This window comes from Aethina tumida, chromosome 7, assembly GCF_024364675.1.
Source record: "Aethina tumida isolate Nest 87 chromosome 7, icAetTumi1.1, whole genome shotgun sequence".
Lineage (NCBI taxonomy): Eukaryota > Metazoa > Arthropoda > Insecta > Coleoptera > Nitidulidae > Aethina > Aethina tumida.
The window spans coordinates 3,495,661-3,565,837 of record NC_065441.1 but is presented as its reverse complement, the minus strand read 5'-3'; the positions used below and the strand labels follow the sequence as shown (position 1 = coordinate 3,565,837).

General features: G+C 32.7%; 10 protein-coding genes and 1 long non-coding RNA gene across 14 annotated transcripts; 6 read left to right on the top strand and 5 right to left on the bottom strand.

Moving 5' to 3' along the window:
* Positions 1–19,632: 19,632 nt before the first annotated feature.
* LOC126266266 (uncharacterized) lies at positions 19,633–20,033 on the bottom strand. The gene is made up of 2 exons (XR_007548700.1): positions 19,945–20,033; positions 19,633–19,892 (listed from the first exon to the last, which is right to left on the bottom strand). It is a non-coding gene; the product is annotated as an uncharacterized LOC126266266 (long non-coding RNA).
* A 414-nt stretch (positions 20,034–20,447) lies between these two features.
* Positions 20,448–21,721, top strand: LOC109601260 (TLC domain-containing protein 5-like). The gene has a single exon (XM_020017482.2). It carries the CDS (start codon positions 20,871–20,873, stop codon positions 21,588–21,590), a length of 720 nt encoding a protein of 239 aa, XP_019873041.2. The 5' UTR covers positions 20,448–20,870; the 3' UTR covers positions 21,591–21,721.
* Positions 21,722–31,421: 9,700 nt separating this feature from the next.
* On the bottom strand, positions 31,422–32,671 carry LOC109601258 (nucleic acid dioxygenase ALKBH1). The gene is made up of 4 exons (XM_020017479.2): positions 32,497–32,671; positions 32,340–32,433; positions 32,066–32,289; positions 31,422–32,008 (listed from the first exon to the last, which is right to left on the bottom strand). Exons 1-4 carry the CDS (start codon positions 32,620–32,622, stop codon positions 31,478–31,480), a joined length of 975 nt encoding a protein of 324 aa, XP_019873038.1. The 5' UTR covers positions 32,623–32,671; the 3' UTR covers positions 31,422–31,477.
* A 199-nt stretch (positions 32,672–32,870) lies between these two features.
* LOC109601256 (V-type proton ATPase subunit D-like) lies at positions 32,871–33,979 on the top strand. Its single transcript, XM_020017477.2, has 5 exons — positions 32,871–33,020; positions 33,076–33,193; positions 33,244–33,391; positions 33,442–33,657; positions 33,708–33,979. The coding sequence occupies exons 1-5, from the start codon at positions 32,980–32,982 to the stop codon at positions 33,935–33,937; spliced, it is 753 nt and encodes a 250-aa protein (XP_019873036.1). The 5' UTR covers positions 32,871–32,979; the 3' UTR covers positions 33,938–33,979.
* A 528-nt stretch (positions 33,980–34,507) lies between these two features.
* LOC109601255 (V-type proton ATPase subunit D) lies at positions 34,508–36,047 on the bottom strand. The gene is made up of 5 exons (XM_020017476.2): positions 35,889–36,047; positions 35,636–35,753; positions 35,434–35,581; positions 35,165–35,380; positions 34,508–34,999 (listed from the first exon to the last, which is right to left on the bottom strand). Exons 1-5 carry the CDS (start codon positions 35,927–35,929, stop codon positions 34,776–34,778), a joined length of 747 nt encoding a protein of 248 aa, XP_019873035.1. The 5' UTR covers positions 35,930–36,047; the 3' UTR covers positions 34,508–34,775.
* Positions 36,048–37,232: 1,185 nt separating this feature from the next.
* LOC109601257 (arylalkylamine N-acetyltransferase 1) lies at positions 37,233–46,032 on the top strand. Of its 2 annotated transcripts, none has more exons than XM_020017478.2 (4): positions 37,233–37,322; positions 38,313–38,537; positions 44,840–45,109; positions 45,487–46,032. In XM_020017478.2, exons 2-4 carry the CDS (start codon positions 38,340–38,342, stop codon positions 45,673–45,675), a joined length of 657 nt encoding a protein of 218 aa, XP_019873037.1. In that variant the 5' UTR covers positions 37,233–37,322; positions 38,313–38,339; the 3' UTR covers positions 45,676–46,032. The 2 variants fall into 2 exon arrangements, with proteins under 2 accessions (XP_019873037.1, XP_049826001.1); XM_049970044.1 differs by lacking the exon at positions 37,233–37,322 and adding an exon at positions 38,109–38,264.
* A 550-nt stretch (positions 46,033–46,582) lies between these two features.
* Positions 46,583–47,300, bottom strand: LOC109601261 (uncharacterized). Its single transcript, XM_049970045.1, has 3 exons — positions 47,138–47,300; positions 46,911–47,078; positions 46,583–46,852 (listed from the first exon to the last, which is right to left on the bottom strand). Exons 1-3 carry the CDS (start codon positions 47,273–47,275, stop codon positions 46,622–46,624), a joined length of 537 nt encoding a protein of 178 aa, XP_049826002.1. The 5' UTR covers positions 47,276–47,300; the 3' UTR covers positions 46,583–46,621.
* A 944-nt stretch (positions 47,301–48,244) lies between these two features.
* On the top strand, positions 48,245–60,953 carry LOC109607082 (sushi, von Willebrand factor type A, EGF and pentraxin domain-containing protein 1-like). The gene is made up of 7 exons (XM_020023608.2): positions 48,245–49,171; positions 58,040–58,246; positions 58,307–58,525; positions 58,580–58,818; positions 59,593–59,768; positions 59,818–60,011; positions 60,063–60,953. The coding sequence occupies exons 1-7, from the start codon at positions 48,508–48,510 to the stop codon at positions 60,173–60,175; spliced, it is 1,812 nt and encodes a 603-aa protein (XP_019879167.2). The 5' UTR covers positions 48,245–48,507; the 3' UTR covers positions 60,176–60,953.
* Positions 50,965–54,297, top strand: LOC109601264 (phosphatidylinositol-binding clathrin assembly protein LAP-like). The gene has a single exon (XM_020017484.2). The coding sequence runs from the start codon at positions 51,207–51,209 to the stop codon at positions 53,010–53,012; it is 1,806 nt and encodes a 601-aa protein (XP_019873043.1). The 5' UTR covers positions 50,965–51,206; the 3' UTR covers positions 53,013–54,297.
* On the bottom strand, positions 54,657–57,090 carry LOC109601265 (cytochrome P450 4V2-like). 3 transcript variants are annotated; one of them, XM_049970043.1, is made up of 10 exons: positions 56,910–57,090; positions 56,376–56,530; positions 56,132–56,323; positions 55,828–56,077; positions 55,652–55,778; positions 55,571–55,601; positions 55,401–55,513; positions 55,282–55,350; positions 54,887–55,232; positions 54,657–54,837 (listed from the first exon to the last, which is right to left on the bottom strand). In XM_049970043.1, the coding sequence occupies exons 2-10, from the start codon at positions 56,518–56,520 to the stop codon at positions 54,671–54,673; spliced, it is 1,440 nt and encodes a 479-aa protein (XP_049826000.1). In that variant the 5' UTR covers positions 56,521–56,530; positions 56,910–57,090; the 3' UTR covers positions 54,657–54,670. The 3 variants fall into 3 exon arrangements, with proteins under 3 accessions (XP_049826000.1, XP_049825999.1, XP_049825998.1); XM_049970042.1 differs by lacking the exon at positions 56,910–57,090 and having other exon boundaries at positions 55,302–55,350; positions 55,408–55,513; positions 56,376–56,765; XM_049970041.1 differs by lacking the exon at positions 56,910–57,090 and having other exon boundaries at positions 56,376–56,764.
* A 4,099-nt stretch (positions 60,954–65,052) lies between the features above and the next one.
* On the top strand, positions 65,053–65,618 carry LOC109601259 (cytochrome c oxidase subunit 6A, mitochondrial-like). Its single transcript, XM_020017480.2, has one exon. The coding sequence runs from the start codon at positions 65,193–65,195 to the stop codon at positions 65,553–65,555; it is 363 nt and encodes a 120-aa protein (XP_019873039.2). The 5' UTR covers positions 65,053–65,192; the 3' UTR covers positions 65,556–65,618.
* Positions 65,619–70,177: the final 4,559 nt, after the last annotated feature.

The following is a 70,177-nucleotide window of genomic DNA, read 5'->3' as shown; positions in this document are numbered from 1 at the left end:
ACACACAAAAATAATTACTAGAATTTATAAATTAAAAATGATATATTAATAATAATATCTTTCGTAGTTTCAAGGATTAAACATTTCCTGGTTATAACTTCTCAGGCATGTATCTGAGGGAAAATATTTAAATTTATCCTTTTATTAATTTTTTTCATAGTTATATAATTAAATTATACAAGAAAAATATATATTAGAATTGAATAGTTAAATATTTATGGTGATATACTTAATAATAAACCGTATATTTTATAGTTCCAAAGATCATTTCCTGGTTATTCATTTTATACACATACATGAATCTGAAGTAAGATTTATATATTTGTATCTACATTATTTTTAATAATATATAGTATATTATTATACTAATAATAAATAGTATCTTTCGTAGTTTCAAAGTTGAAAGATTTCCTGGTTATAACTTCTTAGGTATGTATCTGAGAAAAGATATTTAAATAACAATAATATATATGTTAGGATTGAATAATTAAATTTTTTAATGATATACTTATAATAAACTGTAGATTCAATAGTTTCATAGATTAAACATTTTTGGTTATATATGGTGAATACATGAATCTGAAGAAAGAATTCATATTTTTCTTCTTTGTTGTCTATAAATAATACACATAAAAATGATTACTAGAAATTATAAATTAAAGATTTTATAATGACATTAATAATAAATAATTTCTTTTGAAGTTTCAGGGATCAAATATTTTCTGATCGTAACTTCTTAGGCGAGTATCTGAGGAAAGATATTTAAATTTATCCTTTTATTAACTTTTTTCTTAGCTCAACAATTAAATTATACAACAAAAATTTATATTAGGATAGAATAATTAAAAGTTTATGGTGATATATTTAATAATAAACCGCAGATATCATAATTTCAAAGATTAAATATTTCCTGGTTATACATTTTGAATACATGAACCTGAGGAAATATTTTTATTACTTAACAGTAGTTTGTAGATTTCAGAGTTTCGAGGATTGAATATTTTCTGGTTATATATAGGATCTAAGTATATTTGGTATTTTATTATTTTATTAATTTTTAATCTCGATTTCTATTTACATATGATATGCATTAAACTTTTTCTGCTCATGTACGGAAGGAATTATACACTCTCCTTATTTTTATTTCTTGGTTGTCTATTATTACAGCACAACAAAAGTAATTAATGTTGTTGAATAATTAAAAATTTCGCGATGACATACTTAATAATGAAGAGAAATTTTGTTCCGGAGTCCCGAAGACCGCTCACCGTCCGGAAGTCGAGCTTCATATCATTAAAATTGGCTCGTTACAGGCCTAAAACGGTTTAAGCTCACCCATAAATATGTTATGATGGCGACTATACGAAATGCTTCCTATTCAAAGCTGTACATTCAGCGTGGTAATTTCCCTCGAGAAATCAGTATACAAACGTTATTCGTGGCACATTTGCGGAAACATTTAAACAGGACTCGAATATTAGGTTGTGGCCGCGTGGATAAACGGAATTGGCCAGTTTTTATCGCATCAATATAATCAGAACTTCCTTGCACTATGCGCTGTTGAAATGAAATAAAACTAACAGTCAAAAATTGGCTGAAAGGTAAATCATTACCTACGTACAACTAATATTAACCCCCAGCCAATTTAATAATTCAATACGAGCCCATTTAATCGTAAAATCAGCGGGGATTAATCTAATCGAAATAAAAGCACACGTCTGGCAAGGTTTATTTTTGTTGTAATTAACATCCGTCTACGGGGCGAAATCTATTACTTTTCCAATTAAACCGCGGAACCTAATTTATTTTAAATATGTCGAAAATTAAATTATAAAATACGGCAGGCGAGACCGTTTATCAAAATCGCACTCCATGAAATTGTGAAATTCTGCCACGTTCATTTAAATTATTCATTTGCTAAAACCCCACGAATCATATTTATGGTTTGTAGCGGAAATTTCAGCTTAATCAAAATGCAAGAGATCATGATTTTTGCTTTTAATTAATTAGTTTTAACGTCGAGTTCGAAGGAATATTTTCTATATCTATATTTGTTTGGGTTTAGTTTGTTGAAATTATTATCTGACGTCTCACTAGCAGGAGTGGCTAGCATCTTCAGAGGTCTGGGTGGTGATTGATAACTGATTATCCTAGTTTGCAGTTTCCAGTATTGATATATACTTTTTCGCAATCAGATGTCAAAGAGACACAAACCAAATCAGACCACTGAAGATGCTGGCCACTATAAACCTGAAGAAATATAGATATGGAAACAATGGCCATCTTTATAATATTTTCAATATTTTAAAATTGTTTTTTTTTCAAACTGTCGGCCAGAATGTAGATAAAGTCACTTAGTTGTTGGAGCGAGCTTGAATGATAATTAAGAGGGAGCATTATTTCGTGATATTGACTTTTTAGAGCGTAATGACTTTGGCTGTCCGGTTTGTTTTCTTTTCCAAGATTAATGGTGTTTAAGTATAATGCAACTCTCGACTAACACAGATGTTAAGTGGGGACCGACATTATTGAATATGAATGCCGTATCTGCCCCCGATAAAAACCCCATTAAAGAATACATTTATTTACTATATTAATTGCGTTGCGCTCCGCACGTTGACAGGTGCAGATAAAAGTTTATCTTAAGAAAAAATAACTATTTACTCACTGGGTAAAACGTTCACATTCACCATAACAAAGCAAAAAGTTGGTTAATTAGTCACTTTTTATATTTCGTTAGAATAAGGGCGTTTTAGGTCGGGGAGGCTTAATACGAAACCCTCTCCCCCAAAGACCGGCGTCCCGAAATAAGTACTCCTAACTGCCCCGTATGAATTAAACTTGTTAATTGGATTAGGGACGGAAAATTTGTAGTAAATGCTTTTCTGTAATTTTGTATAACAAGATTAGAGTAAGTACAGCTGAAGTTCTGCGAAAGTGGTCAGTGGCGGTCTGTGGTCAAAGGGGCAGTTTGCAATCCATTTCAGCGGTTCTTAACCAGTCTCAATCGATACCTCTAGTTAAGAAAAATCGTTTGAAACTATTTTTGATTCAATTTTAAATTTGCTTACAACATATTGATTATATTCAGTTTTTGGGGAAACTGATAATTAAATTAAATGCCAATAAAGCATGTAAATTTAATTTAAACCACGAATATATTAAATGAGTAAATTAGGTTCCACGGGTCAAACATAATTACATTAATTAATTATATGGGTCAACATTTTGAGGGCTGCAGACCCATATATCCACAATGCGGTCATTAGAATTTCACCTAACTAATGGGAGAATTGTCAGTTCTAACTGTAAATACCGTTTTTGCCAGTTAAATTTAATCCGTTGTGTACTTGGGGTCCTAAATTTTTTCACAGCTAATTAGAAAGAACAAATTTTTATCATCACCACAGAAGTTTCACTAGACAAACAAAAACTCTTGATGGTAGTTTCAAAAATAGTGGGCATCAACCCGCCAAAAACAAATTCAATAAATCAGTTCAACACCATCCCCTGACGAGCGGCGAAACTCACCCCGACAGTTATTTATTGGAAGCTCGTGTCGGACGAATTTCGCTTATTCATCGACACCGATCCGCGCCTTCTTTCCGAGGGGTTTTATTTTGACACTTTCGCTGTTATTAAACTTTAACCCCCATCAGGGGATTGTTTGGCGCCGCCACAAGTGGGTCTTCTATCAAATAAACGGATCGTTGAGTGACAGTGACACACTTGACGCGATTCAGGACCAAGATTACCGCCTGGGGTGGATCACTGTTGTTTTCGGTGGGATTTCGCACGGATATCACCCTGTTTTGGGACCGAGAATGTGTCGGGATATCTTCGGAATTATTTTATTAACTTCCTGGTATGAGGGACAATTTTTTATTTATTTGTTTGGTTAACTGTTAACTATAAATAACAATTAACCCAAATTTGTAGTATCTTTTAGTTCCGTTAAACCTAATAAACTATAGATAAGAAGACAATAAACAATTAAAGTGAGTGGTTCGTCGTAAAGTAATTTTAATTATCAAATACCAAAAGCCGATAAAACAACTAATAAAAATACCACCTAATACTTTTCCGTCAACACTAATTAACACCTGATTTAGGACACAAAAACTGAAATAAAATTATTGTCTTACATACGACTAATTGATATTAATTGTACACATTCACAATTAACAATTCATGCAGGATATGCACACGGATATTTTTGCAGTGCGGTCACCGAGATTTTAACACGTTTTGCCTCTGCCATATTTCCACCATTATTCACAATAACGCACGGAAATTAATTTCGCAAAAGTTTTCAAAACGCGGGTTTATCGCACATCTGTCGACGCTACCGGTGCGGAAGATGGATCCGTAAAAAATGCAGATTTTAATGCCTCTTTTTTTTGTTTCGGTTCGTTTCGAATTTTGTTTCGAAACTGCCAAAAAATGAACTATTGAAATTGTCCTGTTTTTAAAACGTTTTCGATTCGACGTTGTTTTGTTTACATATGATTAGTTTGTGGTAGGATAAAATAAATTAGGCTAAGTTAACTTAGATTGGATTAGGTTAGGTTAGATTAGGTTAAACCATTTCATAGTTTCGCAATATTTTATTCATTATATTGCTCTCTCTCATTCACTAATTAAAATTTGCAAAATATAGAGTATAAGTATACCAAAAATTACGAAATTCTGAAAATTCGAAAATAATACATATGCCTCTTTTTAATTTTGTTTAATTGTTCCAAATGTACCAAAAATAAACATTTAAATACACAAATACAGTTTCTAATAGAATATAGGATATATTGGATTAATTTGCCATTTTTATTTGTTAGATTTTAGTACCCTTTTCGAATAATTAAATTGCATGTTTTAAACTAAGACTAGTATATACCGAAATGGGCAAATTATTTATTTATTATATTATATTTTATTATTTAAACATATTTATAAATTTAACAAATAAAAAAAATTATGAAATTATGGATAATTCAGGTTATGTTTAATTTATCATTTTTATATGTTCGAATTTCTTAAAAAGTACAATATTTGATTAATTTAAATGTGTCTAATTTCCAGTAAAATAGGTAAATTATTTTATATATTATTATGTAACATATTTATAAATTTATCGAATATAAAAAACAATGGATCAGGTTGGGTCTGATTATTAATTAACATTAATTTTCCTGAAAAAGCCCAACATTCAATTAGTTAAATGGTTAAACTAAATCAAATTTGCGATAAAGTCCACAAATGATTTATTACTTTATATTAAATTATTTAATAATATTTATAAATTTAGAAAAACTGTTAAATTATATATTATAATTTATATTGTTATTTAAATAACAAATAAATAAATTAGATTAGGTTACACTATTAATTATTTATATATTATCATTTAAAAATATTTATAAACTTCTATATATGATTAAATAATATATAAAGTAATAAATAATTTACTTTATTATAAATTTCACTTAAATTGTTCTTTCAAACTAAATCAAATTTTAATAAAGTCAACAAATTATTTAGTATTTAATATTTTATTGTATAAAAATATTGATAAATTCATAGAAATAATAAATTATGTAATTTATGTAAACATATTAGATTAGGTTATGCGAAATTGGATTAGAATAGGTTATACTACGTTGGGCTGGATTAAATTTAGTTTGCTATTTTTTATAAAAATTCCTAAAAACTAAAGCATGTCAGTAAATTATGTATTATTTGTCTACATTAAAATAAGTAAAATATTTATTTATTATTTTATACTTATTATTTACAAATTTATCAAATACAATATCAATACAATGGTGAAAAAGACAGGCTAGGTTAAGTTAAATCTGAATAGAATAGTTTATATTGAGTTAGGTTAGATTAAGTTTAATATTCCTAAAAAATAAAAAAATACAGTTAGTTAAATTATTTCTTATAAACAAAATCTAACTTACTATAAAGTAGTTATACTATATATATAATTTATTATAACAATAACAATATTGTTATTGTTATAACAAATTTACAAATTTCAATAATAAAAAATAATTGTAAAAAAGTCAGATAAGTTATGTTGAGATAGATTAAATTGAAATAAAATGGGTTAGATTTGTCATTTTTTGTTAGAACTCAAAAATCACAATATTTGATTAATTAAATTGTTCCTTTTATAATATTTATAATAATAAATAATTTACTAACTTCATTGTAAATTTGAATAGTTAAATTATTCCTTTCAAACTAATCAAATATATAATAAAATCTAAATAATAAGTATTAGATTAAATTGGATGATCATTTTTTGTTAGAATTTCTGAAAAAAAAACACAATTTAACAATATAATTGGTAAATTATTTGTTATATTATACATATTTATTAAATATTTTTCAATTCAATTATGAAGAAAGATAGAGATATGACACAGAAAAATTTGATTAAATTGTGGCAGAATTATTATACAAATTAATTCGAATGAAAAATACTGAGTATGAATTGTATGGAGAAATGAAGATGTATCAAAGCATCCAATTAATTCTCCAAACAATTTGATACAAATCTAATGTATTCAAATTTGGTTGTTTAAATTCATTTACCCGCAAAGCTTGTAAAACACTGGACATTCCTTTACCAAAATTAACTTATTTAAACGCACCTGGAGGCGATGGAATTAGTTATAAAGTCGTAAACAAAAATAAAACGACAATGTGTTTGTTCCTGTTCCCATTAAGCCGTACGAATAGTTGGTGTTTGTTAAAATTGTCTTGTGTTTTACAACAGTTGTAGCAAGTTAATGTGAACGAGAGTGGAGGGTATAAAATAAAGTAAAATAAACGAAATAGTCGACAATAAATAATGGTAAAATGAGCAATATGCATAAACCGTACGAGTCGTTAAAACGTCTATTGAGAGTTGTTTACTATGAAATCATAACATTTTATGCCAAATATCGCCGCATGAGGTATTCTATTCCATTACCGAATGCGATACTCAGAAACTTATTGCTACTTATGGTCCGTATGACTACAAATTCATTGCATTTTTATTAGTGTCGTTATTTTTGTGAGCGCACAAAGGACACGTTTGTACTCGCGTCATTTACATACAAATAAGTGGACTACTTGGATGCGTGGGCCGATTTGAATAACAAAAACCGAAACGGCATCAACGAAAGTTATGATTTATTTTCACTGTTTATTAACCATCGCCATATTGATTTCGTTCCTCGACAACGCTTTTATTCACCACACAACTTTCGCAATGTCTGAGATGTCTGAAAAGTTGTGTCATTAGTTTTTGCCCCTTTCAATATCATCTGAAAGAACATAAGTTTCTCGACAATCTGTGTCAATAGGGGAGTTACAGATACAACCAGAAAAAACCTACAAAATATTGGAACGAAAAACTAATTTTCCTTTTCAAAATAAAAAAGTGGAAAGTTTCAGCAAAACGACAACGAAAAATGTATGCGGGGCTTTTGCGTTCGGTCGAATCGAAACAAATATCTCTCGAGAAAGTAATTAGATGGAAGGATTACGGACAGCCATTTGGCTAAAACCAGTCGAGTTCCGGATTGGTGTGTGTCACTAATGCCGTGATCCCGCTGTAAATTTCGTTTTATCGCGACGGGCTTTTGTTATTTTGTTGGCGTTTTAGTCCCGGTTTTAAAAAAAATATCTTTAAATTCCTAAATTTCAGCTAGATTTCCCTCCCCATCATGTCGTGGATTTATGGCCGTGTATCCAGCTTCGCAATCAAGCCCGTCCCGGATTTATGGCCGGTGATTTTAATTCGCTCTTAAAATGTTAATGCCGTTTTGCTCTAGTAATTTTACTAGTGCGTCTTAAGTTAATAATTTTTTATTGATTCGGATGTGGGGCCAAAACGTGTTCAGACTGTGACATCAATGTTTAATATAGAATATCCCAAAACAGCAGATTCTAAAAAATCAGATGAAAAAAATTCTGATATATTTTATACCGTTGCTATAAGTATTAGGTAATTTTAATTTTTTTTATAATTTGCAATTAGTATGATAAATACAAAAACAAATTATTGTTAAATATATCAAGAAAAATATTGCAAAATTAAATAAATTAAATGGGTAATTATAAAAGGTAAAAACTAAAAAGGTGTAGGTTAAAAAATATTAGATGATTCTAAATTTCTATTCTTTATAAATTGTAATCCGTCTCATAAATACAAAGAAATATTTTTGGTAAAAATATTAAGAAAAATATTATAAAATTAAATAAATTAAATATGTAGATATAAAAGGTATAATCTAAAAAATATTAGATAGAATATTTCTATTCTTTATAAATTGTCTCCTAAATACAAAGACAATTTATTGGAAAAAATATAATGGAAAATATAAAATTAAATAAATATTTAGCTATAAAAGGCATAGGTTAAAAAATAAAAAAAGGTAAATAAATAAAAAGAAAAATTATTGATAAAAATATTAAGGAAAATAAAATAAAAAAATGATTCTCAATTTCTCTTTTTTATAAATTACTAGCTGACCCGGCAAACATTGTTTTGTTATTATTATTATTGTTACAACAAACATGATTCATGGTCCATGTGGTACTCTTAATAGTTCATCGCCTTGCATGGCAAATAGAAAATGTACTAAAAATTTCCCTAAAGATTTTACCAATGTCACAAATGTCGACGGATACCCAATATATCGTCCAAGAAATCCTGATAATGGTTGATCGTAGAAGGGTGAAAATTTAGGATTGTATGTATTTTTGTATGTTGTATCATAAAAAAATAGAAACTAAAAATTTTGTCTAAAAAATAAAAAAAAAAAATTTTTGTGGACTACCCCTAACATTTAGGGGGATGAAAAATAGATGTTGGCCGATTCTCTCAATACTCAATACGCTCACAAAATTTCATGAGAATCGGTCAAGCCGTTTCGGAGGAGTATGGGAACGAAAACTGTGACACGAGAATTTTATATATAAGATATATTTACTCTCTAAACTATATATTTATTACTTATTCATATATATATATATATATATATATATATATATATATATATATATATATATATTGATATGTCAAGTGTCTTAGAAATTGTCTTGTCTATATATGTAGACTGTCTTAGAAGTCTATTATTTATTGTAAAATTATATTATTAGTACAACAAATAATAGACAAGACAACTTCTAAGACACTCGACATATCAAAATGAGATATGGTATAGGTAAATGGTATGTAGCGAGTTTATTCACTTTTCGGTTACATCCGGTTACCTTTTCGATATTTTTACGTTGTTGTATGAAAGAAAATATTATAAAGTTTAATAATTAAATAAATTAAATGCGTAGTTGTAAAAGTTTCTAAGAATAATCTGAAATTCTCAAAATTGGACATCAATTTGGATATTTCCTGAAAGGAAATACAGAAACTCTTTTATTTATGGGTTTTTTGGTTTTTTGATACAAATTGCAATAATTTGGGAATAAAAAGATCTTGATCAATCTTAATATAATTACTAATTGATTACAATCAAGGTCTAAATATCACAATAATTTTGTCAGTTATCAGGGAATCTTGGTTTTAGTAAGGCTGTACATAAAAATGACAAACAAGAAAAATATAATTACGACCTGAAGACCAACAAATTGCAAATATCAAGAACTAAACAAACTTAATATATGTCCATTATTGACTGGAGAGCAAAAACAACAAACGTAGGCGCGAGTGTTTATGCGTGTCCATAAGTATCATCTCGAAAACCCAATAAACTTTCGTATTATTAAAGGGGAACATAACATAAAAATACGGGTATGTGTTACTTACTTTCCAACCCCGACGAGTTATTCCAAATGAGGATTGATGATCGGATGGAAATTTGATCCCGAAAATCCAGCGACATTAATATATCTCTATTAGGCGTGTAATCCTTCAGAAGTTGTTGAATTTATTTGCGAGGCATTAATCACTGTTTATAAACAGAGTTCCTGTACATTCCGATTGATTTAATGTCAGGGCGCTTAAGAAATTTAATAAATCAGTTTAATTTTCCGCGTCCCCAAAAAGTTTTCAACATCCCTGTCCGCGTCGGCAGTTATTTATAAACGTCTGCCATGTAAACTCAACTCTGGGTGATTCATTTAAATGTAGGCAATTTATGTGTTTTTTCCACGTAATTTAATGCTCGGCTTCTTTGACATTTTTCACGCCTCCTTTCTTTCAAGAACTACCATACATTAACTTTATTTATATTATTAAATTTAGAAATTCTTTAAAAAAAAACGTATTCCACAAAACTGGTTATTAATTAATGAAAACAGTAGAACAGAAGCAAAAGGTTCGTGTTATTGATAGATTTTTTCAGCAGCTGAAGCTTATTGTTTGGTTTCCATTACCATAATTTGGCGGGCAAAAACAGACCCGAAATAAAGGCGTAACTCATTGAACAAAAAAATATATATAAAACCTGCGGGGGTGATAATTCTGTCGTTGCGTAGTGAAGTTAATTAGGAATTTCGTTTTATTTATACAAAATTTATGTTCATTAGCAAGAATGTAAAATCATCCATCACCTCGGGGCTTTCATATGGAGTTTATGGTTCGATGTGTAACGGTAAATTTATTAATGCCCGTGCCGTTTTGGATTTTACCCTGACCTGATAAATAGCTTGTTCTCTTGACAAATTGAATTACATGGATAAGGAAGTTTTAATTAAAATTTTGGGCGACTGCAGTGCAACCTTGTTTTTTGTTAAAGTTCCATGGGGGGACGACCATTGTTACTGACAATTCTCATTTTGAAGATTATGTGGTACTGTTATTCACTTTTCTTGGATTGCTAAAAATTTGTTAAAACACTTTTAGTATTTTTAATGGCATCACATATAATAATATTGAACAATTTTTTACCAATATTGTGTATATGAAATCCATCCAAGACTCTTCTCTTCATGATGTTTCGAGAAAAAAGTTACAGTCATCTAAAAATATGAAATTTACGAAAAATCAATGGACTTTAGATGGCTGTATTATAACGAAATCGAAACAATTAAGAAAAAATGGACAAATACACAAAAAAATATCAGCAGTTATTTAACCCTATACTTCCGAAGCTGTATATTTGAGAGCATTTTGAAAAGAGGTAAAATTTTGCCGATGCAGTTGTTTAGTTGGAAGCTTCTTGCTAGGCCAGAAATGAGTTTAACGCTAATGTCTATTTTTGTCTTGAAAGTAGAGGGTGTACAGAGAAGAATGCCGCTTGAACGGAATCTCTAAGTTATTTAGAAGCTAAGATACAAATTTTTGAAAATGTACTTTATTTAGCACTTATTACCGTATCAAAAGGGGATTCACACAGAATTTTAAAAATATTTTACTATCGATTATACCATTTTATTATTTTTGATCGTGATATAACCTATATTAAACTGCAGCGAACACTTTGAAAGCACGGTAAAACTTCCAAGAGTTTCCGATCAAAACTTGAAAGTTTCGTCTCGTTCCAATAAAAATGTCTGCAACAATTAACCCCCGATCCATTAGTCGGCTGTTTACATAACATCCATTACCGAGCAATTCTTGGCTTATTACATAAGTAGCATGAATTTTATTTTTCCTTCGGTTATTTTATACAAACTACTTAACCTAATTAGTTTTTATCCCGTATTAAGCAAATGTTTATTTTCCATATAAAACGGCCCAGGCCGCCTTGCTTTTAATCAACTTAGTTTATGATCTCCGCATCTCAGGCTACAAGTGAGTGTGTACCAGAAAATAAAGTAAACAGGGAAAAGTGGCTGATTTATTCCTTACCGGTTCGCAACCTGAAGTACGGGTTAAATTATCTGCTTAATTTATGACGGAATTTCTAATAAGAAAAATGCTTTACAACCATAATCAACTCCTTGAAGGCAAGAACTTAACTTGATTGCAATTATGTCAAAACTATGGATGGAGCCATTGGTCAGTTCAATTCCGGTTAATAACAGGAACGGGATAATCACCCGGGGATCATTCGAAAGCCTTTCAAAATTTATGTTGAATCTCAAACTTGTCCCGAATGACAAATAACGACAATTAAAATTGGCAGCGCGAAAAACAGATGCCGGCACGAAATTAAATCGTTAATTAACTCCCTTACGAATTGAACGGCACGATGTTACTAATAAAGTACAAATTCAATTTTTGTAGCGGACGCGTTGCAGGCAATAATTCCGCGAAATGCGAACCGTGTCATCTTAATTATGAGTCAGAGATACAAACAATGACCATAAATTGTGGGGCAAGAAAACGATGAAAATAATATCCATTTATCTTTCCTGACATGATATACCGCAATGTATACTGGAGTTCGGAAAAATTTGCATTTAACTGATTTGCACGTTCCACTCTCGCACCGATACACCAACATCCGAGAAAACAGTTCTCCGCTTGCATTTTGGCGGGGCGTATTTTATTGTTGTGACATTTTTAAACGCGCCTTAAGCCTCGGAATTAGCTAACATTGCGTATTAATGTTCAGGAATTTACTGAGGAAGACGGAACGACGAACATATCTTTATGCAACGAACAAATTATAAACACTGCAAGACAAATAATTACAAGATATTCACGTTGACGTGTATTTAATGTTAATAGGGTTCGTGTATAATGCTTATTTGACCGTATTTAAATACTTAAATGGGTAGCAGATAGCTCATCGCTTAAGTAAATAGAAGGATGGAGCCCGCGGCGCTAAAAACCTTATTTACTAGCACCGGATATAATAATTAAAAGTAAACATTAAAGATAATATTAATATAGGCAAAGGCACGGTGTTCACCTCTAATTGAATGCTGAACGCAGGTCAGGACTTATCGCCCACACAACGATTTTAATTGTGCCTAAAATGTTATTTGGAGGTTGTTTAATTATTTATTCTGTCTGTTTGTGTTAGGTTAAACCTTTTATGGATCAAACATATTCACATTTAGCAAGATAATGGCTTTTCAACCGAAATTTTTCCCTTTACAAATAGTCTACTTTATTAATTAACAAGTTGGTTCAGTTTCAGCATTTCAGCGACGTGACAAAGAACTCAGTAAATATTTAAAGAGGAAACTATTCTCATTTTATGAAATTCAGTAATAATAAAACCAATAAAATTAAACATTATTAAAAGCATACTTCTAAAGTTATTTCCTTTTGTATATTGCTAATTAAATATTGATAAAATTATTGTTTATAAATAGATTAAGTATTCAATGTCGAAAATAAATTAGACATTGTTCAAAACATATTTCTAAAGTTATTTATTTCAATTAAAATATTATCGATTACTAAAATTGCTATTAAAATAGTTTACTAATACTGAGAAAATTACCTCCTAAGGATGAAATATCTTTACGCAAACTGTTATAATGGATTTTTAATATATTTTTTTGCTTTTCACTTGTTTAGAGAAAATTAACTATAGAAATGAGTTTTCAAAATACATTTTTCCTTTTAAAAATAGTCTGCTTTATTAATTAATAAATTAGTTCAGATTCAAGGACATATCAAAAAATATTCAGAATATCAAATTATCATCAAAATTATTCAGTCAAATCGAAAATGACTGAAATTGCTGTTAAAATTCTTTACTAGTTTAGAGAAAATTCTCTGTAAAAATGGCTTTTCAACATACAGTTTTCCTTTTAGAAATAGTCTACTTTATTTATTAAACAATAAATTTCAGTGCTTCAAAGGACATATCAAAATATTCAGTAAATATTCTCAAAAACATTTTATGAAATTCAGTCCAAAACATCACAAATTAATTTAAGCATTCTTAAAAACAGTTTCCTATAGTTCTTCCAATTAGAATAACATCGATGACTGAAATTGCTGTTAAAATTGTTTACTAATTTAGAGAATATACTGTAAAAATGGCATTGCAGCACAGTTTTCCTTTTAAAAATAGTCTGCTTTATAAATTAAAAAATTAGTCCGGAATCAGTATTTCAAGTAGATGTCAAAATATTCAATAAGGGTTTAAAATGGAAAAGGTTCTCAAAAATATTTTATGAAATTCAGCCGAGAACACCACAGATTAATTTAAGCATTGTTAAAAACAATTTACTATAGTTATTCCAAATAGAATGACATCGATTACTGAAATTGCTGTTAAAATTGTTTACTATTTTAGACAAAATTCACTGTAAAAATGGCTTTTAAACACACAACTTTCTTTTAGAAATAGTCTGCTTTATTAATTAATACATTAGTTCAGTTTCAGTGTTTCAAAGACATATTCAGGAGATTTTTAAAATAGGAAATGTTCTTAAAGTCATCACAAAATTATTTAAACATTGTAAAAAACATATTCCTAAGCTGAAATTACTCTCAAAATTGTTTACTAGTTTTAAGAAAATTACTTTTTGTGACCCAAATACTTTCAACAGAAAAAGTTTTTTTTTCAGTTTCAGCATCTCAATAAAGTGACAAAGTATTGTGTAAACGTAGAAGGATGAAAATATTCTCAAAAACATTTTATGAAATTCAGTGTAGAACGCCATAAATAAAATTGAACGTTGTTAAAAACGTACTCCTGAAGTTATTCCATGTAGAATATGATCGATGACTAAAATTGCTATTAAAATTGTTTGCTGGTATTGAGAAAATTACATGTTCGCGATGTTTAATGCTGTTAGCATTGAAAAGGATCAATATAACATTTATATTATGTTTGACATGGACTGGAATATTATCCTGTGTTGTCAGTTAATTAATTTAATATTGCGCAATGCTGAACGTTGATCAATATGATACAGTTTATTATCGGTGCAATGTGAAAACAAAAATTTTTCTTAATCCCAACTTGTAACACTTTTTTTTCCAACATTTATGAAGCTTAATGTATAATATAAAGTAAGATTATTTAAGTGTAACCTAGTAAATTAATAATAAACTGAAAATGTCTGACACCGTTCGACTGCAAAATAAGTGTTTGAGTGTCTCAGACAGTGTTTATTGCACCTTCGAACGTATTGTCTCCTCTTTAAACGGTTTTATCACTCTAGACGATCGTTTCTTTAGCAATTGTCTCACGTTTAATGCCCCATATTATTTGAATTCACACCACTATTTTACTTTTATGGAGCTCACAAGAAATTGCCCAGTGTATTTAATAAAATATTCAACTCTGGTTAATTATTTTGTAGTTTGTTTAAGCTGAGATGGGTAATTAAATTTAGACGTTAGACAAGTTGCTGTTGGTGGAAAGTGAGTGGTAAGATTCGCGATTAGAAATATGCAGCGTTTAATTTGCCGCAATAAATTGGTTGTCAGTGGTCGGAACCCGCAAATTGAATTACTCCCGCTCCTAAAACAGGCAGAGCGCGGTGGAATACATGAAATATTAATCTAGGCATCCTTGAAACATCGCTATCCGCGACAAATAACATCGGCGACCGGCCAACCAACAAAAAAAAAACAAAATACAACGATTTTTGCAGACATTGTAAATGATGTATTTCTTATGTATAAATAATTTACGGCAGCATAAATACATTCGTTCCTTTAGGCACTTATTCTGCACGCTGCATGTTAATATTACAGCCATCACTCAAATTCTTCGGCCGGTGGTTTTCTGCACGTACGCTGCCGCCATCTCGTTTTGTTCCGATGTTTGTTTTATCGTGCAGGGACGGCATTCGTCGTTTCGTCACTTGACTGAGCTTTGAGCTTCAAGCTTCAAGGTTCCAAGATTGTATCTCCCAATTTTTCAATTGGTTCTTTGAATAGTCTCGCTTCGATATTCTGAACCAAGAAAGTTGAAACAATAAATAAATCCCCAAAGGTAATTTTTTTTAACATATGAATAATAGAGTTCCAAACAAATTAACTCTGAAGTCTTTGAAGAACAAAGAAATTGCAACTCCAAGAAAGTTAGTTAATTATGTGTCTGTCTATCGATGTATTACGTAACACTCTCCAACACGTCTTGCCATTGATTCAATGAGGTGGTCTATTTCTTCTTAGGGTATAGTACTTCTTATTAGAGTCTTAGAACCTCCAAAGTTCTTGGGGACTGGGGTAAATTTCCTAACTTTATGCTCATCACATTCTAAACATATTCTATATGTGAAAGGTCGGGGGATCAAATATTGGATCCCAGTGCCGACTAAGGTGAGGAAGAACATTCGGCTGGCTCTACTACTTCCTGAGGATAACGTTATGCTGTCATGTTGCCTCTAATAAAGACGACTAATTCAACATTTTCTCCTCATTTGCAACTTTTGTAACAGTTCTTAGACTTCCTCTATCTGTAATTTTAGTTCTTAATGTACCTGTTTCACATAACCGTGGTTCATTGCAACGAAAGGTTTTGTAGTTAAGTAAAGTAGTAGTAGTCTGGTAACATATTCATTATTTCCAATAATTTCTAAACATCCTTTTTTCATTGATTTCAGTAACTTTTCAGAATAATCGTTAGATATTTCTTTCTACTGATTTTGAACTCCGAAAAGTTCATTCAAATTTGACAGTCTGCATGGATGGGAGATGGCATCCTCGAGGTATTTTAGGGTTTTTGCAGAATACGCTCAATAAACCACCAATACATGACTAATCCTTCATTATTTTGAAAACAATGAGGTTTGAAACTGTTGCTTAAGCATCAAATCTCTAATGTTACAAGCGAATGACGGTGTGAAGTTTTGAGAGCTTAATTTTTATGCTCACAAACTTTAAACAACTCTATGTAATAATGAAGTTTATGATGAAAATTTGTACGAGTATCCTTTAATTGTTAATTAAAGTTACTCCGTTAATACACAATTTAGTTTACCTACATTGAGCTTTTGCAGCAGGCAATTTATAATTAACTGTTGCCATTTGCATAAAAGCTTTCTGCAGTAGCTGCGATGTGGAAAAATCATAACCACGAGCGCATTAAGTGTGTTTTGACAACAGAGGAGAATTACATTTATCAGCAAAGCAGACGCTTTGGGGCAATATCAAAAATTAGTGCGGCGAATTAAAGGATTCATCTTCAGCGGTGGAAAAAGGAAAAATTATTTGGTGTTTCATAGCTAATAAATCAGATTAAAAAGCCGGCCAGTAATGAAAACAAAGGGACTCGCCGGTGAATGTTAATATTTGTTGAAAGGATGTTTCACTCCGCCTGTGTAATTGGATGTTCAATTCGTTTTATATCGCCGAACAAATAAAAATGTTGCTTCTTATTTAACCGACCCCTTTTTTAATTGCTTCGCTTTTTTACAATGCAGATTAACCAACATCAAACGGCGCACAACGTTTTTAATTGGGTTATTCAATTTTGCTGCGAAAAGCGCGGATCACCGAGATTAATTCGTTTATTCGATTTATTAAAAATTTATGGAGTTGCGGAAGATTTATTCGACCTCCTTGATATTCCGATCTGATAGGCACATGTCGCGGTGAGCCAGCGCGTCCGAGATGTGGCGGCGCATTTGACAAATAACTCTTTTAAATTTCTTATCATGCCCCGTACTTTGCCATAATGCCGCGTATGATTCATTAAAATGGGTCGCCATATTGATCGTCAACGTCCACGGTTGCATAACAATTCGAATCCTCGTTTGAACTTTGCCACGATTTGAATTTTACGTATCCGATTTATTTCGACCTTGCTTGAGGAAAATGTGTAATGGTGTGTTGGTCATACGCCATATTAAACGATGGTTGAGAATGAAAATAAAGGTTTGCTCTCGGCGAACTAAAATTATAAAGTGTCACTGTCTGCCTTGAAAGACTGCGAAGCAAATAATTCTGGAGAGCTGTCACATACATTGTTCTTACCCAGTATATTTCCTAATTAGTTTCCTACTTCAATTAGCATAATTCCAGAAGTAATGTTTTCTGCTGAAACTTTGGCATGGAATCAGATATCATGTCAGCTGAAATTATGGTATCCAGAGCAAACTAGTTTGCAACTTATTATATTATGCTAATACGTATTTATTGTTGTTATGTATAACTTGATACAAAGTTAAATTAGTAATAATTCAGACTCTTCACGTCCGCACTGACGAACGAGAGGCCAATTTATATGGTAAACAATTTCTTGTCGTCGTTTTCTTCTTAGCACAACTGTTTCACCCCCTCACTTGAGATTCCTTTCTTGAAATGTCCCTGTCTCAGTAATTTTATTGTCTCAAGTCATTCCAAATTCACAAAAATGTCTGGATAAACTTTTATTCGTTATTTATAATTAAGATTAATTGGGAGTGATTTCGTACACTATTGCTCATATGTAGAGCAACATAACAAATTTTCATTTGTCTTGATAAAAGTGTACGTTTAAATGTCCATATTATTATCATTCTGATAACAACAATATTTATTAGTGGGTTTAGTTAGGTATTTATTAATATTTGAAAAAAAAAATCATAGGTCAAAAGTGGAATTTGAACCCTGCTCGAAATAAAGTTATATAAAAACTATGTAAATTAAGATATCCGTAGATAAAGAGAGGTACGAAATGTTTAGATACTTAATAATTATATAATTAATTTAAAATTGTTACTCTGTGTGCAATGTGCAGAAATGGGGGCATGTTTAATTGATCCACTCACAATTTATTTAACCCCACATAATTGTTTGTTAATATCAACAGAGAATTGATAGTCCCTTAATAAAATTTATTGGTTTCGATTTAGTTCCTTATATTGATTAAATTCAGTACCAACATGAGTAAAATTGAATCAATTTATTGGCCGTATTTCCTTCCCAAGCAATGTAATTTCTTGGAACATTGCTTTTAGTCATTGCGGATATTACATTCCTACATAGACTCAATAAATGAGGGCATACATCTAAGATAAAAGTCGTTTTATTATTTTTGCACAACCGAAAAACATATCTATCACATTATGTGTGCGCTAAAATGTAGCGTGCACTGTTCAGCAGTTTGAAAACAAAACTTCCCGTGTTAAATGAACCGACCCTATTGGAAAACTTCTAGTTTGTTTATTTTTTAGAAATTTAAAAGTGTCTTTTCGCGACGATATTTCACCAAACTTGACTTAAATACGACGACGTATATAAAGTTTTATAGTTTTGGCGGATGCGCCGGTGATAATTATAAACTGCAGTTTGCATTTCCAATAGTCCGCACACATAAATACCGATTGTATTCGAGGTCTTTAAACTCCCGCACGTTTAGAACAATGGCGCATGTAAGATGAATTAATGATTCCAATGTCTGAAGTAGAGCGATCAGAGGCTCAAAGTTGCACCAAGTCTCGCCAAACTAAGACATGTATTATGCAAACTACTCATTGAGTTCTTGATTCGCGTAGATTTGCATGGAAACAGTTTTGGGAGGATAAGGATCAAACTTTGTCTATCGGCTTGCATATATTTAATGGGCGGGTAATGAATTTCTGTTCGGTGATTGATTAAAAATTTACATGATTGGGACAAAGAAAGTTATTTGACACAAGTCTCTTTAATTGTGAATGACAAAAATGAAAGCATAGAATGGTTAAATCAATTGTATTCAAATGATTAATTAACAAGTCAATTTAATGACATAACTTTGACAATTGTGTTAGTTCAAGATAAGTTTAAGTTAGGTTAGTACTTACGTGTAAATTCAAATCTATTAACTTAACATAAAAACCAACATGTTCAAATGGAACTTTATTACATACAGTAAAATATTATGTATTAAATATTAACGTATTTTAATAGAAATGCCATAGTTGATGTAGGGCTTAATTGAATGTATAGTACCACAGGGTAATATATCCAACAAGCCTAAAATGTCGCAGAAATTAACTGCGAACTTCCATATCTTAATGAACACACGCTTTTTGGTTAACTTTTTTGATTTTTTGCAGACTACTGTATCATTAACTTGTTTATTTCCCTTGTAACCAGACATTATCTGAAAATTACATATATAAGTGTTTTAATTAAGAAATTATAAAAATACTTACAGTTTCTTTAATAAAAAGTCGGGTGTAAAAATTGACTGCCAATACTTGACTGATTTAAATAAATTTGTCAAATTCGTAACTAAGCAACAAATAAACACAACAATAACTCTTAAATATAGATTTTGGTTTAAAACTTGGGAGAAAATTTTCTTGACCCAAACATAAAATTAAAACAAATATTTGAATCTAAAAACTTATATACATTTATTCAGTCAAAAATGTTACATTTTTACAATTTTTCAATATTGATGCCGTAATTAATATATGGCTTAATCGAATGTATTGTGCCACAAGGTAATATGTCCAGTAATCCTAACATGTCACAGAAATTGACTGTAAATTTCCATATTTTAATAAAAACATATTTCTTAGTACTTTTCCTTGATTTTTTGTATGTAATAAGTGTTGAAGCTGCCATCTCGGTTTCAAAATCTGGACGTGGCATTATCTGTAAACAATTATATTAGTAGATAAATTAGATAATTATGAAACTAAACTTACTTTATTTATTATAATACAACCTGAAAAGTACGTAAGACCGCTGACTTATTTTCTTTAATGTCGAAATGACATTCGCATGACCGAATGTGACAATATCAAAAAACAATGTATCTATATAAATTTTAATTGTTTATTAAATATGACTCAAATTATTAAGAGAGGAAAATGGTATTCGCCTCATTTGCATAATGATTAAACTTTATTTATTTTAATATAACAGATAATAAAAGGCAAATTAGAAAACCAGTAAAATTCAACGTTATCATATAACAGTACCATATCTGCTAGCCACAATATTAGTAGTTACTGCAAAACGTTGATTATGTATAATATATAAAAATAAACTTTTAATATAAACAGTAAATATCAAAAAGTGACGTGTATCAGCATAAAAGTGACAGTGAATATAAAAATGCCTTAACACAATGAAACCATCAAAATTCCATCCAAAAAGCACCATCCAGTACGACTCGTACGAGGTCATAATCGCCAGTACGGCCTTCTGGTGCACATCGTACGGAATCCTGCGCCTGCTGCTCCCTAACAAACCGCAGGAGTTCACCTGCAGAATTCTAACCTTCGTCCACGGCTTGATAATGGCTTATCTCGGGGTACGCGAGTGTTTGATGCCCGGCACTCCGTTCATTTATCCGGAACTCCAAACGACTTGCAGCCACAAAAGAGTGATGGTGATGAGTCTGGGTTACTTCATTTTCGATTTACTATGGAGCGTCCTGTTTGGTTCGGAGACGAAGCTGATGCTGACCCACCACATATACAGTATTTGTGCGTTGGCGAGGATGCTGTTCAAAAATACGGCCGGACCGCAAGCGATGTGCTCGTTGGGTACCATGGAGATTACCAATCCGTTGTTGCAAACCAGATGGTTCATTCGAAGTGCGGGGCTGTATCCTTCTAAATTACATACGGCGACGGAGTTTGCCTTCTTTGTCACATTCGTTGTTGTCAGGATATTTATTGGTACTTATTTTATGTTTTTGGTGTTTACTCAAACGCAGAACGATTTGGAGTTTTTGTTTTTGGCAATGGCGATCTACGTTATGTCCTGGATGTTTATGATAAATATTCTGGCATATGTTAAGAAGAAGTACGTGGTTGAAGAGGACTCCAACAAAGACACATGATACGTAATGTTAAGTTTGGTCCGTAACTAGTAAAACATCTACGTTTTATTGTGTATTACGTATGTAAATGTTTACAACAAAGGCGAAACTATCCTATGTGTACGTATATAAATTAATAAATTTTGGAATTAACCTTTGTTGTTAAATAAGCTCATCTTAAAAACTTAAATATGAATGATTCACACTATTTTGTCAATTTTGTAGCACTTTTTTGAAATGTCCAAATAGAAATTAATCTCTAAAAACATAAAGTACCAGTGTTTTGAAATGTCCAAATGGAAATTAATCTCTAAACACATAAAGTTTTTTAAATAAAGTTTACAGTATTTTAAACAATTTCGTTAATATAAAAAAATAACTATTTTTATTACCGCTGTTTTACAAGTGTTATAAAAATTAAATATTCGTCGAATCAACAAAAATAATTTATATTAATATTTATGAGATGTTTAGTTACGTGCTTTAGTACACATACGCAATAAATGACATTTAAATTATATCTGGCGTTATAAAATGCACGGTCAGCGATTAACAATTTAGATTTGAAATTGAATTGACTGTCACGGACAGAGGGAATAATTATATTTTGTATTGTCAACTTCCATTTACGGGAATTACCGCAAAATACGTTTTTTTAATTAGCTTTCCCGAATACATTACGTCCACCGTCCCTTTTATTATCACGTGTAATTTGTCGCTCCGAGAGAATTATTCGAATTAAAAAAATTATGGTGGATAAAAGCTTTCGATATTCCATTAAGTTATTGTGACACTGTGTCATTAGAATTGTAATTGATTATAACGTGATATGAATAAAACCTGGGACATGAATTAAATTCTAATTAACAATCATTACCTAGTTTTTACTTGTACTTTCTGCACTTTTAATTAACATTTAATTGCTTCTGGAATATAATAAATCTTGGGCTTTACCAATATACCTGGTTTTTAAATATAAGTGTATTTTATTAAATTACGTTTATACCTATCATAACACAAGACATGTAGTAATATCTAATTTTATGACCTGAATGAAATATATAACTCCACTAAATTGTGCCCAAAACGACACTTACGAAAGAAAAGCCAAACATCACCCATAACTAGAAAAATAAAATGTCATCAAGAGGTACAGACGAGCTTCAACTTGCCATGAACGTTCTGAAAAGAACCAGACCATACTTGACCGAAAATGAGTTAAGGATTTTAGCTGTGCACATGTTGAAAACTTGCAAAGAGGAACAAGAAGAAACTCAAAGAAAAACTCTGTCGCAGTTGCATTGGGAACGGGTTTCATCACAGGAAAACCTCCACAAACCCAAAAATGTTCTTAAGGGCAATTCATCAACACCTAACTCGAAAGCTGTGCCTGTAAGGGCGACTAGAAGAATTGATAACAAGGAGAATCGCTCTGTTGGAACACGAGATTACGTCAACGAAAACTTCTACAATTCACGATCAAGTGTTCCTAAATACACACCGCCTAACAAAAGCTTGTCAAGTACTTCTTCATTCAATTCCGATAATAGTTACGACAGCTACGTTCAACAAAATAGTGTGTTCAAGAAGCCTTTACCGAAATCGCAACAACAACGTAGGTCACATCCAAACTGTCAGGAGCATGCACCCAATTGCAAAAGAATCAAGTTGATGAGCCGCACCAGCATGGAATCGTTGTGCTCTAGGAGTTCCATGGGTTCCCAACGTTCCATCAGTCAAGACAGTCAAAGTGCGTACCAGAATAAGAGGTCAGAGGAATTTTTGCAATGGAGGGCAAGCAGATTGGCTCTTAATACTGCTACTAAAAAGAGCCACACGAATTTGGATAGATGTCTCAACAAAACTGCATCGGTACCTCAACCTTACAAGAAGATTGAGAAGTCCCTGGGCGATGTGAAGACTGATCTCTCCGAGTTGGAGGACAGTATCAGCAGGATGACTATTTTGGCCAACAAAAAATATTATTAATATGTCGTTAATTGTTACAAAATGTGATAGGATGCAATGTAATTGTATTTAATAATTAGTAATTAATAAAGGATCTTAAAGATTATAGTGGAAATAATTTTAACATTTATATGTTTTTATATATAACAGGTAGATGTATTGGATATATTTTCCAATACTTCAAGAAGTATTTTTTCCAGAATAAGGTAGACAAAGTTACACAAATTATAAAAATTTATTTTTTATTAGTTAGTCTAGTGGTTAGCCAAGAAATATCAAACGTTTTGTGGCAGTATTTATTATTAGAATTTATATTATTTTACTGTGGACTTACACTTAACTGCTCCCGAAAAATGAAACAAACAGTTATAATAAGAAACGTTCTACAAAACAATGAATCAGAAGAATCAATAAGAGTAGTCAGACATCAACTGAATTTCTGTAAAGAAATTGTTATCAAATGACCATTAATGATATGATGATGATTATGAGAGATATTTGAATTACATCAAAAACCATAAAATTTACATAAATATATTTAATATTAATTTTTGATTGTATTTATAAATATAAATACAATCAAAAGAATAATTATTTTCCATTCCATTGTATTTTCTAATTAGCATTTCTTTGGTTAACACCAAAAAATCGTGAATTCCCACAATATATATATTTACTCTCTAAACTATATACTTTATGAGAATTGATATGTCGAGTGTCTTAGAAGTTGTCTATTATTTATTGTAATTATATTATTATTACAACAAATAATAGACAAAACAACTTCTAAGACACTCGACATATCAAAATGAGATATGGTGTAGGTAAATAGCATGTAGAGAGAAGAGTTTTTTAACTTTCCGGTTACATCCGGTTCCCTTTTCGATATTTTTACGTTGTTGGATTTACAAGTGCCAAAAATAAAAAATACTAAGTTTATACAATAGTTTATTATACAAATCTACATATCAGTCATCCTACTGAAACTCTCTTCCAACTCGGAGCCCAACGACTTTTCAAAAAGGTACCGGTGCCGTGTCTATCCAAATTAGTGTGACTCTTTTTACTGGTAGTATTAAGAGTATGTGGGTACTCCATGGCAGAAATTCCTCTGACTTATTATTCTGGTACGTACTTTAACATTCTTGACTGATGGAACGTTGAAAACCTATTTTGAACACATTAATTCCGACTCATCAACTTGATTCTTTTGCAGTTCTTGAACACATTTGTTAAATGGCTAAAAACTCAATTTCAGTATAGTCTGGTTCTTTTCAGAACGTTAATGACAAGTTGCAGCTCGTCTGTATTAAATACTAAAGTTTATAGAATAATTTATTATACAAATCATATTTTACACTTTTTACAATATTTATGCTCAAAAATTACAACTTATAAAATATACAACAATTACGACTCATCATCAGAGTCGTTTTCAGTCACATGCGATGTATAAAAATCTTTCAGTACATTCATCTGCACGGGTCCAAGACACGGAGTATACTTCTGATCGAAACTCAAATATCTTTGAGTAACACCATGACACCCTGGTTCCCGTGGCCCCAAAGTGTACCTACCCAATAGGTCTTTATTCTTTTCGTCCCATCCTTTTTTCACGCCATTCACATACGATGCACGTAACTCTTCAAGTTTACCTTTAAAGTAATTAATTCTTTCAAGCCTTTCATTATAATTAGGATCGATGTGTTTTTGCTTCTGAACAGTCAAATTTAAAGGTTCATCAGATGTGTCCATCTCGTATTTGTTAACCGAAATGGGTTGCTGAACAACAGATGTATTTTCTTGGGGACTGTCGTTCACTTCTATATAACTTTCTTCGTCAGAAACGGATATTGGGTAATAATGCATTTTTTTACTGTCATATGGATCGCTTTCCTGTAGATTATCGCCTACGACTGTTATAGGACTACCCTCTTCCATTTCGGTGACAACTTCGACTTCAGCTGCATAATTCATTTCGTCCATGTCCTCCGAAATGTTGTCATATATGTTATTGTTATGAGTGTAATTTTCTTGACCAAATTTCGAAAGACTACTTTTTCCAAAAAGTACTACTCTGGACCTTTCCCTATTTTCTTCCATTTCAGTGACTACTTCGACTTCAGCTGCGTAATTCATTTCGTCCATGTCCTCCAAAATGTTGTCATATGTGTTATTGCTATGAGCGTGATTTTCTTGACCAAGAATAGAAGGACTACTTTCTCCAAAAAGCACTACTCTGGGACATTCCTTTACCATATCGGTAACCTCCTCCACTTCATTGGGATTTTCTTGACCAAGAATGGGACTACTTTCTTCAAAAAGCACCACTCTGGAGCTTTCCTCTACCATATCGGTAACTGCTTCCACTTCATTGAGATTTTGTTGAAGAAGTATAGAAGGACTACTTTCTCCAAAGAGAACTACTCTAGGGCTTTCCTCTACCACATCGGTAACTACCTCCACTTGAAAGACGTAACCCATATCGTCGAAGAGTTCCAATATGTTTTCGTGACTATTATTGTCACTGAGTTGTTGTTGAACATCAATAGAAACATTCCCTTGATCAATGTTTCCTTGAGAATTAATTTCCTCAACCATATCAGTAACTACCTCTTCTTCCACTACGTAATCCATTACGTCATAGTTTTCCAAAATGATTTCCTCATTATTATTGTCTATAGGTTGTTGCAGAACAACAAAAGAATTATTTTCAAAAAGGTTGTTTTCGAAAAAATCCATTACTACGGGGTTTCCCTGGTCCATTTCGGTGACCTCATCTTCCATTACAAATTCTGGTACCATTGTGATTACGGTTTGTTCGCCTGGTTAAAGTGCATAATAATTATTGCAATTGAATATTTATTTTAGTTTTAGTTTTACCTGTGCAATAAATTTAAGTCAGATTATACCTCAACACTAAATATAGACAAGATTAAGGTACCAAAGAGAATTAAGCAAATGTAGATCAACTTTCAATTATTTAATATTAATTCTTACTTCTCATTTAGACTTCTTAGAAAATCGGAAAAAGCCCAGACAAATACTAGAATAATTTAAATTATTATGAAATCTATTCTTAATATTTATGTGCATATCATCAAAATCATTTTATGTCAGCTTAAAGGATTAAACAATTTTATTTACGGCTATCTAATAAATTTAACACTTCAATTATTAGATATTAGTTCCTAATTCTCGTTGAAACTGCTTAGAGAATCATAACAAACTCTACTCAAGTATCTATAACAGTATGAAAACTTTTTAATTTATAATTTTAAAACAACTCAAGGATATTATAACATTGTATGATGTATAATTTTTGTTTTAACTTTTAATTTAAATATGAATAAAAAGCATATTATGCCATAATTAAAAAATAAATACTTTCAATTTTTTATGTTAGTTCTTAATTCCAATTTATACTTCTCGGAAAATTATAAAGTTACGCTTAAACACACAATTAAAAAATAAATACTTTCAATTTTTTATATTAGTTCTTAATTCCAATTTATACTTCTCGGAAAATCAAAAAAAAATGATAATTTTATAGTAGAAGATAATTTAATGTAACAAGTAATAGCTATTTTAAACTATTATGGAATCAAGTATTTATTATTAGAATGTAAATTAACTGTAATATTTTATCTCAAATCTATAAATAGTCACAAAGCTTTAAGGAAACTAAATTAAAATTAAAAAAACAGTATTTTAATATTGTACATTGTGCATAATTTTAGTTAAAGCCCTATAGGTAGACTATACATACACATTAGATAATAGAAGATTAAAAAACAAATCACAAATAGAACAACTTTTAATTTTTTATATTAGTCCTTAATTCTCATGTATACTTTTGGGAAAGTCCAAAAAATTCTTGACAAGTAATAATAATGAAAATGAATTATACAATTTTATATCACATCTGTTAATAAATTAAAATACAAAACAAAATTAAGCAAATAAAAATATAACAAATAAGTTTTTAATTGCCATTTAGAAATCATTTTAATTATTAATATAAAAATATAACTTAACTAACTATAAAATTCTGTCAACCACAACTTTGAAGGAAATTAATTCAAATTATTAACAAGTGATGAGAAATAGAAAAACAATTTCCGAAGTTTCAGGAAGGAACAAATTAACACGAGACTGTTACTTGTCTTTTATACGAGATCTGACTGGCAGAAAACGTAAAAGAAATTTAGCAATAAATTTAAATATTTGTTTTTTCTTTCGATCGAATCAAATTAGGTACCGTTGAACGCGTAATTAAATCACCTTTATAATTAACCTCAATTGGACTTGTCGTTCATTCTGGACGCTTCTTTAAGCAAAAAGATAAACTGAAAAGCACAAATTTACCATTATCTAAATGAATGATCCAAATTAACAAAGAAATTAATATGATTATCTTCTTCGGTATAGATGTTACTGGCTAATATTATCTTATTATTTATGAAGTGAATTTGTAATACATTTTCTACTTTTCAAACAATTAGTCACCATTAAAAACTGACGTGACAGTAAGTAAGTTTAATCAAAAACTAAACTGCATTGTTGTGGATATAATTAGGATTAGGAAATTCTCCACAGGTAAAACATAAATTTATTTACGTTTTGAAGATAAGATTAAGTCGATTACCTGTACGCGTAATATATTTATCACTCATTGCAGTTCAAGTTATTCGAAATAGTTGTTGCTATACATCACCATGCCGTTACATTTCTGCAAATCGTTCAATTTTGAAACTGTTCCAAACGGGACACAAACAAAGAACAGTAACAGAGATTACGTGAATCCGAACTTTGCAACTCAAAAACGAGTTACACAAATCATCAACAAGTATCTGTCACAAAGTGCACCCTTAACTAAAGTGGAAGTGAACATGAGCGGACCAACATCGAAAAATGTTTTCTTCGATTCTTTGGAGAGTTTGCCCCAAACCAGTGAAAAATCCGAGACCACGAATGTGGTTAAAAGTAGCATCCTTCAGGATTCTCTGGAAGGAGGTTTGCCAACAGATATCAAGCCGGAAGCGTTGCAGTTTCGTCAAGAATTGATGGCAGCTTCAGCATTAACAGACTCCTTAGAGGAAACAACCAAACCTCCTGAAGTAACATTAGACGATACTTTAGATGCCGACGAAATCAGTGCTGTTTTAGATTCGGAAAGTTTCTGTGATTCTTTAGATGTGGATATGAGCGAGGTGGTTCCGGTGAAGAAGCGATCTCGCATCCCCATAAGAATTCCCCGCCCAAAGTTAACGCGTCAAAAAAGAGTGTCGTTCAGCGAGAGTTTCGAGTGCAGCGTGGATGTTTGCCTCCCTGGATCCAGAATAAGGCCACATCCGAATCCTGGCGACAGTTGTCCTTCGGCCAAAAGGGCGAGGATGGCACCAGAGAAAAAATCAATCCTGAAGAAATCTCCGGAGTCGACTAGTACTCCGAGAAGCAGTGCAGATCGCTGGTTCAAGTGGAGGACTCAAAGAGAGGACAGAGTGAATAACAGAGGCGTTGATAGAGTGTCGCAAGCGAATATGAGCTGGGATATTTCTCCTGTAAGTTCCAGGATTCCCACGCGTACTTGTGTCTCGTTGCCTAGTTACTTTTCCGAGAACAGGGAAGAACATGTACAGCAAGAGATTGAACAATTAAGGAAAGCTTTGAATGATATCACTATGAAGTTAGATATTCTTTTAAAATCTAAATCCAATTATAACTAAAACGTGTATAATATATATCTTATCTCAAATAATCTTTAGAAGATTTCAATTCAATTGTATAATACACGTTTTAGTGTTTATTGATTTATTTGTAAATAAATAAATTAAGTTTACATGATCTAAATTTTGTAAACAAACTAGTTAACAATAATAAATATCCACAATTAATGACGCATTAATCATTTCTTACTCATTCCAGACTTTACAGCAAACATTTTATATAAACATGACAATATTTTAATATATAATTTGTATTGTATATTATCTAGAATTCGGTTATCCAGACCATTTATATTAGCCATTAAGCCATTTAATTATCCATATCCCACGCAGAACCTTCATTAAAAACCTCATAATTACAACATAAACTTCAAAACGGATACTGTAACACAAAAATCGGGGCGAAACCCAATTACCCGAAAACATTACGTATAAAATTATTTATGAATATTTTATTTTAATATCCGTTTCGGCCGTTTTTTATTTCCGTTTATTGAAATTGCGAGTGCAAATTTTCCGGTGAAAATTATTTATTAAAATTGTCAAATACAGATTAAAATTAATTTGATGCTATGTTATTGTTAAATTTGGGTTTAATCACCAAACACATAATTAAATGCAACATAAAAGTTTCGTGGAAAGATAACGGAATGTATTTAAAAACAATTAGCATTTCAAGTCTGTTTTGGAATGATTTAATAAGAGTGTTAATTAAATTTGTAGTAGATACCCAAATTTGGATTTGAATCCGGAAGCGGAGGAGACTATTCATTTGATATGCAGAAGGATTTCATTAATCCGGACAGTTGGTGGAGAATAAGGTGTTGGATCAAGTTACTTAAAGTTTTCAGCTTTCACAAAAGTTTTATGACTTTGTCGATATTAAAATAAAATATGCCCCCGCATTATACAGTCTCTCTGGTAACAAATGAGTCGGATTTCCCCCGCACAGACTATATAGTCTCCTGTTCGACGCTGCGAAAAAAATGCCCGGATTAGGATAAAAGGCTCTTTGTGGGAATTCTTGAATATGCACAAAAAGTTTTCCAGTCCAGATATACGGAAGATTAAGATAAATGCGCCGAAAAACCGCAACTTCTTTAACTTATCCGTTCTCTGATGACGTGAAATATAGTCATCTAAAACAACCGGGAACGAAATCTATCGTATACATTTTTAAAGTTAAATTGACTTTTTTCACAAAAGAAAAGTTGCCGTTGATATACTGCATGTCGGCGCTGTTTGTCAGGACGACTCGGACAAGAAATAAAGATATTTATTATTGGATTTGCGGAGACAAATGCCGCGTTAACGGATTATGGTTATAAATGACCCCAAGAAAGACACGGCGAGTATTTACTTTATTTAAATATATACAATGTGCTTTTATAACAACAAATTGTAATAGTTAATATTCTATAAAATTAATAAAATGTCTTATAAAATAGTTACAACAAAGTTTAGAAAGTTCTAGACTTAATAGTTAGATCATTTGAACTCTTCTAAATTGTTTTCAGTAGTTTTGGACAGAAATTGGCCTTCCAAATTCTAAGTACATTTACCGCCGGCACCTCGTAATTGCATCAATGCATCTTAAACCGGCCAAGAACAAACCAAGTTCGGTCGATAAGTCGATTCGTTATACGCGGTATAAAATTAAACTGAAATTCCCCGTCCGACGTCAAACTCCAATCCACAGTCGGGTCGGCAAAACGAAGTTTGAAAACGGTATAAAAGTTTGGTGGGAAACGTACAGTACGTGATATCCAAGAAAACTGCAAACTCTACACGTGCCAATGGCGAATAATTCACCGTCGAAACGTCCAACTCGGAACAAAAATATTGAATCAAATTGATTGACTCGAATTCTATGATAGTTTTAGATGACGCCGTGAACGGAATATTTTCGCCGAACGTAAATTCTGTTTATGAGCGCCAATTTATCACATTTTCTATATTACATTTGTCATAAAAAATGCTAAGATTAAATATACAGTGTAAATAATACTTATTTAAATCTATTTAACTTTTAACGTTTAATAAACGAAAAAAGATAAAAAATACAAAACAAGGATTCATTAAAAGCCTAAACTTTAAATAAATGCATGTTAATTTATTATAACAGTTATATTCTGGGTAAAAAATGAAAAAACAATTAATGTAATGTAAATAAATATGTACTTATACAATATATATCACCAGAAATTATATTTATAGATCATTGTAAAGTCTCTTCTGTCCTCGTTTTAATACTTGTCGAATATTAATATTTATTCTTGACTGACTCAGATACTCCTCAAATGGCATCCACATTTTTTCATCTCTACAAATATTTACAACATCCTTGTAATCATCTGGCACATTTTTATCAACATAATCAATTAATTGCCAAGGTTTTGATTCAGTCTTAAGTATTTTGGGAACTCCATGATAACATAATCTTGATTCTTTACTCATGACTACCACATCTCCACTTTTAAGAAAAATTGCTGAGGGTTTTTCCTCCCTTGTTTTGCCGCCAATTAAAAAAATCGCTGTCTGACCTAAACTAAAAGAAAACAGTGGTGCCTCTAAATTAATTTCAGAATGATCTGTGTGTCCAGATAAAGTTGAATCCAAGTGGTAGTAATTTACAATAGCAGCTTCTGATTTGAAATTTGAAAATCCAAGTGCATTGGCAATAAATGTAGTCAAATCTCCCAAATCCTCAGGAAAATCATTCCTGTTATCTTCTGAGTAAACCTACAATAAATTACAATTTTTAGTTAATCAGTTCCTTCTGTTTTGTAGTTAATTCACTTTGGTGTCCCAATCATGATGATACCCTAGTGTTATCCACCTCATTTTTTTAAGTAATTGATTGTTATTATTTTGGCACATGTCCCACCATTCGCTATCTACAGGTACAAGTTTTAAGGCATCTAAATTACTTTTGTTGGGTTTTCTTGTGTAGTCCCTTAGACATTTCACAGTCCAGTATCTTTGTCCAAGTGGAGTAAAAGGGTTTTTTATAAAAATTAGGCCTGAAATGTAAATTTTAATGATTGTTTCATTATTGTATTCCATTTAAAACCTGGATTATCAATTAGTTCATACACTTCCCAAGTTGTTGGTGATGTCAGTCCAAAAAAACTGATTTCACGGGGATTTATCTTACATTTAGTCACCTGCATATTTTAATGGATAGTTTTGTTTGTACTACACATAAAAATTATTTGAGGTATGCATACCTTGTTGGAAATTTTTTGAATGTCACTAAAATCAACCACATCTTCAAAACTAGGTAAAGGATTTTTTGACTTATAATATTTAAAACTTTCCTTAAACATTTTAACACCGTCGTTAGTATAAATCATAAAACAATATTTACATTTTGGCAATAAAAAGTGGGGTTAACCCTCAAAGTTAGAGGTTAGGTTAATACAAAAGTTACAAATAAATATAAAGTTACAAAGTTCTAATTTAATAATTAAAATTAAAAAAGTTTTTCTGATATATTGCATAAATATATATTTATGACAAAAATTTATTTCCTAATAACATTTTTCAACAATTTACAGCTTTCTATAATGATTTTCAAAGAGATTTTGTGCCTTTAACGTAGATGATACAAATATTTGACCATCCGAACAGAGATGTCGCCTTTTTGTTGCTATTTTTAATTACAAATGTCAAATTTGTCAAATTGAAGACCAATTTAATAAAACACTAAAATGTCGACCAGGGATAGACTGCCTATATTTCCTTCCAGAGGGTAAACATTCAAAAACCCCCATTAGAATATGTACCACATGCAGTTTTTTTTGTAGGGCCCAGATGATAATGAAAACGAGACTAAAAGGGGCCCAAAAGGGTCACAGCTTGCTCAAGAAGAAGGCAGACGCATTACAAATGAGATTCCGTCTGATCTTGGGAAAAATTGTTGAGGTCAGTCCATTAAAACCAAGTTGTCCATCAATTATAATGTTACATTACAGACCAAAATACTTATGGGGGAGGTAATGAAAGAGGCGTCTTTCTCCTTGGCCGAAGCAAAATTTGCCACTGGTGACTTCAATCAAGTCGTTCTGCAAAATGTTACCAAAGCACAAATAAAAATAAGAACTAGAAAAGATAATGTTGCAGGTAAATTTGTGTGAATGTGTGTGTTGATTATTGCATTTATTTGGTTGTAGGCGTTACTTTGCCAGTGTTTGAGTGTTATCAAGATGGCACAGACACATATGAGCTTGCTGGTTTGGCTAGAGGTGGCCAACAGTTGACTAAACTCAAAAGGAATTACCAGAAAGCTGTTAAATTGCTGGTGGAACTGGCATCACTACAAACTTCTTTTGTCACTCTTGATGATGTTATAAAAGTCACCAACAGAAGAGTCAATGCCATTGAACATGGTGGGGTCGAATTAAATAACATAATGCCCATGTAACATTTATTTTTGTAGTAATTATTCCGAGAATCGAACGCACGTTGATGTACATAATATCCGAGCTAGACGAGTTGGAAAGAGAGGAGTTCTATAGACTGAAGAAAATCCAAGACAAGAAGAAAATTGTGAGAGCAAAAGCAGACAAGGAAAAGGCACTGCAGCGTGCGGCCAATTTAGCTGCTGAAAATGCGGCGCCGGTACGAAACATTTTAGACGAATCAGAAGACACTGATCTACTTTTTTAAATATGATCAAATTTAACTAGAATTATATTTATCTCGAACTAAGAGCTTTATTTATGTGTGGTTTTAAATCTAGTCACTATATTCTAATATTTATTTATTTATTTATTCGTACGTTTAAGTCTTATTAGTGCCTTATATGGTCCTATACACCTGAAAGTTAATATGACTGCTCTACTTGAATGTTTTATATATACGTATTCTACTAACTTATATTTAATGTTTGTTATTTGAATGTTTTTAATAAAAACAGTTGTTTAAGAAATGTTTTATTTCACTATTATCACTTTCTCAATTTTCTTATATGTAAAGTAATTTAGAACAATCGGTACATTTATGTGTTTTTAATAACATAAACAGATTAATGGTCTGTCTAAAATGTAAATCTACCAATTTTGATGCTGGAAAATTCATTTCCTGGCATACAACTATGGATTATCCTATAAGAAACTAGTATTAGTACTCAATTGAATTTTAAAAAACCTTCTGATTAATATACATAAAATTAATATAAGGCGACATTACAAAAAACGTAAAAATAAGGCTCATTTTTCTATGAATAAATTAAGTGAATATAAAGACAATAATTTTATTAATTATACTTTATTGTGACAATAGATATATATGTACATACATATATATTGTAATCTGTACAATTATTGGAACTTAATATCCTATATAAAATGGAATAATTTTCAAGCAAATCTATTGCACGCCTGGACCTAAACTAATTAACAATCAAAACTATAAATACTGTTTAACAGTTTTCAAGAGTATCACTTAGAGTAACATAGACAGAATGTACAAGTATTTTTTTGTAGTTCCACAACTATTTATACATTTAAAACAACAAATCTTCGTCTCCTTCATCAAGAAGATTGTGAGTTGCTTCGTTTTCTGCCAGTAAACCGGCAGCACGACGATCGGCTTTATCTTGCTCAGCCTTCGCCTTTATTATCTTTTTCTTATCTTGGATCTTCTTCAATCTATAGAACTCCTCTCTTTCCAATTCATCCAACTCCGAAATAATATAGGCCAATGTGCGTTCAATTCTTGGAATGATAACTATGAAAAAATATATTTTTAATAATGAAATATAACATTATATTATTTCATCTTAAAATATCTAATGTGATGGAATATAAGTAATTCAAAATATACATGTCACAAAATTATTTAAAAATAAAGACAGAAACTGAAAACAGTTTAAGTTCTGTGATTTAAACCTACCATGTTCTATGGCATTGACTCTCCTGTTGGTGATCTTGATAACATCATCCAGAGTGACGAAAGAAGTTTGAAGTGAAGCAAGCTCCACCAATAGTTTAACTGCACTCTGGTAATTCTTCTTCAACTTCGTCAACTGTTGACCACCCCTGGACAAACCAGCCAACATGTTTGGATCTGTACCATCCTCATACCACTCGAACACTGGCAGGTTGACACCTTAAAAAATAATTGTTAGCAACTGATATTATAAATAAATTTTAATGAAATACCAGCAACATTGTCCCTTTTGGTTTTGATTTTCAACCACGCTTTGGTGACATTCTGTAACACGACCTGATTGAAGTCACCAGTAGCAAATTTAGCTTCAGCAAGAGAAAATGAGGCTTCCTTCATAACTTCTCCCATAAGAGTTTTGGTCTACAACAATTCCTGTTTAGTATAATACTAACTTACATATTAGGCTTAGTCAACCTCTATGATTTTACTGAGGATCATCCTGAACCTCATTTGCAAAGCATCAGCTTTTTTCTTTAGAAGGCTGTGACCCTTTTGGGCACCTTTTAGCCTCGCCTTCATTAACATTTGGGCCCTGAAATTGAAATTAGATGGTCACTCCCATTTCAAAATTGCATGTTTTTATGTTTTGTTTTGGCTGTCGGAATTTTTGAATAGATTTATATTCCCTAGGGGTGAATAAACGATGGTATAAATATTTTAAACTCACCCTCTGGAAGGGAAAATTGCCAGCCTATCCTTCGACGACATTTTTCGATTTTATTCTCACAAAACTTCACGAGACCAAGTCAGCTGACAAACTGTGACATTAAACAACTCTCAAAAGTGACATCTACCAATGCCTCTTCCAATTAGACTCTTACACAACTTTTTGTTAGAAAAATTCTTTTTGGTTAATAAATTGTCCAATTTTGAAAATTTTCTGTGATAGCAATTGAGAAATCATATTATATTGCTTTTAACTCATCATATTCTTTACAGGAACCTGTTATAAAAATAAGGGGGTTTTACTGATAGTAGATCATATTTATGTTAGATGGCGCTTGTATTTCGTGGTAAAAATCTTTGGTAATTTAAAATTGATTTGAAATTTAATTTTTTTACTTAAAAGCTACAGACTGTAACAGGATTCCAAAAGTATTAATATGCCAAAAATTTTAAAAATATAATGTTATTTAAATAATAATTTCAGTTGAATTTTTGTCTGATTATTAATTATTATTATTAATTAATTTATTAATAATAATATTATTATATTTTGAAAATCAAGGAAGAATAAATATATTCAGTAAGAGTGTACTGTAACTTTCCTACATATAAACTATCTTTTTTTGTTATAAATTATTCATCAATTCCATAATATTTGAAAAAATATATATTAAAATACATTATTATTCATTAACTACAATAAATTAGGAGTTTGTAAATGAATGAATATTTAAAAACAAATATTTTTACTAATATAAATTTTCCTTGTTTAAAATAAATAAAGTTCCTGGTAGTATGTGTTCCTGGATGAGTGGAATATTTATAATGTACATAAATAAATTATGATATGTAAAATCTATATGCTTTTCTAATTTAAGATAAATTATTATGATTCGCAAATATGATGTAGCTATTTTTAGATAATGAATTTGTTCAGTTTTGCATTGCATTGGTAAAAAATATTTATAGCAATAAAAAACCTCACAATATCGACGCAGGAGACAAGACTAATTTGTTTTAAGAATTTTCGAAACATGATAAATCTGTTAATCCAATTATTCCAAAGCACGTACAAATGTTTTACATCAATTTACAAAAAAAATCCTATTTTCTCATTAAGCCAGGATCTGTCCGGACTTAATTACGCCGCCTCACCATCAAAATAACTCAGACAAACTGGGTAATCCTCCCGAAAAAAAGGCCACCGGAGACCCAATTAGTCCTGGCGGCGAATCCCGTTCCAATTAAACCTAATCCGTCTCTGGATAGGACCGTATCCCGGCCGTTGCTATAGCGAACAGAAGCAACAGGACTAAAAGGGGAATGGAATCGGGAGAGAAACTTTTTGGGCCTTAGTATTGCCCGACACTCCCGATTGCACGCACGCATCCCCATCATCCAGAACATTGCCTTTACGACCGTTTCGTTTTTATTAGTAAGTGATTTCTTTCGATCATTTGTTTGAATGATTTGCTTTTGTTGGGCTTATGTCGTTTATTTTTGATTTTTTTTTAAATTGTTGGTTTATAAAAGTGACTTATATTTTGTTAATAAAATATAAAATTAAAAATTAGTTCATTTTTTAATTTATATATTATTTATTATTTACATTTATTTATTCTATATATTACTAAATATTTTTTATTTTTATTAAAATATATAATAAAATATAAAAAAATATAATAACATATAATATTATTTATTTACTTAAAATAAATTTTATTAATAACTTGCCCATGTTTATGTAAAATATGCATCATCATTATCATCGTCATTATTATTAAATTTATTTTTAATTAAAACGTCATATACCTTACATATACCTTATTACCTCTAAATAAACGAGAAAAAATAATAGATTTATTTTAATTTATTTGGGATCATTTTATATCATTTGGTTCACCAATTTATTAACTATAAACTTTTTATTTATAAAGGCTAGCTCCCCAGAAACTGTCAGATAATCCAATAAATTCTTAATTAAAAATGAGTGACGTCAATCGATTCTAGTAATTAGAACTTGTTTACCCAAATTAAAAAGGTCACCACGAATCACCTACCTAAATGCTATTACATCTCCATTAACTTTTTCTCATTTTATTTTAAGGTAGTTTCCCCACCAAATAAATGTTAAAATGATCGTAATGCTCCTTTTGTTTAAACGAGAAATTGTGAACTGACGACTACAAGTCTACCGAAACAATTTATGACAAATTGTTTACACGGTTTTACTGCTCATAAATTGTCTAATAAACTCGGTCAGCGTCAAATAAAATTTTTCATTAAATACTCGCCTGTTGCTCTTTACGGTCGAGCACAAAGCAACGGAAAAGTTTTACGACGTTTAACCAACAGTTTTCGGTCCAAAAACTACCCAGTAAGTGTTTTTAAAAACCACTCACAAAGTTTAATTTCCACTTTTCAGAGTACGAAACAGTAAATAGGAAAAAAAATGGAGTACCAAGTTATACCGGAAAATAGATTCGACGAAGTCATACATCATTTGCGCTTCAATTTCCCGGACGAACCCCTCAATGTTTCGGTGGGTTTTTGCCAAGTTGGCGAGGAGTGCGAGCTCCTCGAACACCACGACCTGGCCACCCTTCAAGAAGGACTCTCAGTGATGGCCCTGGACACCGAGACTGGAGTGGTATGAATGTTTATTTTATTTTTATATTTTATAATCGATTAGGTGTCCAAGAACTAACATATATTATTAATAGAAGAAGCCATGACAGAATCGTGGAACATATTTTTAATTTCTAAGTCTAAGACAATTGCTAGAAAGCTTAAAACACCAGTGATTTAGCATTAAAATTATTTTTTCTCTTTAATTTACTGTTTAAACATGAGATTATTTGTTATATTTTTTATTATATTAACGTTGTCAAATCTTTTAAATATTGTGGTGGTAATACACCAAATATTGAAAAAGAATAAACTGTAAACTTCAAATTGACTAAACAGAAGTCGATAAATTTGTCATAAAACGTTTTTTGATATATATTGTTTTTATTTTGTAATATTGTTATATATTTTTGTTATTTTTACATCAGATGTTAGAGTCTAATGTGTAAGAATCAAACATTTTGTGATGCTAATTTTTTGCTTAATTTCAAAATCCTTTCATAGATTTAAAAAAAAAATACTTAATTTAAAATTAATAAAATAAAGTATTTAATTTAATTTTTTACAAAAAATCAAAATTTTCAATTCAAATTAAAAAAATAATAAAACATTTAAATTAATAAAATAAAATATTTTACTTTTTTATTTATTTTATATTTTAAATTAAGTAAAATAAAAAATTAAAAAATTTAAATTAAAATATTAAAAAAATAAGTAATTAATTTAAGTAGATTTCCCTCAAATGACTGAACATATTATTATTATCAAGACATTCGAGTTATTTTCCTATAAATAAATATTAAATATTTAATTTAAAAAAATAAAATCAAATTTTTAATATTATAGTAATAAAAAAATTAATTTAAATTTAAAAAATTATAATATTTATATATCGATAAATTTTATCAAGAATATAAATTGCACATTTATGTTAAATTTATTAACTCATGTATAATTTTACTAAATAAATTTACGAAAACTTTTAATTAAAATATTCTAAAAAATAAAGTAAAAATGTCAATGACGACACGATTTTTATATACTTTTTTTTAAAATCACTTCTGAATTTAAATATTTTATTATTTTTTTAAATTTAATATTTTATTATTATTATTTTAATATTATATTAAATTTAAATAATTTATTTAAATTATATATTTTATTATTATTTTTTTAATTTAAATACATAAACATATTTTTATATATATATATATATATATATATGTCGCAGCGCGGTCAGGATTATCGGCCATTTCGAATATTAAATAACACGCAAATAGTCCTTACAATGTAATTGAACTAACAGGCACAGGATTACAACTAATAGTCAAACAATTAGGTAGGAGTTGTATGAAACGCGGTGATCCCGACGGTTATGCCAAGCCAAGACTTCTACGCAGCTTCCCTGACGGAGCTTAACTGTCCGCCCTCGCAGGTCTCCTCTACCGTCACCCTCGGTTCGAGTACCATCCCCTGCTTAGCACTTCCGCTGATTCCACCCAAGTACTATAAGTATGCAACCCATAGTACTACTTGCGTTTCACATGAACCCTCCGACACGGCCATTCTGACAAGTCACACGTCCTCGTGTGATTTTCCTGCAAATTAAGTTCAAACAGTAATAGTTCATTCGGCTTTTCCTGACTAATATCAGGCTATCGATAGTTTTATCAACCTTTCAAATCAAATGCATAAAAGTTTGCCCCAATGCGTGTTACATCTACGATATTTTCGAATATAAGACTAGAGTTTATCTATGGACATGAAAACCTCAAGATCTGCATCACTTAACCAGCAATACAGACTCGTCATCACTTAACCAGCGATGACTCTCAACAGAAATTATCACTTAACCAGCGATAAAATCTCTTCGCCACTTAACCAGCGACGGCTCTCACTAGAAATTATCACTTAACCAGCGATAAAATCTCTTCGCCACTTTACCAGCGACGGCTCTCACTAGAAATTATCACTTAACCAGCGATAAAATCTCTTCGCCACTTTACCAGCGACGGCTCTCACTAGAAATTATCACTTAACCAGCGATAAAATCTCTTCGCCACTTTACCAGCGACGGCTCTCAACTTAATCAGTGTCCACACAGTTTTCAGTCCAATGATAAAATAATAATAAAAAATATAAGAAAATGAATAAAATTAAGATTTAAACTATTATTTACGTTGATTCTTCTTCTTCAGAAAAAGTGATTAAATCATCGTCATTGGGTACAAAGTTTTCTGGCATTTTCTTTATGCGGTCATACCAAATAAATATCTGTTACAAGACACTCATAAAATAATTATTACATTTTTACAATTAACTCTTTCCCAAAATAAGACAACCGATTCCATTCAACACAGGTACTGTTTAGATCTATTTCAAAATATCCAAACATGAACATTGATAATAATTCAAATGCCTTTGTTAATATTCCCAATTAAACACATGAATCATCGTCTAAACAATGATCATCTACACACAACGTCTCTACATTGCCTCTGCCCCCTGCGCCATGATCAAAACCAACTGATTTTGCACTTGCAGTTACAGATCGACACATGTAAGACAATCCACAGTCTCACTACTGGGACTCAAACTGACGTCTCTTTCAACGCCTTCAAGTTCAACTGGAATATAACTTTCTGGCATTTTCCACGATTTTTCATGCGCTTACTTATAAGTTCGATTGCTACTTAATGACTTCAAAAATATAGATTACCATTCAATACCTCTATCAGGAAGAAAACAATTCTAAACATAGGATCAAATTTTGTTTGGTGTCTGACTTTAGAGCGATCAAACATGACTTTATGATATTTATGTAAATTTTGCATACTTCATAAACTTGATATACAAGATATTGAATAGACTTTTTTAAGAAAAGAACATTTCTCCATATTAAAAGAAAATCTAGCTTTTGTCAGTTTCTATGTCTAAATTTTGAAAATTAATTTTGTAGGAATCGTTTAAAACGCACATGTTAACTACATTGATTTTCTTTAGGCTAAGTTCCTCAAATGTCATATGAACAGCTAATCCTTTACTCAAAATTTCTCGGTCAATCATTGTGTCATGTTGCTAACAATAATCCGGTAAAAAGTGAAACAATACTTCAAGAGAGATATTATAAATTTCAACAACAGCCTAAATTTGTTAGGTACTGTTTATACTCATCTGTCCCATGCCAGTCATAACAACAACATTAGAAAATCGTTTACCATTAAGCTTAAGTGATATAGATTTTTTAATGAGCGAACATTCCGACCCGGAATCAAAACAAAATGAAAACTTCTCACCCTTATGTTTTAAAGTGGCTGCAGGTGTGTTTACCAAACACATATTGACGCGACGCTCGGTACTTGATCCCTTCGACTACGGATTGGCGTCTAAGTGGTTGGGTACAGTACAACGTGATGCAAAGTGTCCCTGTCGTCCACACTTGAAACAGGCAATCGATGGCTTCGTTGAATTTGGTCCATTGAATGATGGGTGTCCACTCGAGGTACTGGGTCTCGACATCTGGTTCTCATCATTTCTTGAGCTCCGACACTTGTCCGATTTATGACCCAATTTCCCACAATTGTAACATATTGTTGAAGCCATTGATAATTTAGGCTTTTTATTGGGGTTGTGGTCGAAGTCGTTCGTCGTTGATTTCCTTTTCATATAAGAAAAAAACGGTCAGTTCTTTTAGCAGTTTAGCTCTTGTATCGATGTCGGAGGTAATCGCAAGTCGACGAGTCCTGGGTTCGAATGATGCGATATGTGCAAGAACTGCACTCGCTAGAATTTCTTCTCTTGTCAGATTCGAACACCTAGTCATTAGCGACGTCATTTGGCGAGCTGCATACGATGCAAGACATTCATCATCCTTTGGCTTATTGTTTAGGAAATTTAGAAAAACAGTCGCTGTTGTTTCGGGACAATGATATCTTGACGCAAAAATGTCTTTAAATTCCGACCACGTCATCTCCGGGTATGTCACTTTTGATAGCCAAGAGGATGCTTGACCCCTTAAAGCTTTACTAAGCAAAATTATCAAGGGAGCACCACTCATTGATTTGTCCGAAATGCACATATCTGCCGTCGAGATCCAAGCTTGTGCATCAGCGTTCTCTGTATCCGGATCAAACTCTGGCAATTCTACACTGACCTGATTCGACGGTGGCCGCAGAGCTTGTAGAAGAGCCAAAAAGTTCCTATTTTGTTGTTCCAATAAAGACTCCCACTTCACTTCACTTCCACCAGATCCAGATCCTGATCCTGATTCAAATCTTGATTCAGATCCCACTTCTGATGTCGCAGCGCGGTCAGGATTATCGGCCATTTCGAATATTAAATAACACGCAAATAGTCCTTACAATGTAATTGAACTAACAGGCACAGGATTACAACTAATAGTCAAACAATTAGGTAGGAGTTGTATGAAACGCGGTGATCCCGACGGTTATGCCAAGCCAAGACTTCTACGCAGCTTCCCTGACGGAGCTTAACTGTCCGCCCTCGCAGGTCTCCTCTACCGTCACCCTCGGTTCGAGTACCATCCCCTGCTTAGCACTTCCGCTGATTCCACCCAAGTACTATAAGTATGCAACCCATAGTACTACTTGCGTTTCACATGAACCCTCCGACATATATATATATATATATATATATATATATATATATATATATATATATATATATATATATTTAAATTAAATACATATTTTTATTTTTTTTTAGTTTAAAGATATTATTTAGCATATTATTCTAAATATTCTAAAAGATAAAGTAATGTATATAAAATTCGAATGAATATTTATTTATTTATAAATATGAGTTTAATATTATTAATTTATTATATAGAATAATTAGAATAAAATAAATAAATATTAAATAATATCTAAACTAAAAAGATGAAAATATGTATTTAAATAAAAAAATACATATTATAAAATATTATATATACATACATAAAATTTAGCATATTATATGTCCTCCATGTTTATGACATTGTTCAATACTTCTTGGTAAATATTATATACATTATATTATATTTAATATATATTCAATTATAGTTCAAAGCGTTTTAACATATCTCATGTATGTTCATGGATTTAGGTCAGGTATTTTTGGGGGTTATTGTCAATACGTATCGAGATGTAAGAAGACACTTTCTGAGCAGCACGCATAAGCATTATTGTCAACAAAGACAAAGTTTCCGCCTATAACAGCATGAAAGTTTGACATTTTACCCTTAACAAGGTCCCTTCCGTATATCAGAGCAGTAAAATTATTGAGCTGAACTATCATCATTGTGCAGCCCATTTCTACTTTTATCTGTGAAAAAAGATTACCATTCTTCCGTCTAATGAACATGACACCCTGCCCATTCCAATCATTTGTCCGCTGAAGTGTCCGAACTGGCTTTCAGTCGCAAATGTCAGTCTTCATTTTCGGATACTTTCCTTGGTCTGTCTCTTTTTAGTTTTTTTTTGGAGTAGAGCCAGATTGAAATAAAGTACACAAGGTAGAAATAACACTTTACGCAATATTGAATTTCCTGTCTGGCTTCTTCATCTATTTATGTCGAATTTTATACAAACTAGTGAAATACTTATACATCAAATCAAATATGATTGAAGTGGACCCATTTTAACTAATTAAAATATTATATGACGAACTTTTGAACTTCTGCATCGTTTAATAAGTTATTATGACAAGTAATTAGCATATTAAATAGTTGTCGTACAAGAACGTAAAACTTCGCATAATCTGAATCTGAAGTGATTTAAGTAATTTGCAAGTCGTTCACTTCATTTCCACGTTCAAAGAAGCGGAAGAACTTTTTTAATGGCCAATTAAGCCTTCAACCACTTCGTAACCGTCTCCATCAAACAACACACTTTATATCAATTTCCATGTAGATTACATTGCAAACTAAAGGCGACTCCATAAATTCCAATACACAAATCGAAAAGAAATTTCCACCAATTCACGATATAGTCCAACGGAATCGGTTTTATGTGACACCCATAAATTCATCTGGCTTTAATATAAGCAATAAAAGACGGATTGAAGACGGCATTTCCAATATGTTCCTTCGGAATTTCGTTACGGCTGGCTCATTTAATCAAGCGCATTTTTCAGATATTGACGCGAAACCGGGACGATAAGATCACGGGTTCGCATTGAATCATCCGGTCTTGGAAGTGTGTTTTGCTAATTGGTTCACTAATGAGTTTGCCATCGATTTTCTTCCGGTTATTCCAAGGGAGAATCGGCCGTTTTCGTTTGGAATTCAACCACTTGGTTAAATTAAATTTTTTTGTTTTGTTTTAGATAGCTGGCGTGGCGCTGAACGGTTTGTCGAAAAGGGGCGACGTTGAAAAGTCTATAGAGGAGATGAAGTCCATAGACAACCTTCAGTATCATCGAATTTTCGGCCTGTTGAATAACGTCAACAAAGAGATCGATCTGTTCTCAAAATATAACGTCGAAGAAATATTTGAAATAAGGATTTTATCTGTTGATAGTCGCTATAGAGGTCGAGGACTTGCCAAGGAACTTTTCAATCGAAGCGGAATTTTAGCCGCTGAAAAAGGATTTAAAGTATGTAAATTTTAAAATAAGAATATAACACTTTCAACTAACTTTGTCAAAACATTTCCAGTTTCATAAATGTGCACATTTTCTCTAGATTCGATTTAAGAGTGAATATAATATTTTTCAGACGTTCACATTCATTTATTTCAATCAACATTAAACTCTTCAACCCATTTTTCCTTGGAACAGCAATTAACGTTTATTGTCTGCAGCGTTATGAATTTTTATGAATCGCGTTTCAGAAATACGTAAAATGAAAACTGAAAGCCAGATCCAGCTCTCACCACTAATATTCTCAATGGCTTGAAAAGTCCATTGTTTGCGGTTGGCCTCTTGTGGAAATGTAATTGCAAAAAAATTATACCCCCTTAATTAATTTTCAGTTGCTGAAAACGGATGCGACGAGCCTGTTCACCCAAAAGGTGGCCGAATCGAACGGTTTCTTCACGGAGAAGAGTGTTAAGTACGGCGATTACAAGGACGAAAATGGCAAAAAAATCTACAACACCCAATCGCCCCACGATTACTACAAAGTGATGATAAAACTGGTCAACACAGAGAACAAACATTGAATCGATGTTCATAATAATTTATTTGATGGTTTCCATGGGACCTAAGAAAAATGTTAAAGCTGCTCAACTGCCATGCAGGGTTTAACATTTTACCGACTGATTTTTTTCTAAATCGAATATTTCGAGTTTGACACATTTTTTTATTGTGGACGAACAGTTTTGTTACATAAATAGATTATTGTATTTTTTAAAGTCTGTCGTTCCTGACAATAATATCAGTTGATCAAATGTAGAGAGTCTTCGTTCTACATTTTGTCTGTAATTTTTTAATGATTTACAAACGGGCAATCATTATAAGAGTCTTTTCTACTGTTGTTGAAGTATGGTATTGTTGTTGAATAGAGAATATATAAAGAACACTGTGTTTTAATCTAGATTATACTTTTTCACTTTCAGTAGACACTATATTTAATTTGCACTTGTATAATAATATAATATGTATCCTTCAAAACATGTTTAGTAAACTACGTGCAGTATCAGTAATCTCTTAAGTTTAAATTAATTTTAGCACCTAAACTGCATAAGTTAAGTGTTTGTACAGATAACACATTTTATTTATTTAAGTGATCAATCAATTAATACATCGTAGATTCATTTTGTATGTAATTCAATTATTGTAGATACTCCTTCAATGAGGAAACTATTTAACTTTCATAACAGTCGAAAGTTTCCAAAAAGTGCAGTTGAGGCATATTGTGAGCCGCGCCTCCAAATATTTAGGTCAAAACGTTGACATGGTATTGGAACGGCATTGGGATGCTGTTTCCTAGGTTACGGTCAAGGATGCACGTGGAATTACACGGAACGATTTCAATTACACAGGAGGCTTTTCTGACTGATGACTCCCTTAGACGAAATCTTATATTAGCTTTAGGCTTTTCGTTAGGGATGAATAAAATAATAGAAACAGAATTAATAATATAATTCGACAAAGCTATTGTTTTTATTAAACAAATTCGTAGATAATGTTGTATTTGGGTTGCCCCCGGCAATTAAAAATTGCCGATTCATCATCAGATGAAATGGCCTCATAACATTCGGCGAAAAGTTTAGAGGTGTACTTGCAAGCAACTAAAGCACCATCAACTTCTACTTTGTTTTCATTGGGACAAGATTTTAACAGGTTTTCGTTGAAACAGGATGCTTCTCTGCAGAAGCCGGAGGAACGCGCCACTACCTAAATAAATTATTTATTATTAGTAACACATTGCTAATTATTGTTATACAGATATTACCCTGACGGGGAGGTTAAAGCCTGAAATGAGGGAGACATCATAGAAGTCTACATTCTCATTCAGAGTCAATTCTACAAGTGTTACAACGCTGTCACAAATTTCACTCTTGCAGTCGGCATTTTTGGCAACGATTCTACCTTGGAATTCTTCTGATACAGACACAATTTCCTACAGAAATATTGAAAATGAGTAATATATAAACGGAAGTGATGCAAAAAGTTATTTACCTCAGTTCCTACACCTAAAGACACATCAGATTTTCCAGTGATGGAAACAATAATATCTGTATCCAACTTGTTGAAGAGGTACAGATCTCTTGCACTGGCAACAGTGATCACCAAGAAAGCAACAAGTTTTCCAAACATATTTCTAGTCAATTTAAAGTGAAATTATTCAAAGGTGTGTAAGTTTTGCGTTACATATACTTGCTCTTATCAAAAGTTACATTATTATTGGCTGGATGTTATGAGCTCTTGAAACTCAAGATGTTTATAAGTAAATATATTATTTATTTTTGTTAGTTCTACGCAGTTTAGATACACGTACATTTTCAAGTATCTTTAATAGCAGTAATATTGATAAAAGGAAAAATTGCATATTATGTAACAATTGAAAAAAAAAATAAGAACAAGATACAATTCGAATGATTAGTAAAATTAGTGCACAAGATAATTTTTCAAATCATAAAAAATCCTTTTAAACTAAATATCTTCACTAACTTTTGAAAATAAAAGACATGACCAGCAAAATAATTTATTACTGTACATTGCCAATTAAATTTATAGTATCAATATACAGTAAATCCCGTATTTGTTACAATATTCAAATTAGGAAATGGATGGTTTAATTATTTAACAGCTTTTTATCATAATTATTTAAACTAGAAATACACATTAATTTAATAAAAACTTCACCATGTCAACTTCACTGTGTTATTGGTTGATAGTTGATGCAATAACGTAAAACATGCGTGTTTCTATCTTTGTTTAAATATTATGTTATATTCTATTTTAAAGAATAAAAACAAAAAAATGTATTTTTAAATATTAACAAACATTATTCAATAAAATCATTTTCATACGTGAGACACTGGTTCACCTGCCTCTTCTGAGTAGCGCCACTGATATTCAAATTTAAAATTTGGCATACAGTAGCGCCTGAAGTGGCATAATCTTGAACTAAGAATAAAGTTTTCTTTATCTGTATCTTAAAAATAAATGTATGTTTTAATAAGAGAATTCTGTAATTATCAAATAATATGTTTAATCAAATTTTGTTGTTAACAAATGTGATTTACACAGTTTGATAAATGATAATGAGCTTAAGACAAGGCTTAACACAAATTTAAATATATAAATATTACATATTGCACCGTAGCAAAAGTGAATTAATATCGAGGAGCTTTGCAATATATTTGTATAAACTAGCTGGTCGCATTTAATTTGATAAAAAAACCTAATTGATTAGACATGACATAATAGTGCATCGTCCTTGACCAGAAAACCAAATCGAATCGATCCGCGGACTGTCAAAACTTTTGTTTTCCAAAACAATGGATTCTAACCAAAAACCAAAATAGAAACAACAAGCGACCAAAATGCAACAATCATTGCTATTGTTGCTGTTCGTGCAGGCCGCGATCTGCGATATCCGATTCCTGAACGGCACCAAAGACAGCGAGTTCCAGTGCCCCGAGTTTTACAACGTCGACTTCGGCATCATAGAGTACAAGTCCGAGGGGCCGACCCAAGTGGCGATCGTCACCTGCGAGGAGGGCTACGATCTCGACGGTAAGGCCCAAGTGGAGTGCATCGACGGCATGTGGGAGGACTCCATCCGACCTAGCTGCGTGAAAAGATGCAGCCCGCCACCCTATCTGAAGAACGGGGCGCTGGAAATCGAGGGCGAGAAGGACGACAACGGGTACTATCACAAGAACGCGCTGGCCACGTACACCTGCGGCGAAGGCTACACTCTGGTACCAGAAGAGAGCAAGTATAGGGTGTGCGAAAAGGGTATTTGGACTGGGTCTGTGGCCAGGTGTTCGGCCAACAGTTGTCCCAGGCCCAAGGATATAATGAATGGGTATTACATAATGGAAAACGACGATCCCAACGAAAGAAACAATTTTTATATTGGGCAGAGGATCCACTACAAGTGCAACTCTGGGTATTCGTTGGTTGGGTACAGTGTCCTGCAGTGTCTGGAGGGCGGCATTTGGTCTCCCAATGGTGCCCCCCATTGCGAAATTCGACTGAAAGGTAATAGCATGAGCAATTTTTATATTCTGTTGCCAATGCCAACAAGTATTTTTAAAATAATGCAACAGTTTTAATGCATTTTTATAGTATGTATCTAAAATTTTAAAAATAAATCATTCAAACACCCATCACAGAAAAAAATAAATAGTAATGCATATTATTTTAAAAATATTGTAAGCTTTCTTTAGTCTATTTGTTTCATTTACTATAATAGAGCTTCTATTAACTTGTTTTGGTGTAAATAAGTAAAAAATAGTCTGTCTATCAAATGATATTTATCTGAGATTTAACTTTTCCATTTTTCATATTAAAATTAGCAACACCAGTTTAACTTTGTGAAATCATATTATGATATTGTCCAGTTAACATATTAAAATTAAGTTATATTATATTTTAAAGAATAAAAATATAAAAAATATGTTTCATAACGTTATGTTAGTAAAATCATTTTTATAAGCGAGGTTACCCGTCACTGCTATACTTATTCTAAGAGTCTTAAAACTCAAATTTTATTTGCTTCCGTCAATCCCCTATTGGGTTCAATGAAGTTATTATATATTTTTCATAAGTTTGTTGTTATCTTTGTGCAATTTTATCTCATTGGTTAGAGGCACGCCTTAGCTCCCCTACCATTGAAAACGCATGCGAGAATGTTGAAACTAAATAGACAATTCAAGGTTGACTTATGAATCAACTTGGCGCAAAAAGGCACATTTAAAAGTGCCTCTGTAGAACTTACGCACAAAATATTCATTGAAACTGTTTAATTGTCCGTTTTACAACGTTTTACCCTCATATCTTAATTTAAAAATTAAGTTATATTATATTTTAAAGAATAAAAACAAAAAAATGTAATTTTTAATATTAGTAACATTCGAAAATTTAGTTATTAATTTGAGTATTAAGAGTACAGTTTATTTCATAGAGTACTTAATTAAGAAAAATATAATTTTTTAATTTTTTCATAGAATTATGAATACGTATATTTTTTCATGATTTGGTATATACCCATTTCCAGTGGGGTACTATACAGATTCTTTATAAAAAAATTGTTAGTATGATTTCTCCAATTTTCAAGCCTAAAAATTACCCGGTAGGAAATGGTTTTGGGCCCAAAAGTGAGACATTTTGTATTTAAATACATATTTTTATGATTTACAATTGAAAATAAGTTTGTAAACATCGGATTTTTTTTGAACAAAGAGGGAAAGGAAAGGATTGCGGGGTTGGATCCGTTAGCTTCCCACTGCCACTGGTTTGTGGAGTGGTACTGAGCCCCAGGACCACGACAAGGTGGATCCATCCTGGGGAACATCGGATAAAAAATACAAATTGTATGAGGGTTTCTTGTTTTCAAATGGGACACACTGTATATTTATTGTATAAATAAATATTTCATTGACAAAATAATTTTAGCGTGTTTGTGCGTCATTAGATGTTATTATTTAAAAAATGCTGTTGTTTATTTTGACATTTTGATATTGACAAATTTACAACAAACAAAAAACAAACTATTCGATATGTTAAAACTTCAAAATTTGGTGGTATTTATCTAAATTTACAATTTTTTAATAGTCAAAATATCAAAATTATTTTTGCATGTATGAAACAATTAAAAGAATAAAAAGTTGCAAGAACATTTATATGTGCCCTCGTAACGGTTGCGCTTTGGTTGTTCTTCATTACGATAGATGCCGCCTCGGCCGAAATAATTTCGATCGAATCCAATTGGAATCTCATTGGAGACAGCAAAGTTCTTTAAAAATTGCCGACGATTAGAAAAACATCAAGTTTCTTTAGTGCGACAGTAGATTTTTTTTACGGCAGCATCCTGCGTTTTAATTGGCCGTACATCGGCCGACCGCGCGGCAGAGGTCGCGGCGACCCAGTTTATTTTCATACTTATTGATTTCGCCGGTCGGGAACTTCACATCATCGACCCCGTCTCTCCCGTCGAGAAATCGTTGTTGTCGGGGGCCCGGTGTCCCAGTGTGGTGTGTGCGTGTGCAAATCGTCGTCGATAAACGGTCGGACAATGGCGGGACAAACGATAAACGACCGGCTGCTGGCGGCCAAGCACAGCCTCGCGGGCCAGGGACTGGCCAAGTCCGTCTGCAAGGCGACCACGGAGGAGATGCTCGGCCCCAAGAAGAAGCACTTGGACTATCTGGTGCACTGCACCAACGAGCCGAACGTTTCGATACCGCAAATGGCCAATTTACTGATCGAAAGGTCGCAGAGCACCAGTTGGGTGGTCGTGTTTAAGGCCCTGATCACGACGCACCATGTCATGTGTTACGGGAACGAAAGGTTCACGCAGTATCTGGCTTCTAGTAACGTATCATTTAATTTATCCAATTTCGTCGACAAGACGGGGGTACAGAGTGCTGTGGGGGCCAGGACCGGATATGACATGTCCCCATTTATCAGACGGTATGCCAAATACTTGAACGAAAAGGCTTTGTCGTATAGAGGAGTAGCTTTTGATTTTTGCAAAGTTAAACGTGGCAAAGAGGAAGGCACTCTCCGCACAATGAACGTGGACAACCTTTTAAAATCTCTGCCAATTTTACAAAGCCAATTGGATGCCCTTCTGGAATTCGATTGCACGGCGAACGACCTCACCAACGGCGTGATAAACATGTGCTTCATGCTGCTCTTCCGCGATCTAATTAGATTATTCGCTTGCTACAACGACGGCATCATTAACTTGTTAGAAAAGTACTTCGAAATCAACAAGAAACAGTGCCGAGAGGCTTTGGATCTCTACAAAAAATTCCTCATCCGCATGGACCGCGTAGGTGAATTCCTGAAGGTCGCAGAAAATATAGGCATCGACAAAGGAGACATACCAGATCTAACCAGAGCCCCCAACAGCCTCCTGGACGCCCTCGAACAACACTTGGCTTCCTTGGAGGGCAACACCCCAACCGCCACCACAAACCAAAAGAACCTGAAAAGCGGAGTAAACGCTCTATCCAACACCAGCAATGCCTTCGGCTCCGCCTTCGAAACGGCTGCGGTGGCGGAAGAGGAGGCAGCCATCAATAAGTACAAGGCGAACGTGGGTTCCCCACCGGCCAGCACGAATCCGTTCCTAAGCGAAGAGCCGGCTGCCCCCAAAAACGATCAGATCCTAGACCTGTTCGGAAGCGACCCCGTCACAACAGCCCCACAACCTCCTTCGAGTCAACCCAAGAGCGCTCTGGATGATTTGCTAGGACTGGGCAATCCGTTCGCCGATTTTTCAGCTCCGCAAGCAAACGGAAACGTGTTCGCCGCCCCGGCTACCACAGCACCCGCCCAACCCGCCAACACTATGTGGTCTAACGGATTTCCGACCAATTTCCAAGCCCCGGCTCCAACCCAAACCTTCCCCTCGGCCGGACTGTTCAACACCAACGAACCGTCGGTGTTCGATCCGTTGGTGGGCGACGTGCAGCCGCAGCAGGTGCCGCAGCAGCCCCAGTTCATGCCGCAGGCGACGGCTCCCGCGCCCCAACGTCCGCCGCAACCCTCGAAAATCCTGACCGGCGATCTGGAGTCCAGTCTCAATTCGCTGGTGGAGAACTTGACCATGGACTCGGGACGCGGGAACCAGTGGAACTCGCCTAAGAACCAGCCGAAGCCTGCTCAGGGTGGATGGCAGCCGCAACCGATGGCGGCCACGACGGGCGCCAGTTACAGGCCGATGGGCCAGCAGATGATGATGGATCCGGGCATGATGGGCCAACCGATGATGCAGTATCCGATGGGCGCAGTGCAACAGCCAATTTCGGGCAGTCCTAAGCAACAGCCAGCACATCAGGAAGTCACTTTCGATCCGTTCGGAAATCTGTAGTAGCGGTACGGGGAGGCCAAGTAGTGATCTTTTTAAGTTTTGTAATATATATGATGTAGGTTACTGTTAATGCAGATGTCCAGATATTGTTCAACACGTCGCTTAATGCTTTGAGTATATTATTTTTCGTTTTTGACGGCATGTAATTGTTGTTTTGGATGGAATTATGCGGGATTTTTACATTGAAACATGCAGGCTCAATGAGAATTAACTAAAATTGGATTTCCATGTGAAAGTGTTCACTTTTTTAATATTAAATTTAATGTATCACAAAATAAGTTACCAGTTATGTAAGACGTAATAGTTTTTTATCTATTTGATACTTTCACATGGAAAAAAATCAGGTTTAACCTGTATATCCTAGCTTAGATTACAGCAAAACTAAATAAAATTCCCTATAGAAAATAATTATTACTCATATTGTTTTAAAAAATTAGCGTTTCACAATTGTGATAGTGTACATTCCACATTTATTAATTTATTATTTTTTATGTAATATACTGAATATGTTATTTTTCTACTTAGAGCTAGTCCTACATACTGTGCATATTATATTTTTTATAGATACCCTCAATGCTCTTTTTTGTCATTGTTCCTATTTATTATTGAATTTACAGAGTGATACAATTATACACCTTTACAATACCTATTTGAACTCTTATAAGACTAATTAATATATTATACATGTTTAACAATTTTTTTCAAATATTCTAGTCTAGTCAAGTGTGATTATCGACCTCTCTGTGGTCGCCTGCCTAAAAATGACATTTTACTTAATTGTTTTACTCTGTAAGAATACAAATTATACCACTATAATTTATTTATTTTTAATTAATCAAATTATACACTATAAAAACTATTAAAACAAATTGTTATTAGATATTTTGTAAATACTCGAATATAATTTTTGTTAGTATTAAAGACACTACGTTTTTTTTTGATCTTTGTCCTCACGATTATGTTAAAAATGCTGCTTTAATTATGTTTGTACTTAATGTAAATACATTCAGAATAATTTTGATGCATTCTAACATCTTCCAAATTCTATCCCTTCACTGAAAGCACACTACTGTTGCGTATAAGTTATATCAGGAGCCTTGGTGTCGATGGACACAAAAGTATTTTTACCAAAAACAAGGTATGATCTTACCAAAAATATATCAGTAGATGGATGATAGTTTAGCTAATCGAGTATATAAAATAATTATAGCAAACACTAATGTAATCAATATGTGACAATATAAGGAAATAAAAATATTGATGAATAAAGTATGCTTATGTGTTACTCAATTGTTTTTTTTTCATTGTGTCCTTATAATTTATCCCAGGTAGGCGATCATAATGTTATTTTAAAGCAGTCGACTTTATCTGTAACTGACACTGTCATTTATCATTTATCTTAAACCACATCCTTCCTGTACAACGATTAAACGTTACTCTTAACTCATGCACAATAAACGACTTATTCAAAATCTCCATAGACTCGACAAATAAGCGTGATAATGTGCCTAATTAACGTTCCCACCAGATAAGCATCAGTCCCATTGAAACGTCCAGTAATAACCTCTCAAGAACCAGCACAATGGACTCATTGTCCGTAGTAGTTAAAAAAAACCTTTTGTTAAGGGTACAAAATAAACTGCATTGCGTAAACGTGTTTAATTTTTTCTTGGTTTAAAAGTACAATCCAAAGGTATTTTCGTTCTCAATATAATATCCGACTCTAATTTCAACTCGTCGACCGATTTGTGCTTGGATGACATCTCGAAGTTTAATACCACGTTTGCAAGAGCCGTCTTCATTAACATCATAGCGTATTTCCAACCTATTAACGCAAATATTTACAACTAATTCCATTATGTGACTATTGTTACCTATGCAGTTTCGTGGTCCAGCTGAGAACGGTACGAAACAATGCTGGGGCCTCTTCGCCACCTCCTCTTGGCTAAATCGTTCAGGCACAAACTTATCGGGTTGTTTGTAGTACCGTTCATCCCTGTGAACATTAAACACCGACACCGCCAGGTCGGTGCCTTTAGGTATTGTTTTATCCCCCAGTTTTAGGTCCTCAGTAGCAGTTCTTGCAACCAGCGGTACGACAGGCATGATCCTCATGGTTTCGTTCAGCACCATTTCGGTGTACCTCAGGTTTTTTAGGTCTGAATGTTCGATGGGTTTGTCCGTTCGTACATTGTTCAATATTTCCTCGTGTAGCTTTTTCTACAATTTGTTTTTCAAATGGTTGATTGTGGGATTGGTTGTAACTTACTTGGATTTCTGGGTGCATGCCGAGTAAAGTGCAAGCGTTTGCCAGAGCTGCCCCCGTTGTGTCAGAGGCCTAAAATTGTTACATTTAGTGTGGTTCGAGAAATAATTTTGGTAACCTACTGCCGACCAGAAAAGAAGTATTTCATAAACGATGTGTTCGTCTGTGAATAGTTCTTTTTCATTTTGTGTCAATAGTATGTCGATTAAAGCCTTTTTTACCCAGCCATCGTCGTCTAGAATAGAAATAATCATGTTATCATAATTTTTGTTGTTTATTTGTGTTTTGTTACCTTGAATTTGTTTTTTTCTCTTTTCGATAATCTAAAACAGGTTGATAAAGCTATTATTGTTAAAACCGTATCATTACTCACATCAAGCACAAATTCCCGCAAATCGCGATAGAATTGTTTTAAAACGCTGCCTTCACCAAAATATTCAAAGATAAAATCTGAATACATGATTGGATTGCAAATTCGTCTTATCGCAATTTGTTGCATGCTAAAAAAATATTGTTATTAGTTATGTTGTGACTTTGACAATGTTGTACTCCGTGAGAATATTGACGTATTTGTCGTTTTTATTTTGCTGGATTTGGTAGTCTAGACCCATGGTGGTTTGTAAGAAACAATCCATGGCCAAACTTTGGAATATGTCGTACATGTTTGTTTCCTCTCGTTTATTGTTTAAAACGTTTAATAAAATTAGACTTTTGTCATTGAAAATTGGTACGTAGTCGTCCAGAATGTTTTGGCAAAACGCCTTAGCCAGAATTTTCCTGTTCCTCTTCCATTCATCCACTAATAAAAACGCAAATCAATAATACTCTAAGTGTCAGTAAATAATTTAAGTACCTGGAGCTAAAAGCAACGAATTTTTAAAAGCAAAGTTTAGACATTTGTAATGGCTACTTTTGTCCAAACAATTGTTGAGTATTGTTTTAACTTCTTCAACGTCTTTCGTTGTGTAACTGGGAGTCGAACACACCCACGTAACATTCGGCAGCCCAATTTCTTCAATCACATTTTGCAACCCCACATGCAAATCTAATTAATTAATTAAATTAAACACCACCCATGGTTTAATTAATCGCCTTACTCTTATTAAAATATTTATAAGTCGTTCCTATGAACGGAAGTTTCATGGGTTGTCGCAGGTTTTCCAGCATTTTTGTGGCACGTCGATTTTTTATTTCGATGTAGCAGTGAATCAGCAACGGGATTATCAAGATGAAAATATACATTTGTGGGGGCCTGGAAGTGAAATTGACTGAGCAGCGCATTCGCCATAATTTAAACGAATAAAACTAGAGTTTATGATGGAAATGTATTTTTACGTTATGATGAATTACAAATTGTGGTGTTTATTTTTAGTAACAGGCAAATAAATTAAATTGATTGGACAATTTGTTTACAGAAGACCTTTTGGTAAATGAAAACCATTAATTACATAAAATAAATAGTGTAAGTGCTAAGTGTTTGCATAATATGATTGCGTAAGCATAATAATGTATTGACAAAAGTTTGACCTATATATTGCATTAATATTTCATTGCTGAATTGAATTGTCACAACAAATAAGTGACTATTAGACAAATAACTGATGACTGTTATTAAATAGAATCACACTTACCTTGATTTCAATATTACTATGCAACACTGTATATTAATAAGTTTTGACTGGTATGTTTTGGGTTTATATAAGTTTATGTAAATATAAATACATTTTAATGTGTTTTGTATAAGACCAAAACAGTAATAATATAATTTTTTAATATAATTTGCATGTACTCAATAAATTAAAATGCGAAATATTTGACAGACACGTTTTAATTAACGTGCGTATCGGGGTAAAAGAAAACGTGAGGCCGGTCCGCGACACAATATTTATGAAGGGCCGCGGACACATTTCATCCGCTACAAGCCCCGAAGTGAACGGGGGGAGAACGTTCGGGCATCAATAATGAATTTTTGGCGGCCTCCCACGTCGTAAACGTATCACCGGCGGCGCGCTATCAAAGGAGGCGGCATCCCGCAAAGCACGGCCGGTACACGGCGCGAGGGCGAAATTTACGGGTACGTCCAACATGGGGTCTTGTAACTACCACTATTTTTGCCCGTTCGCCTTTCGCATCCGTTGTCAACGTGGCAATAACACAAGTTAAAATGTTACGTTTTCTATTTTAATCAGTTCTTATTTTAATAGGTACCTACTTGTATAACAAATTTTATGAAAGTACCTGAATGCGTTCTCAGTGTTTTTTAGATATTAATTTAGTTTACCCTGGTATATGTGGAGTGTTTTCGTCATAAAATTAGATTATACATATATTCCATGCAGTAATAATTGAATTTTAATGAACGAATTACGTATTCAACGAATTAGATTCACAGCACGAAATTTGCGTCCATTCATATAACGCCCCCAAATTGGTAGCCTCGGAGAGTCGTATTTCAAATTCCTAGAATTTGTTATTCAACATTTAAATCTAAACATTTAATTTAACACTCGGTAACGTTAATTATTGACAACCGCTGGGAGTCATAATATTGTTTATTAAAAAAATTATTAAACGTGCGAATTATAAGTCATACTTCCATATACGATGAATTAATTACTGCGCCAAAACCTTACAACCTGCGGGCACATATCTGCGAATTTCGAAATCTTCTTTTCCTGCGACTTTGGTGAAAGCTACTGACAAATTTGTACTTTTCCAACCTTTAATCACAATTTCTCTATTTGGCAATGGGTTGTTTCAGATCCTGCCAACAAACCACCCTGCAGGGATCTGCCAGCCATTGATCACACGGAGGTGACTGTGGAAAATGACCGTACTGCCCCGTGGCCACACGGTACCATGATCGAAGTGTCCTGCGTCGGCAGATACAGGAACACCATCCAACCCTGCCAACCCAGCAGGCTGCAGTGCAACGAAGGTCGATGGGAGGGCATACTACCCAAGTGTGGTAAGTAACTGGTCAAATTGTATCAATTAATCATAATAATTAACTATATTTATTTAATAGAGTTTGCACGTGAGTGTTTTCCTCCTCCGAAAGTACCGTACGCCCAGATTTTCGACATATTAACGGACAACCCGCAGGAGAAATATCCGATTAAGTCCCAGGTCTCATATCAGTGCTTGGACAGCTACGACCTGCAAGGCACTGAGATCTTAACGTGTTCCATCGGTGGATGCTGGGTACCACCCAATGGACCTCCCGAATATTCACCAGATTACAAATGTACGATTATCCATAACGTTCATTAATATCCTGAGTAATTAAAAACGCTTTCAGGCTTTCCCAAAGGCGACATACTGGGCAAAATAAAAACTGTGAACGCAGTACTGTGGTCGGTCGTAACCGGAGCCGGCGTGGTTTCGGTACTGCTAATTCTCTGCTGTGCCATCCTGTCAAAACGGAAGAAACCCCTCGCCAGGACTGAGTCCACCTCCACCACCGTCCTGAGAACAGACATCAGTGACCACGCCATTCTCCTCAACAATCCCGATCGCCTGGCGTTGATCGCTAACGAGGTGCGTTATTTGTCAATCGCATCAGTTTATCGACACACTTAAAAGGAACGCAGACGTGCCAAAAAAAAAGCCGAAACATCTTATTTGGACATTTCGTCGAGTGATTGATGCAAAACATAATGCGAACGGCCGTCGCGATGGACACAATGGACCCGGCCTCGAAATTATGTTTCCAGTTAATAAATAAAATACCGTTGAACGGTTATTTTAACTGACATCGATATGTCGAAGGGCTCCGTCACTTAAACCGGCCGTTATGAAATCCACATTCCTGGCGAATTCGCAGCCAGAAATCAACCGAATTGCCGTCGTAAAAACGTAATTTAATAAACGTCGCGTTTGCATGAATCTTCAACAGGTGCGAGGAAAACATAGGACAATAGATCCTTTCTAAAACAATCGGACGAGCGGACCTTGGACGACAAAAAAAAAAAACGCACAGATAGGTTGTTGAAAATTGTGCAACCACTGTCGCATTTGTGGGATTCATTAGTTATAATTACGCGACAACTGAATTTAAGCGTTAAGATAGCGGGATTTTTCAAGCAGTTCGCCCCTGATTTGAATTATAATTAGGTAATTAATGGCGAGAGCGGCGCGGCTGGTAAATGAGTTGCGGTTCAATTAAAACAAATCCCCCAAACAATAAATTGCAATTAGTCCCCAGCGGCTGAGTTCGGTCTCGGGAGATTGCGTAACTCGGGTACCGCCACTATTTTACTCTTTGAAATATTTATGCGGTGGGTATAAATTATGTCGTTGGATCTTTTTCAGGATACTCTGCCGTCGTACGACGAAGCTGTGCGTAGAGCATCTGCCACCACATTACCATCCGGTATATCTTCGGTGGGGTACCGATTCGGTCGGCCCCAGTGGCCCAATTTGGCCGGTCGCAGGACAAGGAACTCCCCCAACCCGGATTTAGTCACGGTCACTCGCCATGGATCATTGTGGGTAAAAATTGGTGTAATTTGTTGTAATTACGAGTTTCATTTTTAGTGCGTCTCATTCTCCAAGCACCCGTTCGGGTGTTGATTCCATGGGTTCTACGGATACGGTAGCGATTTCCGAGGGTTCGACTAACATAACCCTGGACACGGCTTCATCGCACAGCGGCTCCCAGCCAGGTTCCTGCAGGGTGCACTGCGGTAGCCTCGCATCCTTTGACACTTCCTCGGTGGTCAATACTGAGGGTAATATCTAATTACACTTGAGTGTTTGATCATTTATTGTTTTGGTTTTAGATGCACCTTTGTTGGAGGAGAACGAATTCGAGGAAGTACTCGTGCACGGCGTTCAAATCGACAACATCTCAGCCTCTGACAATTCGTCGTTCAAATCGGCCGATGCCCCGTAAATGTTTCTCGCTTATAGGAGAGTATATTTTTAATGTGTGCAAAGAATTTTAACCCTTTATATGACCAAAGATATTTGTAGTGATATATACCTATTTAACGATGTTAGCATGATAGTTAAGTAGATGTTCCTGACGTTCGACAAGCATAATTATTAATGCTGATCTATGACATGTTGAGACTCTCGAAAAATCATATTTTCAATTAATTTTGAATGTTTAAGTGATATTTAACCAAATAAACAGTTTATCGAATAATTAGGGACCTCTGGTTCCTTTTTACTTATAGATGGTTGTCCAACAATACTTTTAGTATTGATTATGTAACAAAAATTTAAATATATATATTTTGTGCATATTAAAAATATATATGTTTAATATTTGATAAATGTGTACATTATAGAGCTGTTTGAAGCCTTATATATTCGGCATCAAATTGTGTATAAATGCTGAAACTGACCACAGTATTGGTTCTTAATTTCAGAATGCCATGCATAAGATTCGTAACAAGAACGTGCCGAATATATATGGATATAATAAATATTGATGTAACTTTACAGCTCTAACGTATTATAACATCTGTATTAGATGTGTTTTTATTGTTGACCTGATTATTTCTACCGTAGTACTTTGTAGTACTCGATTAATTAAAAATGTTCATATTCGTTATTATATTTTGTATATTAAGTCGAAGTTGACGAAGTATCAAATCGTCAAAGCAATTTAATTTGTGATAAAATTTTAGTTTAATAAATATGACTGTTTCTATGTCTTAAAAGTGTTTTTATTTTTATTTCTTCCTTGGTTGTATTTGAATAATAGTTAATTTGAATAATTAATTAACGTATGATTTTAATTTATAAAATTTCAATCCAATGACTAATTTCTGTTTTTTTCTTTTGTCAGATTGTCAAAATAATTTAAATAATATAATCATTTTTACCTTAGAGGGACTTTTCTTAGCTATAAATTTATATTTTCCATATCAAAAAAGTCTTTAATTTTTTGTCCTTGGTTATAAATAGAAAAGTATTAAATTATTAAAACAATTTAATTTAATAAATATCATAATTTATATGTCAAGAATAATTTTATTCTTAATATTTTATCCTTAGTTATATATACAAAAGGGGTGATTTTTAATGATTTATATACAATGTATATTTAAGTATAAAAATAGTCAATACAATTTAATTTGTGATAACAATTTAATTTAATTAATTTTTATCTCAAGGAGGTGTTTAATTTCACTTCTTCCTTAGTTATAAATTTATGAAGTTTCTATGGAATTTTATTGTTCTTAATTATAAATAAAAAAGGCTAATTTCTAATGAGTTGCATACACTGCATATTCAAGTATTAAATTGTTAAAACAATTTAATTTAATAAATATTGGTATTTCTATGTCAAGAAGGTATTTAATTTCTCTTTTTATTCAGTTATAATTTTATAAAGTTTCACTGTCAAAAAGATTTTAAATTTTTTATCTTTAGTTATATATAGAAAAGGGGTAACTTTTAATGATTTATATACAATGTATATTTAAATATAAAAATAGTCAAAACAATTTAATTTGAGATTAATAATTTAATTTAATTAATATGACTATTTTTATGTCAAGGAGGGGTTTAAATTCCCTTCTTCCCTAGTTACAAATTTATAAAGTTTCTGTGTCACAAAAGTCTTTAATTTTTTGTTCTTAGTTATAAACAGAAAAGGGTTATTTCTAATGAGTTACATACATTGCATATTCAAGAATTAAATTGTTAAATCAATTTAATTTAATAAATATTGGCATTTCTATGTCAAGAAGGTATTTAATTTCTTTTCTTATTCAGTTATAATTTTATAAAGTTTCACTGTCAAAAAGATCTTTAATTTTTTACCCTTAGTTATGTATAGAAAATGGGTAACTTTTAATGATTTATGTACAACGTATATTTAAGTATAAAAATAGTCAAAGTAATTTAATTTGGAATAACAATTTAATTTAATTAATATGACTATTTCTATGTCAAGGAGGGGTTTAAATTCTTCTCCTTAGTTATAAATTGTCCTTAATTATAAACATAAAATGATAATTTCTAATAAGAGACATATTAAAGTATTTCTTTATTAAAATAATTTAATAGCTATGGCCAAGAAGGCCAGGCTCTTCTTCTTTAGCTGTAAATTAATTAAGTTTATGTGTTTTTTAATTTCTTCTTTAAAAATGTATTCTATTTCCTTTCCTCCTTAGTTATACCTGAAAAAAAGAGGATTTCTAACGATTTGCATACAGTGCATATGCTATTATGGTTTTGGGTGTTGAAAATATTTAATCTCAGTTATAATGAGATTGTTTCGCATAATCGCGTTCTAGTTTCGAGTGATTAATAGCCGTGAGCTGCCAACAGAAGCCAATTTCTCAAAATTAATACCCCCAAAATTGACTAATGTGCATTATCCCGGCCGTTATCTCCTCGCACATCTCCTCACATTCTCCCATTGCCATTTTTGGGGCGCTATAAGTACATTTAATTATAGCCGAGGTATTTATGATTGGGGTCCCCATTCATAATAATAATCGAAAATTCCCGCGAATTTGCGCGAATCAATCATTGTTCGACACGTTTTCTGGCCGAGCTTAAACATCGAGAGTTATTTATTGGTCTTGTTTTGTGCGGATTTACGATCGAAAAATGCCCGGCTCCAATTATTTATCGCAAAAGATCTGGCTCGGCGCTCGATTTATAATGCTTTAATCGCCGTGTCCGAGACGCATTTACCGTAAAAAATAACTTTTCGGTGTGTATAAATAATTTTTTACGAGGAAAAATTAAGCCGCCGCTCATTGTCGGATGTAAATCAGTTTGTTTCGATGATGGTTAACTCCCAAAACTGTTCATCGGAATATCGTCGATTGTAACGAATGGGTTTTGAATTATCGCGACGAGTACCGAAACTTTCTTACCCATAAACTTTCGACAACAACTTTGTATGAATCGCCGCCTAAAATGTTAATCAACTCGAACACTTTTTTTTTGCTCTTTTACTTATTTAATTGTAGATCGAACTGAAATTATTTTTTGCTCTTTTATTTTGATATTGTGCCGTTGTAATTTATGAAATTTGTCCGTGGATAAACGGCTTTTTATGCGTTTACTCCGAGACCGGGCAATAACTGTCCGAAACCGGCGCAGTCCCTTTAAATTTTGACGAAAAGAAAAGGCAGTTTACAAAAGCCACGGAGAAACAACAAGTAACAATAAGCCGGGGAACCGACCGGGCACGTTGATTGTAATTGATAATAAACCATTGCGAAATAGTCTGATAATTGGAATTTATCGAGAAAGTGTGGCCCATATTTCGTACGTAACCCGATAATAGTGTTAAACGACTCGAAATTTCTGACCCTATATGGAGGTTTAAAATTTGGCAATACAAGTTTTAGTCGCCGCACAGGCTCGGGCTATCGCAATGCGGGGACCGTGTACCGCTCTGACAACACGAGAAATACGTCCGATGTAAAATCAACATTTTAAATTATTTAATAAAAATGTCCGAATCATAATTAATCGACCGCAAGTTCTTTTCTTTTCGGATTACCAGATTAATAATATCATTAACTTGAGATTTTTGTGAAACGGTTTTACAAGATGGCAGTTTTTTTATTATTTTAATATAATATTCATTTATCATCCCCATTTTCTTTTTAATTTTCGATAACTGTTTTAGTGGAAGAAGATTGGAGTTACCGCAGAATAGCAATAGAATAGAATAATGTCTTTTTTTATTCAGTTAAAATTTTATGAAGTTTCACTGTTAAAAAGATTTCATTTTTTACCCTCACAATAGTTTAATTTATGATTATTTAATTTAATTAACAGGTCTATTTTTATATCAAGAAAGGGTTTAAATTCCCTTCTTCCTTAGTTACAAATTTATAAGTTTCACGTCACAAAAGTCTTAATTTTTTTTTAATAATATATAAGGTAATTTTAATGGTTTATATATAGCTCAATTATGGTATGGGGGGTCATTTCTTTAACAGTACGTACCGACTTGGTGGTGATAAATAATGAGAACATTAATGTTGAGCGTTACATATTGGACCTTCTAGAAGCAGGATACAGGCCATGTCGGAAATAATCTTGCTGACGTTGGGATTAATGCTATGGTCAGACCAGATCACTGTCGGAACTGTAATACAATAGAACATATCTGGGACATTTTGGGAGGCATTTAAGGGACCATTCTAACCGTCTGAATAATTTAGAGGATGTGGAGTGTCTTCTACTCATAATTTGGGAAAATTTGGACCAAAATGAAACTTGAACCCAGATTTTGAGTATGAACAGAAGGTGTGAGGCTATTATTTGTAGTAGTGGAAAAAATACCTCATATTAAGTTTTTATTTTTTACACACAAAATTTTATTAATTTTAATTTTTTTTTGAAAGACAATATTTTTAAGATTTTTTCTAACAATTATAAATAAAAACCTATTTTTAAATAAGTATACAATGAGTTTATTTCTGCCATTTTTCTGAAAATCTTAATAGTAATCAATTAACTATTATAGGTGTGGTGTGTTAATGTCTTGGAACAGTGTATTTGTCGGCGAGGTTTAAAGTTGGCGCGTTACTTGCTTATTGATTGATTCTCGTTGTAACATGTGCTCTAATTTAGAGAATAGAGCGCTTGTAATATCCTGACAGGAAAGCAGGAACCGAAAGGGCTAACGTTTACATGCTGGGATTAACGGGTGTAAACTTTAAATCCTATAAAGCTACGTTAACCTACGTACTATGAAATATTCCAATTAAATTTGTGTTGCATAATTTTTTTTATATATTTTTGACTGAATTATACAACTTGACAAGTCACCGTCACGTCATCCCATCAAAATCATTATTCATCATGTGTTAGTTAAAATAACAATAACCGAAATTACAATGCTAAAGTTCTGATACTAGTGTTAGCTTAAAATACCTTAATAACATAATTCAAATATTGTACAGAAGAAAAACTAGAAAGAAATGTCTTTGATATCATTCAATATAGTGAAAAGATATTTGCAGACCACCGCATACCAATTGGCCAAGGCAAAGTGCCACAGAGACCCGGAGCCAGTAGGCCACAAAACTGGAGGTTATAAAATCTACAAGGGACTGACGTTCTTCGTCATGTTCCCTCTAATCGCGGCAGCAGCGGCCTACACGTACTTAAACAAAACGAAATGTCCCGAGGAACGACCCGAGTTCGTGCCCTACAGCTACTTGAGGATCAGGTCGAAGAGGTTTCCTTGGGGGGACGGCAATCATTCCTTGTTCCACAACTGCGAGATCAACGCGCTTCCTGATGGCTACGAGGAGTGCGAGAAGGAAGACGGCAATGAATGACTTGCTGACTAAATATTGTAACAATTTTCTGGCTTGGCACGGTATTAAACAAATTTAACTACATGCGTTCTTTGTCTAATTTGGTTCGGGGTTTTGGTGGATGGATGTGGATTCTGGATGGGGCTGTCCTGTCTGAGAATCTCCGTGGCATTATGGAATCCTGATAAAATATTGCGCAACAAGCGGCTGAAGGTGAAGGCCTTTCCTGGCAAAATCAATACGGAATTGCTATCTGGGGCATAACAGGTGCAATTGTCTGACGCCTAACCAATTAAAATTCGTCTGCTTACTACAACGTTAGTTTCATTCATTAGAGTTTCATTCATCAGACTCATTCACTGAACCGAATTTCGGTGCCACAGTTAAAACTAAAATTTAAGAATTGTGTGTTGGGTTAAATGTAAAGATTTTTAACAAGATGTAAAAGATGTGAAAATCATGTAAATGGAATTTTTCAATACGATACAAGCCGTAATTCCTCGCCGGCCACTTTTCCCATCCAAAGCACTGATGAGGCTAATTATTTAAAATACCAAACGGAGTCGCATTAAAGAATCCAACTTGCACGCGGCTTTTGCTTTCGACTTGATAAAATATTATGCAGGCGAAACACGAAATCTGTAAATAAATCGTCATGGAATCCCGACAGGAATCCAACAGGAAATAATATTAATTATGTTCAAATATTCCATAAGTTTAGAATCGGCAGTAAATCATCGATTTAAAAAATGCAGAAAATGTCTTGTGCCATTTAAGTATCCATCAAATAAGGTGACATCTAAATAAAACACACTTCCGTTTAATATTATACGGCACCAAATGAAGATGTAGCGAACCATTTTAACTTCTACTACATGCATCAATATATGACAAGCCGATACTTTGTCGGCAACTCAATCATCGATAATTGAAACAAACCAATAATTATTTATTTATTTGAGAATGAACTAATGTTATTGATGTAAAATTTCCTTGGACTAGACTCCGGTGAAGACGTTTTGCGAAAGTGTCAGGGGACACGGTGAAAACACATACGTGTACAGTGTTTAATTATAACCGTTGCGTTGTCACCAGCATCAAATTTGCTCCGCGCATCCTTCAGTCCTGTTCGCCAGTGGCTTCCGAATATGGACATTCTAGTTTATGCCGCATAGTTTGACAAACCGTGAGACATGAAGATTGGCCGGGTTCCAGGGAGTTCGCAGTTGCTTTTCCTGATTGACCATGTTGTTCTTCTGCGGTACCACTGACTGATTGGGTACCGACAAGACGGTCTCGCTAACAATGATTGGCAGATACCGATCTACTACGGATTTCTACATACGTACGATACTTTTTCCTCAGGAAGCTCGGCTTCGTTTTTTTTTTCTCCTTGTCTTTGGCGATTCGTTTCCACGTACGCTATGCACATAGTTTCAGCGCGTATATGGCATTTGTTAGCAGAACTGGGGACATGATTAGCTAAGTGGGATTGGGTCAAGTTCTAGCGGCGATTGTTTTGAAGAAGGCTGCAACGACTGAAGAAAGTATTTCTTTTTCTGCCGTCAAAGTAAATGAATTATTAAGAGTTTGAAGTTAAAATACGAGGCGCAAAAATCGCGTCGTGCAAGTTCACGAAACGAATACCGGGTACCGTGCTACCCTTTTTTTCCAATTACGTCCGGTAATAGCGCTATCATTTTCATTTGGTTCACGCACGTCACTGTTTTACGCCACAAATGGCCACTTTGATTTATCGGAGTGAATTTTTAATTTAAATCGGAATTTGCCTCGCTGCCGGCCTCCATGCCTAATGTACCGTAAAAATGGACCATATGATGAATTTCAATGGTTTTTGTTTTTCAATTCCGCGTGACATTTTTGACAACTGGTTCTGCTCCTTATTTCCCCTTGGCGGCATTAATATACCCGCCGCGATCGACGTCGCTTAATTTATTTCGATAATTCCCCGCTTTTTGCCGTCATTTTTATCGAATTATTGAACGATACCGAACTATTCCATAACGATCGGCAATTATTTTTTCGCCAGCAAGTCACCAGATTAATGTGCAACATCTGTAAAATCTACAGTTCATTACTAATGTTTGGGTTGGGGTCAATATATTTACTTCTACATTCTTCTTTTTCATAACAAGTTTTAGGATCAAGTCTGAAGGCTTCATTTAGAAATTGGAAATAGAAGAAAAGCTTCATTTCTTCAATAACTTTAACAATTAATTGAAGATAACCACCTACCCAATTTGTTTTATATAAAATTTCCCTTCTTTTATTAGAAGATTGATTAATAATGACTGACAGACAGAAATCACTTACCATTTTTTTGAATAAATTTTAAGTAGTTTTTCCACTTTTGATACATTTGATTTAAGAGAAACTATTTGAATAAGCTCAATCGCTATATTTGTTCTTCTAGATTTAAATTTTTCTTAAAATATAAGAAATCACCGATCCTCCCATTTATATGAATAAGCTCAGGTACTTTTAGAAATAGATTTTTCTTTTGTGAACAAAAATTGGTTACAATATTTCTAATAAGATGAGTATATTATGTATGTACTTCTATATTTAATTCTTCTCTTAAGATACAAGAAATCATCTGACAATTTTTTGAAAAAGTTCAGTTAAGTTTTAGGTAAAGCTTATTCTTTTTTGATATAATGATTCAAGAGAAACTCTTACTAATTATTTGAATATGCTCAGTTGCTTTTAGAAATATATTTTTCTTTGGAGAACAAAAATTGGTTACAATATTTCTAAAATGTTGAGTATATTATATACGTTTTTCAATATTTAATTCTTCTCTTAAGATACAAGAAATCATCTGTCAATTTTTTGAAAAAGTTCAGTTAAGTTTTAGGTAAAGCTTCTTCTTTTTTGATATAATGATTCAAGAGAAACTCTTACTAATTATTTGAATATGCTCAGTTGCTTTTAGAAATATATTTTTCTTTGGAGAACAAAAATTGGTTACAATATTTCTAAAATGTTGAGTATATTATATAGGTTTTTCAATATTTAAACCTTCTCTTAAGATACAAAAAATCATGTATCAATTTACTGAATAAGTTTAGTAAGTTTTAGGTAAAGCTTCTTCTTTTTTGATATAATGATTCAAGAGAAACTCTTACTAATTATTTGAATATGCTCAGTTGCATTTAGAAATATATTTTTCTTTGAAGAACAAAAATTGGTTACAATATTTCTAAAATGTTGAGTATATTATATACGTTTTTCAATATTTAATCCTTCTCTTAAGATACAAGAAATCATCTATCAATTTACTGAATAAGTTTAGTAAGTTTTAAGTAAAGCTTCTTCTTTTTTGATATAATGATTCAAGAGAAACTCTTACTAATTATGTGAATATGCTCAGTTGCTTTTAGAAATATATTTTTCTTTGGAGAACAAAAATTGGTTACAATATTTCTAAAATGTTGAGTATATTATATATGTTCTTCTATATTTAATTCTTCTCTTAAGATACAAGAAATCATCTGACAATTTTTTGAAAAAGTTCAGTTAAGTTTTAGGTAAAGCTTCTTCTTTTTTGATATAATGATTCAAGAGAAACTCTTACTAATTATTTGAATATGCTCAGTTGCTTTTAGAAATATATTTTTCTTTGGAGAACAAAAATTGGTTACAATATTTCTAAAATGTTGAGTATATTATATATATTCTTCTATATTTAATTCTTCTCTTAAGATACAAGAAAACATCTGTCAATTTTTTGAAAAAGTTCAGTTAAGTTTTAGGTAAAGCTTCTTCTTTTTTGATATAATGATTCAAGAGAAACTCTTACTAATTATTTGAATATGCTCAGTTGCTTTTAGAAATATATTTTTCTTTGGAGAACAAAAATTGGTTACAATATTTCTAAAATGTTGTGTATATTATATACGTTTTTCAATATTTAATCCTTCTCTTAAGATACAAGAAATCATCTATCAATTTACTGAATAAGTTTAGTAAGTTTTAGGTAAAGCTTCTTCTTTTTTGATATAATGATTCAAGAGAAACTCTTACTAATTATTTGAATATGCTCAGTTACTTTTAGAAATAGACTTTTCTTTTGAGAACAAAAATTGGTTATAATATTTCCATTAAGTTGAGTATATTATATATGTTCTTCTATATTTAATCCTTCTCTTAATATACAAAAAATCATCTATCAATTTACTGAATAAGTTTAGTAAGTTTTAGCTTCTCCTTTTTTTGATATAATGATTCAAGAGAAACTCTTACTAATTATTTGAATAAACTCAGTTGCTTTTAGAAATAGACTTTTCTTTGGAGAAAAATATTGGTTACAATATTTCTAATAAGTTGAGTATACTATATATGTTCTTTCACTCCACTATAAATATTTAGTAACATTAAGGAGACTCTCTTCCTTAGCATTATTGTTGTTTTGCTATCGAATTCGAGGAAGCTCCACATTGTCGTATTCATGAAGGGAACGAACGCACCGCAAAACTTCGAGGCACCGTCCGAAGAACAAAGTGGTCGACGCATCCGACCAATGCGGGATATTCATTTAAACAGCATCAGTCAATTAGGTGTTCGAACCGCACTGTCCGGTTAAAGTGTTCGAGAATCGTCGATCGCGATGCGGCTGAAAA

Excerpts from the sequence above, each read along its gene's own strand:
- LOC109601260 (XM_020017482.2), top strand. The coding sequence starts at position 20,871 with ATGAAACCATCAAAATTCCATCCAAAAAGCACCATCCAGTACGACTCG.
- LOC109601258 (XM_020017479.2), bottom strand. The coding sequence starts at position 32,622 with ATGATTTATACTAACGACGGTGTTAAAATGTTTAAGGAAAGTTTTAAA. Across the intron at positions 32,434-32,496 it reads TTCAAAAAATTTCCAACAAG|GTGACTAAATGTAAGATAAA; the intron begins GTATGCATACCT and ends TAAAATATGCAG. Across the intron at positions 32,290-32,339 it reads TGAACTAATTGATAATCCAG|GCCTAATTTTTATAAAAAAC; the intron begins GTTTTAAATGGA and ends TTTACATTTCAG.
- LOC109601256 (XM_020017477.2), top strand. The coding sequence starts at position 32,980 with ATGTCGACCAGGGATAGACTGCCTATATTTCCTTCCAGAGG. Across the intron at positions 33,194-33,243 it reads TCTTGGGAAAAATTGTTGAG|ACCAAAATACTTATGGGGGA; the intron begins GTCAGTCCATTA and ends GTTACATTACAG. Across the intron at positions 33,658-33,707 it reads AGTCAATGCCATTGAACATG|TAATTATTCCGAGAATCGAA; the intron begins GTGGGGTCGAAT and ends TTATTTTTGTAG.
- LOC109601255 (XM_020017476.2), bottom strand. The coding sequence starts at position 35,929 with ATGTCGTCGAAGGATAGGCTGGCAATTTTCCCTTCCAGAGG. Across the intron at positions 35,582-35,635 it reads TCCTCAGTAAAATCATAGAG|ACCAAAACTCTTATGGGAGA; the intron begins GTTGACTAAGCC and ends GAATTGTTGTAG. Across the intron at positions 35,000-35,164 it reads AGTCAATGCCATAGAACATG|TTATCATTCCAAGAATTGAA; the intron begins GTAGGTTTAAAT and ends ATTTTTTCATAG.
- LOC109601257 (XM_020017478.2), top strand. The coding sequence starts at position 38,340 with ATGGAGTACCAAGTTATACCGGAAAATAGATTCGACGAAGTCATACAT. Across the intron at positions 38,538-44,839 it reads TGGACACCGAGACTGGAGTG|ATAGCTGGCGTGGCGCTGAA; the intron begins GTATGAATGTTT and ends GTTTTGTTTTAG. Across the intron at positions 45,110-45,486 it reads CCGCTGAAAAAGGATTTAAA|TTGCTGAAAACGGATGCGAC; the intron begins GTATGTAAATTT and ends ATTAATTTTCAG.
- LOC109601261 (XM_049970045.1), bottom strand. The coding sequence starts at position 47,275 with ATGTTTGGAAAACTTGTTGCTTTCTTGGTGATCACTGTTGCCAGTGCA. Across the intron at positions 47,079-47,137 it reads CTTTAGGTGTAGGAACTGAG|GAAATTGTGTCTGTATCAGA; the intron begins GTAAATAACTTT and ends ATATTTCTGTAG. Across the intron at positions 46,853-46,910 it reads GCTTTAACCTCCCCGTCAGG|GTAGTGGCGCGTTCCTCCGG; the intron begins GTAATATCTGTA and ends TAATTTATTTAG.
- LOC109607082 (XM_020023608.2), top strand. The coding sequence starts at position 48,508 with ATGCAACAATCATTGCTATTGTTGCTGTTCGTGCAGGCCGCGATCTGC. Across the intron at positions 58,247-58,306 it reads GGGCATACTACCCAAGTGTG|AGTTTGCACGTGAGTGTTTT; the intron begins GTAAGTAACTGG and ends TTTATTTAATAG. Across the intron at positions 60,012-60,062 it reads CTCGGTGGTCAATACTGAGG|ATGCACCTTTGTTGGAGGAG; the intron begins GTAATATCTAAT and ends TTTTGGTTTTAG.
- LOC109601264 (XM_020017484.2), top strand. The coding sequence starts at position 51,207 with ATGGCGGGACAAACGATAAACGACCGGCTGCTGGCGGCCAAGCACAGC.
- LOC109601265 (XM_049970041.1), bottom strand. The coding sequence starts at position 56,559 with ATGCGCTGCTCAGTCAATTTCACTTCCAGGCCCCCACAAATGTATATT. Across the intron at positions 56,078-56,131 it reads TTCGTTGCTTTTAGCTCCAG|TGGATGAATGGAAGAGGAAC; the intron begins GTACTTAAATTA and ends CGTTTTTATTAG. Across the intron at positions 55,233-55,281 it reads GCATGCACCCAGAAATCCAA|AAAAAGCTACACGAGGAAAT; the intron begins GTAAGTTACAAC and ends AACAAATTGTAG.
- LOC109601259 (XM_020017480.2), top strand. The coding sequence starts at position 65,193 with ATGTCTTTGATATCATTCAATATAGTGAAAAGATATTTGCAGACCACC.